Below are 72089 nucleotides of genomic sequence, written 5' to 3'. Positions count from 1 at the left end.
GAACCAATATTTTGGAAAAGCAGTTTTAATTTTAGCATATTGAAATAAGATACGAAGAGAATTCATCGGCAGTAAGTCTGTAATACTTTCAAATTTTTTCCATGAACCATTTTTAATTAAATGGTGTACTTTAACAATACCCTTATCGTACCATTTTCTGAAATACAGTAACTTGTTTTCATGTTTTATATTTGAATTATTCCATATGATTTCATTTGCAAACTGAGTTACTTCGAATATATTAAGATAGTGAAGTTCAGCCCATGAAGTAAGTCTGTATAAAATGAAGGTAATGAATATTTTTTGCATAATTTGATCATGTCTATAAGAGAACAGTTACATTGAATGGATAAAGGTGTACCGCCAAATTTATGTAACCAAAACTCACAAATATATATCCATGGTGGTTCATCACCTCTTACATTTTTTGGTAACCAAGAAAGTGTGAGTGATTTCAATCTAGAATCTATATCAATCATACCCAAACCACCATATTGGGGTGAGTTAATAATGTACAGTCTTTTCACTTTTTCTCTTTTAGAATTCCATAAAAATGAATAAATTATTTTATTAAGTTCTTTGATATAATTTTTGGGCTTGATATAGCATGTGCTTAAGTATATTAACTGTGACACAAGTAACACTTTTATAATAACTATTCTCTCATAGTATGTCAGATTTCTCATCTTCCAAAGATTTATAATACGTTTAAATTTATCTATCTTTACAGAACAATTAAGGACATTGAGGACATTGAAGTCATTTGTGTTCTTGCATAATACAACACCAAGATATTTAATTGGTGCATCAGACCATTTCAAGTTGCATATACCATTTGTTTCATTGTAATTTATATTAAGTGGCATAACTTTGGTTTTGTCTTAGAAATTAAGTTTTAAGCCAGAATATTCCCCGAACTTAATAACATCTTTCCCCGAACTTAATAACATCTTGAATTGCGACATTTCCTGATTGGACGGAATTAACAAAAAGAGCGGTGTCGTCTGCTAACTGTGAGATCTTTAATTCTTTTGAAAATGGTTCTTTGTGGAATGGAATCTTAAAACCACTGATTTTCTTGTTTGACCTTATCTGTGACGCCATTACTTCAACAACTAAAACAAATAACAAAGCCGATAGAGGACACCCTTGCCTGACACCCTTTTCTATCTTAAACTATTTCGAAATCCAACCATTATTTTTATACTTTTCCTCCAGCGTTTTTTATATAATACTTTAACCCATTTGATAAATGAATCTTTAAAGTTCAATCTTGACAGGGTTTCGAAAAGAGAGCTATGTCTCACACAATCAAATGCTTGTTTGAAGTCTAAAAAAAGTACCAATCCTTGTTGTTCCAGAATTTTGCAATAATCAATAACATCTTGTACCAACCTTAAGTTGTCTGAGGCTGAACGCCCCTTAATATAACCTGTTTGATCAAACGAAACAATTTTATGGATTACTCGTTGAAGGCGTTGTGACAAAACTCTCGCTAAAATCTTATAATCTATATTTAAATGAAATTGGCCTTCAATTATCTGATAATCTACTATCCCCCTTTTTCAAATAAAAATGTGAGTATACCTTGTCTTTGACTTTCTGACAAACCCCTTGAGCGTATCCTTCATTTAGACTGTCGATAAGCAAATCTTTTATGTCTGGCCAAAAACATTTATAAAACTCCGAGCTCAATCCATCGCAACCAGGTGCCTTATTATTTTGCATTGATAGCAAAGCTTTATAACACTCTTTTTCTGTCACCAGTCCTTCACAACTTAGTGCATCCTTCTCATCTAATACTTTCAATTCAATATTTTTTAAGTATGATTTAATGTTAATATCATTATCGTTATAGCTATTTTGTACAATTTACTTAATTATTAATAATCTCCAAAAATTTGTTTTCTTTGTAAACGTTTTACCGTTTTGTAAAATACAATTAATCTCTTTTTTCTTGCCATTTATGGTTTCTTTTTTCAAAAAATACTTGGACGACTTTTCGCCAGACTCCATCCATTTCTCCCTAGCTCTAATATACGCACCTTTGCACTTATATGTGTAAAGTTTATCTAATTCATTTCTGATTGTTTCTAACTTATCAATTTCTTTCTTGTTTGGATTTTTATCAGCCTTTCACTTTGTTTATTGAGATTATGTAATAACTTTGCAAATAACATTTTCTTTCTTTTGTTTTTGTTTAGAATATTTCACAGTGACCTCTTTTATTCTAATTTTACACATTTCCCATATAAGCTGTGGACTTTCATTCATGAATTCCATTTTTACTTTATCAATCACATGTTTAATACAGATTTTAAAATCTTGTTCTAGTAAGTGTGAATTGTTTACTTTCCAATAACCTTTTCCTTTCCCAATACCACTCAATTTCAACTTTAGCGAAATGGCATTATGATCACATTTAAGTGCTGGGCGTATATCAGTGCTGTACATTGAAGGATATAGTGTTGTTGAAATTAGCCAGTTATCTAATCTAGAATAGATACCCAAAAACATCTGTCTCATAGTAAATTGTTTCTTCGTGGGATATAATTTCCTCCAAACATCAACCAAATCATTTTTTGAATGAATTTCTTGAAATGATTGGGTGGTTTATAGACTCGAGATGTGCCACGAGAATCTAAATAAGTTTGTGTAGTATTCCAATCACCTCCACAAATTAATATATCTCCAGGTTTCTTAATTTTGTTAAACCAATGGAGTAGGTTTTTAAAAAATATGACTTTATCAGAATATTTTGTTGGCGCATAAGCATTCAACAATAAACAGCAACAATTGTTATACATTAATCTAAGAGCAACGGTCCTTCCATCATTTCTGGCATAGACGTTTACAATTTCTAGGGGTAATCTCTTTCTTAATAATATTGAAACCCCTTTGGAGTGGTTAGACCCATTACTAAAAAAAAACATGGACCATTCCATTGTGATGAAATCTCATGTTCAAGTTCTTTCGTCCAGTAAGTTTCTTGTAAACAAACAATATCTGTCTTTTGTGCACGAAGCCACGATATAATTTTGCTTCTTTTCGTTTTATCCCGCATTCCTCTCACATTCAGGGATATAAGATGAAGAGAAATCGAGTCATCATTTATTGATTTTGTTGATTTTGAATTGATTTCTTCCATTTCATGATCGACTTATACTTTTCCATTTCGTTCATTGTTCGCTTACTACTAGTGTTTTCCTTTGCACTCTGCTTTTTTGCTTGTTTTCTTTCCTTTCAGTTTCCTTTTCGTAGATGTTTTTCCATGTTTTTGCCTGTCTGGAGTTGGAGTTTCCGGCGATAGTGGTGATTTCTCGTCGTCGCTTGATGTCGAGTAACAACTTGTGAATTCATCTTCTCCATCATCACGTGTTGTACTACTGCGGTGAGAAGCGTGTTCGACATCGCTCGATCTTTGACGCGAGACATGTTCCACAGGAGCGGAACCGGTAGCAGAATCGGTGGCAACGCCAGTTGCAGTGGTATCTTTTGGTCTCAGGAAATCCGAAATGCCGACTTGACGTGTCTTTCTCCCAACTGTGCTGACGTCATCATGGGGAACCCTTGCCGAATGACGTAACATCGTACTTGATTCACGCCGGGGGAACTCAGTAGAGTGAGTTGACTCATCCGTTGGCTGCTCGGTCGAGGGTGGAGCGCTATTGTCCTCGTTGCCATGGCTCGAAGACGCCTTCGCGGGGCAGCTGTGGCTCAGGTGCCCCGTTTGTTTACATGAACGACATTTCACTGGGTTTTTACAAGAAGACGCATGATGACCGCTTTCCAAGCACTTTGAGCAGATCGCTGCTCCTGATTCTCGTTCTGGCTGGCCGACATGAAATGCTCTGGCACGAAACACATTAGCAATGACTAGAAATCTGGGGAGGGGCTTGCTTGGGGGGTCTATGTAAACGACACGGTCCCCATTTAGACAGCACGTAAGTTGTCCACCGACGCGGAGCTGCTGTCGGATGATCTCTCCTCTTATGTTACACTTTATCCCTTCCAAAGTTGCTCTTATAAGGTCATCTCCCACTGAGAGGGGTACATCTTTGACCAAAACCCTTGTCATAAGTTCATCTCTGGCTTTTGTGAAGGGGTTCGTATCATGTACAGACACAGTCACACCGCGCAGAAACAACCCGTTCACAATCACTTTCACTCGTTCATCGTGCTCAGTTAGGTATATGCGCCACAATGAACCAATTCGCTGGATACCGGCTTGAAGAGGGGATATCAACAAGTATTTGGCGGGCCGTATCTGGGTTTTAAAACGAAAACCACATTCTTAAAAAGTTCAATATCTTCTATTTAATTTGATACTTCAATTACCAAAAATGGTCAAGAAATAACAAGCTTCTGGTTATTTGAAATAAGGATGGATTTTCAATAATTTCATAAAATGAACAGGTTTTAGAGACTAGCGTTCAAACTCACTCGACTCTGTTTTGTTGACGATCAGCCATGCATGAAGTCTTGTGTTAACCGTGCGATAGCTTCTGTGGGAAACCGGTGAAACCACATTCATTTAATTTAATAAAAAGAAGAAATACAAGCATTGTTTCGAGGGAACATAACTTTTTTTTAATTTCTCGACCATGAATGAGGAATAATTTAAAGGTCAAGTCCACCTCAGAAAATTGTTGATTTGAATCAATAGAGAAAAATCAGACAGGCACAATGCTGAAAATTTCATCAAAATCGGAAGTAAAATAAGAAAGTTATGACATTTCAAAATTTCGCTTCTTTTTAACAAAATAGTTATGTGAACGAGCCAGTTGCATCCAAATGAGAGATTCGATGATGTCACTCACTTACTATTTCTTTTTTTTTTTATCGTCTGAATTTTACAATATTCTAATTTTTACGAATTTGACGATTAGGGCGTCCTTGCCTGAAGCACAAAATTTAAAATATGGAATTCCACGTGTTCAGGGAGGAATTAAACTTCATTTCACATGACAATGACGAGAAAATAAAAATATTTCATATTTAAAAAAAAAAAAATAGTAAGTGTTGTTATCAGTTCGTCATTTGCATACCGACCGAGATGTGCATATAACTGTTTTTTGTTACGATACTGCAACAAATAACAATCAGAAATTCAGATATAAAGTTTAAACTTGATTTCCTTTTTTTTATTACAGGAAATAAATAAGTACTTAAACAAACTAATAAAGCATAAATAATAAATAGTCTTACGTCTCTTGAAATCAGTTCTGGTGTTATTCCAATTTTATGGTCCAAATGATAAGATCCCAGTTGGCTGGCGAAAATTCACAGTGATGGCGATGATGAAACTGATGTTGAAGTACGATGAATAATAAGAGTCACTGTAACAAGTTGAAATGTCCGTGAAGACGATGTTGATGATGATTAACAGTCAATTTCAGCAATCCATGGGTTGAAGAGTGTTCATTGAACAGGTTGATGATGTTGATGATCTCGATGAGAACTGATAATTTCTCTCTCAAAATAACTGCAAACAGTTCATTGATGGTGGGCAAATAATTCCACACAATATAGATATTCCAGGTGGAAATAAACTGATATGATCTGGTGAAGTGATCTCATATGATGTGATGTGATCTCCTGCTCTCATATGATGTGATCATGTCCTTAAAGAAACTGCAGCTTTATATACCCATTACAGCTATCCTTCTAGAATTCACTATAATGGAAAGTTCTAGCATTGCCTTCCAAAAGAATATTCTCCTTTCAGGAGCAGTCAAAATCCAGAAGACTCTTGAATGACCTCATTGAAATCAGCAGTGTCAATAACATAGCTAAGCCTATTGTTCCTAATCTCTATTCAGAAATAACAATAAAACTCCTTGGCCTTTTAAATAGGCAAGGCCTGCATAATAAAAAGACATTCTGGAACGTTCTTACAAACATGCTGTGGAATGTACTTGATCATTCTAGGCTATTCTTAAAGAGGAAATAACTAATAGATTAATGTAACTGCTTTCACAATATTCTTCTACAATTATTCATATATATAACATTTGTGAAATGAAGCTAAACTTTAAAATGCCATAACTTTCTTATTTTACATCCGATTTTAATGAAATGTTCAGTGTTATGTTTGTTGAATTTTTCTTTTTCTATTCAATTCCAGTTTTTGTTGGGGTGGATATGTCCTTTAAGTAATATCAGATGCAAAAGGAGATTCTAAGCTTTACATTAATATGTCATTTGTCTATTGTATTTATTTATAAGTTACGATAAATCATCGCTAAATTTCGTTTCGCTTTTTTCTGGGACCCACTGTAATCCTCTGAGTTCAAATATAAATTCAATTATTTTAATCTAGGCCTATAGAAAATAGACGATATCAACTAGTCTAGATCTAAGGCCTAGTCCTGTCCTTGGCCCTAGCCCTAGGCCCCTAAAACTAAAGTTTATTTTATTCGGAATGATTTCGGTGGATATTGCAATGGTCAAGAAACGATTTGAGACAGATTTTAACGAAAAGTAACTGACATGCTTTTCACACTGCATTTCCTTAACCCCATATTATCCTTAACCCCGAACTATCCTTAACCACATACTATCTTTTTTTCAACCCCACTATTTGCTTAGCCGAGGTTAAGGCTTTAACCCCGGACTATCCAATAGCTCGTTAATAATGATGATTTTACCATACAGAACGCAATTAATGTGCAAATTCGACTTCTATGATTGGCTAATGCTTATCCCCACTTTTCCACAGCCCTGTTTCGTTTCACACTGCATTTCTTAGCACCACAATAAGCCGGCTACCCCTCCTTTTTTTGCAGGGCCAGATAGTACCGTACATTTAACCGTGCTAGCCCAATTTGCTAAAACGTAGTGTGAAAACGAAGTGGGCTAAGCTTAACCCCGGGAAATTGGTGGGGCTAAGACCCCCCCCCCCTTGTTGCACCCACAAATGTAATAACGCCCACAAATGTAATAACACTTTACCCACAAATGTAATAACGCCCACAAATGTAATAAAACTTTACCCACAAAAGTAATAATGCACTTTACCCACAAATGTAATAATTTTTGATCGCCCACAAATGTAATAATAACTTTACCCACATATGTAATAAATTTGAAGGGATTTTTGGCGAATCCGTTCTAAACTAAAATCATATAGTAATGTGTTCATATAGCCATGGACCTATTGTAATAGGTCCATGATATAGCACAAGAGTGCAAAGTCTTTTTTCCAGACCCGGTTGTTTAAAAATTATAATATAAGTCCAAAGTCTCTTTTCCAGACCCGGTCATTTCAAAAATTATAATACAAGTCCAAAGTCTTTTTTCCAGACCCGGTTGTTTCAAAAATTATAAAGTCCAAAGTCTTTTTGCCAGGCCCGGTTGTTTAAACAATTATAATATAAGTCCAAAGTCTTTTTTCCAGACCCGTTTGTTAAAAAAAGATAAGTCCAAAGTCTTTTTTTCCAGACCCGGTTATTTCAAGCTGAGAATTATAATATAAGTCCAGTCTTTTTTTCCAGACCCGGTTATTTCAAAAATTATAATATAAGTTCAAAACTAAGATACGATAATGATATTCGAGTGGAATAAAAATAAGAATCAAGCTTAGTCTTTTCTCCAGACCCAGTTAATTAAAACTTGTGGAATTAATGTCTTGTAGTTGTTTCAAATTACACGGCACGTATTATGAATATATGCGCTGAGAGTAAATTGAAAATCAAGTGTAGTCTTTTCTCCAGACCCGGTTACTTAAAACTAAAAACTAAAACCCTATAGTAAGGCGTTCATATAGCACAAAAGTCCAAAGTCTTTTTTCCAGACCCGGTTATTTCAAAACTTAATTCAAAACTTAATTCAAGAACTTAATTTAAAATAAGTCTAAAGTCTTTTTTCCAGACACAATTAATTCAAAAATTATAATATAAGTCTACAGTTTTTTTTCCAGACCCGGTTATTTGAAAAATTATAACATAAGTCCAAACTATGATACGATAATGATATTCCAGAGGAATAAACATGAAAATCGAGCTTAGCCTTTCCTCCATCTTAGTTAATTGAAGCTGGTGGAATAAATGTCTTTGTTGTTGTTTCAACTTATACGGCGCGTATTGTGAATGTATACGCTAAGAGTAAATTCAGAACCAAGTGTAGTCTTTTCTCCAGACCAGGTTACTTAAAAGTTAAAACTAAAACCCTAAAGTAATGCGTTTATATAGCACAAAAGTCCAAAGTCTTTTTTTCCAGACCCGGTTAATTAAAAAATTATAATATAAGTCAAAGTTTTTTTTTCCATACCCAGTTGATTAAAAAAAGTTATAATATAAGTCCAAAGCCTTTTTTCCAGACCCGGTTGTTTAAAAAATCATAATATAAGCCCAAAGTCTTTTTCCAGACCCGGTTGTTTAAAAAATTATAACATAAGTCCAAAGTCTTTTTTCCTGACCCGGATATTACAGGAATTATAATATAAATCCAAACTAAGATACCATAATGATTTTCCAGTGGAATAAAAATGAAAATCGAGCTTAGTCTTTTCTCCAAACCCTGTTTTTCCAAAATTATAAATAACGATACAAGAACAAAAAACAGTATAAATACCCTATAATCTTATTAATGCTGGATAACGTGTGTGTGTGTGCATTTGAGTTTTGTCAGACGTGTATACATCAGATATGATTATTTACGTCTGGGACCGACCTTTAACGTCACCATCCGAAAGACGTAACCAGGACTCGAACCTCGAGCCTCTGCATCAATTTGTAACTTCCTCCACAGCTTGGATTACAGGCGCACGCCACAACGCCCAGTTGTGGACATGGACATATGGCGTAGTCTTTCAGCCAGACCCAGTAATTTTTTTCAAAATAACGCAAATAGTAACAATAAAAAACTACAAATCTAAGACCAAACAATCCTTCAACCTAAGAACCTGTTTTAAAAAGAGGTTAAGAGCGTTGTCTTTATTCCAAGACCTAATTATTAAAAAACTTACAAAAAATCTTCTAACGTAGGACCCTATCATATTCCTATTCTTGTGGAATAACATGACTTTTAAAACGTACTCTTTCCTCAAGGCCCGATTATTTAAAAATGAATTTAACAAAACTTCAAATCTAAGACCAATCTTCAAAAATTACACCCATAAAAAAAAGGCTTATGTCGAAAGGATGGGTGCTGTCGCGTTAGGATGCGTCAACGCGAACGCGAAGTTTCGTCCAAAGCCCCCCCCCCCCCCCGTTTAGCCGAAAGGGTGCGTCGGGAGCGCCACGTCGCGTCGCGTTCACTGGAACGCGCCCTTTCGTCCAAAGCCCCCTCCCCCCCCCCCGGTTTGGACGAAAGGGTGTGTTTAATAATAATGAATAAATAAATAAAAAAACAAATATTTATAAGAAAGCCAATTTGCACGTAAAATAGTGGATTTTCAATCATTTAAAGCATTGACAATTTGAGGAAAAGAAAGCAAAGTTCAACTAATAATAATAATGATAATAATAATGATAATAATAATGATAATAATAATAATTATGATAATAAAATCAGATACACACCCTTGCAATAAGCCACTTGGCGCCAATTTTTCACTCCAAATTCATTTCCATAAATTCACTCTTTGGGGTGAAAATTATTATTATTATCATTATTATTATTAGTTGAACTTTTCTTTCTTTTCCTCAAATTGTCAATGCTTTAAATGATTGAAAATCCACTATTTTACGTGCAAATTGGCAAAATACCTTATGTTCAGCTTTCTTATAAATATTTGTATTTTTATTTATTTATTCATTATTATTAAACACACCCTTTCGTCCAAACGGGGGGGGGGGGCTTTGGACGAAAGGGCGCGTTCCAGTGAACGCGACGCGACGTGGCGCTCCCGACGCACCCTTTCGGCTAAACCGGGGGGGGGGGGCGGCTTTGGACAAATCTTCGCGTTCGCGTTGACGCACCCTAACGCGACAGCACCCACCCTTTCGAAATAAAAAAAAATATGTCTTTACCCCACACCCATTTTTTTTAAATAATACTAAGACCCATGCAAAACATTGTAATAATGCATGGTTAAAGCAAACATCTTTTCTCCAGACTTGGTTATTATTTGTAGAGGTGTTGTGGCTCAGTGGATAAGTCTCCGGACTGTGAACCACAAGGACCGGGGTTCAAATCCCACCGCAGCACTAGCGTCCTTTGGCAAGGCGTTTATCCACATTTGCCACTCTCGACCCAGGTGTAGTAAATTGGTACTTGGTAGGAAGAAATTCCTTGAATGCTCGATGCGTCCGATCAGGGTAGCCGTGCTAAAGCCGGGGTAATAGTATGCAGCTCTTAGAAACATTTATATTAAGCGCTATATAATTGTTGCATATTATTATATTATTATTATTATTTGAAAAAAAGAGAATAGTTTTTAGGAATATTCCAAAACAAATACCCAATAATCTAATTACTGTGGAATAACATGAAGATCGATTGTAGACTTTCCTCCAGACAGTTATTTCAAGAATAAAAAAGCAATAAAAACCCAACCCCCAACAACGAATCTAAGAACCAACAATCCTCCAAATTCAGACCATGTAGAAAAGAACATGTTTAGACCGTTATCTTTATTCCAAACCCAGTCATTCAAAAAATAATTCAAACACTCTTAAACACATAAAACTTTGTCATATTCTTATTCCTGTGGAATAACACAAGTATTATGCTTAGTCTTTCGTCTAGACCCGGTTATTTAAAAGATAAACAAATATAAAAAAATCAAGGCTAAGATCAATCTTCAAAATTAAACCCAGTTAAAATGCTAATTGGGTTAAGAGTGTTGTCTTTACCCCACACCCAGTTCTCTTAAAAATACAAATTAAGCGAAACATTAATCTTAAGACTTAGACCTCAGCATCTTTCGAACTATAAAAACCATGTGATAACGCATACCACAAAGACAACAAATTAATCAAAGGCGTAAATATTCATATGATACGCGCGCCTTAAAATCCAAGATAACAACAAGAACAACAACGTTATTCTACACCAATGATATTGTGGGGTCTTTGCTGATACTGTTTGTTTTTATTGTTTCTCATAATTTCCTATTTTGAAATAACTGGGTCTGGAGCAAAGACTGCACCATATTTCCATGCTAAAAAAATTAAAAGAGAGAGAAGGAAAAAAGGAATGGAAAAAATATATATAATAAGCTACTGAAAATGAACAAAAGCTGTGGCAAAAATAGTCAATCCTGACTGGTTGCCAACCAAGGAAAAAGAAGAAGAAAAAGCTATTCAATGTTGATAGGATTGCAGGGTCTTTGTTTTGTTGTTGTTGTTGTGTTTTTTAATGATTTTTATAACTGGGTCTGGAGAAGAGACCACGCTATATTTCCATGTTATTCAACATGAATAGGATCCTGGTTTTTTTTTATTATTATCATTAATTTATTATAATTATTCATCATTTGTTATTTGAAAGATCTGGGCCTGGATAAAACACTACGATATATTTATATGACTTGGCGCAAATATTCACTACTAAATCTAAATGACACGTGCCGTATAAGCTAAAACAACAACAGTTATTCATCATCAATGAGATGATATGCTATTTTGAAATAACCGGGGCTTGAACAAAGACCACACCATATTTCGATGCTAACTGGGTGTTGTGGCGTGCGCCTGTAATCCAAGCTATGTGGGGAAGTTACAAATTGATGCAGAGGTTCGAGGTTCGAGCCCTGGTCACGTCTTTTGGATGGTGACGTTCAAGGTAGGTCCCAGACATAAATAATCATATCTGATTGGTACACGTCTGACAAAGCTCAAATACACACACACACACACACGCGCTATTTAATGTTGAAAAGATTGCGGGGTCTGTTTTTGGTTGTTGTTGTTTTGTTTTGTTTTTTAATGATTTTTTTATAACAGGGTCTGGAGGAAAGACTATGTTATATTTACATTTTGTTCAACATTAATTAGATCGTGGGGTCTTTGTCTTTTTTATTATTATTTATTATTTGCTATTTGAAATATTTGGGTCTGGAGGAAAGACTACGCTAAACTTTTATGTTATTAAACATTAAGAAGAATTAATTTTGGGATCTTTATATGGAAGATTTTTCAAAATGTTTTATAGATCCAGGTCTGGAGAAAAAAGACTGTGACTTTGCGCTTTATGAGTGCACTACTATAGGGTTTCAGTTTAGAACAGATTCGCCAAAAATCTCTTCAAATTTATAACATTTGTGCGTAAATTCATTATTACATTTTTGGGCGATCAAAAATTACTAAATATGCGGGTAAAGTGCATTATTACATTTGTGGGTGAAATTTTTGCATTTGTGGGTAAAGGGTTCTAGTTTTTAGTTTTAAGTAACTGGGTCTCGAGAAAAGACTACGCTTGATTCTCAATCTACTCTTAGCGCATATTTTCACAATAACAACAAATATATATTCACAATAACAACAAAGACATTTATTCCACCAGTTTTAATTAACTTGGTCTGGAGAAAAGGCTCAGCTCGATTCTTATTTTTATTGGCGCAAATATTCACCACTGAATGATACGCGCCGTATAAGCTAAAACAACAACATTTTATTCCACTGGAATATCATTATCGTATCTTTGTTTGGACTTATATTGTAATTCTTAAAACAACCGGGTCTGGAAAAAAGCTTTTGGACTTATATTATAAATTTTGAAACAACCGGGTCTGAAAAAAAGACTTTGACTTAAATTATCATTTTTAAATTAACCGGGTCTGGAAAAAAAATTACACTTTGTGCTATATGAACGCATTACTATATGGTTTTAGTTTTTAGTTACCAGGTCTGGAGAAAAGACTATGCTTGATTCTCAATTTACTCTTAGCAAATATATTCACAATATGTGCCGTATAAGTTAACACAATAAACACATTAATTCCATATGTTTTAATTAACTGGGTCTGGAGAAAAGACTAAGCTCGATTCTTATTTCCATTCAACTGGAATATCATTATCGTATCTTAGTTTGGACTTATATAATTTTTTTTAAATAACCGGGTCTGGAAAAAAACTTTGGATTTTATATTGTAATTTTTGAAACAACCGAGTCTGGAAAAAGAATTTGGATTAACATTATAATTGTTTAAACAACCGGGTCTGGAAAAAAGACTTTGGACTTATATCATAATTTTGGAAATAACCGAGTCTGGAAAAAAGACTGGACTTATATCATGATTTTTTTAAATAACCGGGTCGGGAAGAAAAGACTTTGGACTAATATTATTATTGTTTAAACAACCAGGTCTGGAAAAAAGACTTTGGACTTATATTATAATTGTTTAAACAACCGGGTCTGGCAAAAAGACTTTGGACTTATATTATAATTTTTGAAACAACCGGGTCTGGAAAAAAGACTGACTTGTATTATAATTTTTGAAATAACCGGGTCTGGAAAAGAGACTTTGGACTCATATTATAATTTTTAAACAACCGAGTCTGGAAAAAAGACTTTAGGCTTATATTATAATTTTGGAATTAACCGGGTCTGGAAAAAAGACTTTGCACTCTTGTGCTATATCATGGACCTATTACAATAGGTCCATGGCTATATGAACGCATTACTATAGGATTTTAGTTTAGAACGGATTCGCCAAAAATCCTTTCAAATTTATTACATTTGTGGGTAAAGTCATTATTACATTTGTGGGCGATCAAAAATTATTACATTTGTGGGTAAAGTGTTATTACATTTGTGGGCGTTATTACATTTGTGGGCGATTATTACATTTGTGGGTGTAACACCCCCCCCCCCCCCTTAGCCCCGCCAATCTTCTAGGGTTAAGGGAATAACGGGCAGTGCGAAAATGCATACAAGTATTAAGGGATATATTTCAAAAAATTAAATTCTAGATCTGTCTGCTTCGGCTTATTTCTACCGAGATAACTTTACTAGTCTAGTCCCTGCCTGGACCGTTGGCCTTAAATCATAATTAGCCTAACATAACGGAGTTAAATAATTCTTATTTTCTTTTGGCCAATATTTCTTTGACAGGTTTCAAACTGCTGAATTATTTTTATTTTTTTATGAAAATGGTTGAGAAAATTTATAGGGCCTCATTTTAATCTTATTAGAATAAGCAGAGAGAGAGGGGCTGATACAATTAATTTATTTACCTAATTCATGGTTAAAGGTAAAGGGTCGTTTAGACTTGTGAGCAAGCTAACCTTTTTTTAACAAAATCAGACTTGAGGAAATAAATTTGATGTAGATATTCACATGTCTATTAATTAACCTACATCTGGCAAAGCTGGCTTGGTGAAAATGCATTATCTTGAAGTTTGACAAAAGGCATTGCTGTAGTAGGCTACGTATGCTTGAACCATTTACTGACTCTTGTTAACAATGAAGATGGTCAGTGGGGTGGAAATAAAGCTAGTTATGCCTATTTCAGGAGAACATGGTACATGGAGAACTAATTTCTCTAGTTGGAAATATTCATAGGCTCAGGATATGAGTAGCTGGAAATTTCGAAATATTTTATTCAAAAGGATTTTTTTGTGTTACTTCTAAAATTCTAGACTGTAAAGTATTCTGTGTACTTTGAATTGCAGATCCAATGGGATCAAGTTCTTAGCAGTCCCAGCCCAGTATAAAGACAACTACCCTTTGCTTAGCATCTGATGAGGAACATGATATCTGAACTAAAACTTTTTTGTCAAAAAACACGCCTATTTCTTTTTTTTTTTTGGGGGGGGGAGGCATAGCCTGAGTTGTGAATTGTGTTATCCCATACAGTAAAGCTCCATTGAAAGTTAATATTTATTTGGATTCAGATTCAACAGTATTTCCTTTCTCATCAATGCATACTAACTGCCTATATCTTTTGTCTTTATATCACTTTAAAAGTCAGTTACTCTGTCGACAAAAAGGACAAAATATTGATAGTAATCTTAGATACAGTGTATGTACTTGAATGAGTTTGCAAACTTAATCATAAAAAATTATATTAAGAATGATCTATTAAGAGTGATCTGTGATTTTTATCTTGCTATAGGACAAAAGAAAATCTATTATATGCATTATCTAAAGAATATTGCATTAAAGAATAATAAAGGTTTATTAAAAACTCTAAGTAAACTGGACTAGATGAGTAAGAATGATTTGTATCACCTGCTCATTTTCTTCTTTTCTCCCTTTGTTTACCATAAAGGTTTGGCAGATTAAGAAGAAATATTGAGGCCAAGTTCATAACAAGAGTTACTTCATTACAATTACACATTTTGACAATTGAATTAATTTGCTTAATGTGTCAACTTCATACATATTGGTTGTTGCTTGAACTATACATCTGTAGAAAAATTTAAATGGCATTTGAGTATTGTTATATATAAGAAGAATTGCAAAAGCAATTACAGTCATTTATTTCCTCTTAAAGGATATTAATCGCATAGAATGATCAAGAATGTTCTAGTACCCCTTTGTTGGACGTTTCAACTCATTACAATGACTCTTGCTATTCATCGTGCTTCAACATCAGTTTCATCATCGCCATCATTGTGAACTTAAGGAATTTAGCCAGCCAACTTGGACTTTTATCTGGATACTATCATTTGGATTAATTGCCAGAACTGATTTCAAGAGACGTAAGATCACTATCATTTTCTTTTGTTTGTATATGCCTAATTATTTCCTGTAACAAAAACAGGAAATTAAATTTCAAATCATTTTATTGTTATTTGCTGCAGTATCGTAACAGTATGAGTATTTACGTCCTCAGGTTTCACACAAGATTAGAATATTTTCCCAAAGGGCACACCCACCCACCCTTTATTAATGTTCTAATCATCTATAATGTAGTACGGCATTCATCGTAGTGAAATAACTTTTAACGATATTAGTAGTTTGAAAAAGATGGGTTGTATTTTGGTAATGTAATCAATTTTGAAAAATGGGTCTTCACTTAGGTATGGGCTATTTAACATACATGCCTACAGACATATATACGACAATAAGATATAATGGATTTTCATGGAAAATTTTGCATAATAAAAAAGGTGACAGGATAAACGATGAAGAAATCACTGTCACTTCTGGACCCCTTTTCATTAAGACCTGCTACTATAACTTTGCCATTCTGGAAATAACCATGGAAACATTAAAGCAACAGATCAACACTAATGTTCCCATGCTAGTTGCTATTTACAATTGGAGTAAGTTTAGCATAACTGAAGTCTTTATGAAACAAGGTGCTTGACGTTAGGATAAATTTCGATATTGTGATCTGAAACTGGATAATGATTTAAATAGAGAACAAGTTGAAATCTGAATAATCATTCTACAAAGCGCAAGCTTAAACTATTTGATATTCCGATCTGAAAAAAAAGTAAATTTCAGCTATTTTTTTCAATCACTTTGTAGGAAAGTTGTGAGGTGGAAATGGATCACACTTAATAAAGAGCTGATATTTTTCATTACTATTTGAGTTTTGACATAGGACCGGGACATCCTTAGGACATGTCATATGAAAATGATGACTATATTCCTATTCCTCTTGCTAAGCGCGAGATGAAACAAATTGGCAATTCAATCATTACATTAATACATTATTTAACAATGCCTAATGAGGGCGTGAAATCTGAATATATTATGGCCTGAAAACTGTACATTTCAAGCACCTTTGTAATTATGCATATAATGCATCAGTTAAAATATTCAACCATTAATGCGAGCGCAAATCGCGAGCCAAAGTCTTTGATAAACTGTCATGGATATCAATATTGGGACATACATAACCCGCCAATCAAAATGCGAGCGAGCAGCGCTATCTGATACGTTTTGACAATCAGACTTGAAAAAGGATATTTGTCAAACTTAATGGAATACACGAAAATGATATAGGTACTTGATAAATCGAAATTTCGAGCGCTCAGAAAAGGTCAATATTCAGACCATAAAGCTGTCAGTTTTACAGAGCACTTTTTAAAAATCAGTTTGTAAATCACACGAAATAATGAGAGTTCCATTTCCAAGGTGAATTATGTAATATGTATTGACTTCCAATCTTGATATTTAAAGAGAAAAGCCAGTAGTCGCAGTAAACACTGATTTCACGAGAAAGTCTGTAAAACCAGGCTTAATTGTCAGAATATCATCGAGTATCTAGATCTGGTACTATTACATAAACTGAACTTTGTGAAATCTTGAAATCTACGCTGAAAAACGTTAACAGTGAAGATCACTAACACAGATAGACACAGGTGGGACAGTGTATTATTATTCATGGAATAAAGACCCGACGGAAGTGACCAAATCAGCGCTCATTTTGCTTATTTCTCAGCAATTACACAATTTCTCCCAGAATCATTTGGCACATATTTTGTATTCATACAAACAGACACTTGGGTGGTCATTATATAAAAAGTCATTTTGAGATCGTTACCAAAACTGGAATTTATCTTTAAGCTCCATATTGAATAATCACAGAAACAGGCAACGCAAAAAAAATTATGTAGTGACATGAAAGATTCTATTTATTTTCCAAGTGTTTCCCTCATCTTATTTTATTCACTATGGAAAATTTGACAAGCAAAAAAGAAAGGAAAAAAAAAAGATTTTCACCCTAAATATAAGGTCATTTAGTTCAAAATACATACATTATTTCGAATGTGAATAATGTATGCTTCTCTAACATTAAATACCAAAAATAGGAGGGGGACATTTGATATTGTGTCCCCCTACTATTTTTTGTAGGGGTGACATGTATGTCCCCCCCCTTTCCCCTGGGATTTCCGCCCATGGACATGGACACTGCTCACTCAAGTGTAACATTCGGTCAAAACTTTTACTTTCATTGGATAGGTGAGACCCAAACCCGAGATTATATGTGAAAAAATTACCCACATAATGTATATTTTTTAATTCCCAAGGCTTTGTATAAATTGTTTGTATAAGAAAGTTATATTTAGAAAATTTTGTCCATGACTGAGTAGGCTACTTATCATCTTCAAAGCTTTTTTTACTTCTTTGTATCACTGTCTTTCCTTTCCTATTTTCTCTACGATCTCGAGCTATGTGGTTGCTGTGTATGGATTGATGTGTGGATGTACATGTATTAGGGTGGGTATGTACGTGAGTATATAGATGGGTGTGTGTATGTGGTATGACAGGCCTAATTCATTCCCCGTAGACTCGTGTGTTAAATTGGCACTTAAAAAAAAAATCATAAAAATAAGGATGAAATTCGGGGATCGAATGTTTACTACCAGTGGGTAGGATATATATCTGGCTATCCATATCTGACCAGAAAAGGGTCCCTCGACCGGCCTATTTTAAAATGAATTGGCGTGTTTGAAGACATCGTCGGGGGGGGGGGAGCAGATTCATCACCTCAAACAGCAAATAGCCCTAATCCTTCCTCCAGTCAAAATATAGTCCAAAATTGGTGATATTTCTTCCCAATTTGGGAAAAGGAAGTTCAGTAATTACCAAAAATAGAATCAGTGTTAGATGGACAATCATATGCATACACTTTGTCAATCAGCCATATCAAAATAAAAAAAATAGCTAATGGGTTGGCTTGAATGAATATCTATGGCCTGCCATTAGTGATTAGGCCTGTGCAGCCATGTGTACAGTCTACGTGCATACTGCCCCCATAATACTCTAATATTTTACATGTATTTTTATGTAGGGCCCAGTTTATAAGCAGTTTTGCTTCTTTTGGGCCCTGGCCATTTTCAAATTGTTATCTTGTTTGTTAATGATTGATGTGCATGATACTTATTTTATGATGTTCATGTACTTCGTTGATTTTAAATGGTCAAATAAATGAAATGAAAAAAAAAATGAAAGGAACTTATGGCCATCTTAATATTTCGTTAGATTGAAACCGAGGACGCTGTGTCTAAATGTAAACTTCACTGATGCATAGAAAGCATATGAATTATGAGTGGGTGATATCATGAGCAATCCCTAAAGAATATAAGAAAAAAATTAATGATAACAACGAAGTTATTGTCATTTTAATATTTGTTGACTTTCAAATAGAGGGAGCCCTTTCTAAACTCAATGGTTGCTGATGCGTAAATTTTTTTTTAATCGTTAGGCATAATATCATTAGTAAACCATAAAAATATGAGATGAAAATGAATAAAAACAACTAAGTTTTGGCCATTTTACAATTTTCCTACTTTGCATTCTTAATAAATATGAAGTTTTTGAACGTAGACTATACTCGATTTGAAATTGGGGCAAGAAGACGGCATATTACATCAAATCACAGTTTTAACATGAAGGGGAAACTCCTAAGCAATCTACAGCCATTTGTTAGAAGTCCGTAGCATGCAGGATAAGGGAGTTAGGATTGGATTTGTAATGGTATGCAAATGGACTTGAGATTTACAATATGGCACTTGGATGGTCATGCGTGAGTAATTTTGGGAAATGATATAAAAGGTGCACAGCATGTCTACCAAATTTGGAGGGATTTGGAGGAGGGACGTGGCTTGGGCAGGGTAAACAAACTCTATGTGTCAAATGAATGGGATTTTTAGCGGAAGAAGAACAAGATTACGGAATAGGAATTTTGCCCCCCCCCCCATGGAAAAACGCAGTATCTACATTTTGCACAAGTTGAGATATTAAGCATTTTATGTTTTTTCAAAGCCGCTCGAAACTATTTGATTTCATCTCATCCCTTTTTTTATGAAATTGTGGAGCATGAATATGCCTATTTTAGGCCCCCAAACAAATTTGTTGTTGTTGTTATTTTTTTAGTTATTGACAAAAATGTACATACTTTGGGGAAACTCGAAGCATATGCCCGGTTTCCCCATAGAAAAACGCAGTATCTACATATGATAAAGAAGATTAATTCCATTTTTTTATCATCACTTACTCAGTCGACATTGGTTCAATTCCAATAAACAATATATCAATGTGTAATTCAGAAAATAATTAATAACTTAGAAACATGAAGGGCGCACTTTACAATCAAGGGCGCCCTGTGTGTGAAAGTCCCAAACTTCATGAAAATGGTCAAAATAACACGAAACGTATATTCTCGTAAAGTTGTAATTAACACAATGTATTACAGCTGTGTTCAACTGTTTTGTGTTTGTACTTTGATTTAATTCAATAATAGCCTAGAAACATGGAGGGCACCCTCTACAAACAAGGGCACCCTCTGTGGTAGAGTCCCAAACTTCATGAAAATGGCCGAAAATTACACAAAACTTTATTATGATGTTGTAATAAACAATGCCTCCTGCATTGCTTTGTTTAATATCTGTTTTGTCTTTGTGCTTACATGCAAGATTTTTTTATATATGTATTATGTTCTTTAATCCTCAAAGAAATAATTGGTTAAAGAAATGAAGATTGTAATCTTGACCGGTTTACCAATGAGAGAAAAGAAAATAACTTCCACACACTTAGGCTATATGTTCTAGGTCTACATCTAACGTTCCAATGTTATAGACTAGAACAAAAATCTAACACTGATTTAGAGTCTACAGTCTAACTAAAGAATGTACACATAAAGTCAGACCCAAGGCCTACATCTAGATCTAACTAGACCTTAGATCTCTCGATGTAGAATCTAGAGGTCTAGGCCTAGATTTAGGTCTACGAAGTTAGACCTTTCTAACTTAGGCCTAGATCTAGAGTCTAGATATAGACTCTAGATCTAGTTTCTAACTTTTTAGGCCTAGATCTAGGCCTAGTAATATATGTAGGTTTCTCGGATCTAGATCTAGATTCTTTCTTGTGTGATCTAACAGTTAGAGTCTAGACCTTTCATGTATGGTTAAGTCCCCCAAGTCTATGCGGTCCCTCTGCCTCTGGCTTGTCTGCGCACACGGTTGCGTTTCTGCGCGATTCTAGTAAAAATTACGTAACGATCACTGTAGATTTTACATGTAGGCCTAGATCTACTTTAACGATGTAGAATTCTAGATCTACATGTAGGCCTAGATCTAGATTTACATGCATAACGATCAATTTAGATCTAGATTCTACATGTAGGCCTAGGTCTAGATATAATCTAGGCCTAGTCGTCTAACGTCTAGTCTAGATCTAGGTCTCGATTGTGAAGTCTAACTCATAGCCTTAGAAGTTAAATCTAGATGTAGGCTTACATGTCTAACGTTAGATTCTAGGCGTAGATCTAGATCTCGACTCTAGATCTAGACTCTCTTTAGATCTAAGTTAGATTATCACCCAGAAAGCACCACCGCCACTGACAATGGCGGCTTAGCAAAGCCAAAGGCAAAGGCCAAAGCAAATCTCTACCTAGAAGACCTAGATCTAGATCTAACGATAGACCTAATCTAACGTTAGATAGAATCTAGGGCCTAGATCTAGATCTAGCCTAGGCCTATGTTACCGGTGCCATTCTGTCACTCGCACATCGAGTCAAGCAACCCATTCTCGACATGATGCTCATCTTGTCTAAATTAATTAATGTTAGGCCTAACGTTAGGGCCTAGGCTGTTGGTATTTTACTTCATCTTGATAACTTTTTCATCTTTACAACAAATCTAAGGAGAAAATATTTTAACTTACCGATTTAATGAATCTCCGGGTGTTTTATTTAAGGCCAGAGAGACCATCAATTCGCCCCTCGAAAACATATCTGCAGCAGACAGCTGCTAGCTCCTACACTGACACTGACTAAATTTATAGTTGTGAGTTGCAGCGCAGTGCTGCATTCATTTGCACTGCAAGCAATGCATGCAAAATTATGCTAGTCAGGTCTGATGGGTTAGCCTTAACCCATACTTGCTTCAAATTTTCATTTTTAATCTTATCACCATTTACTTCAAATTTCTGACTCTCTTAGACAATTCGAGTTTTATAATTCATATTTTACTTATAAAGAGGGTTTTTTTAAAGACAACATGCTTTACTGAGAAATAAAAGCAAAATAAAATCCAAACATACAAATTAAAGTCTAGTAAAAGACTAGCTTTGTAGATACTGCGTTTTTCCATGGGGAAAAGCCTCATAATGTAGATACTGCGTTTTTCGGTGGGGAAACCGTAAGTTCAGTGTATATACTGCGTTTTGCAGTTACTGAAAAGTGGGTGTCCCCAAAAGAAATTCAGAAAATGGATGTGTCACATGAAAAAGGGATGATTACTGACTGTTTTTATGAAAAAAGTGAAAATTCAAAAAATTGTCAGATACTGCGTTTTTCCATGGGGGGGGGATAGAATTTGGAACAAGAACAAAGCATTGTCGCCTTTAGGCGTCAATGCAAATACAATGGCCCGTATTCTGAAGTCGGGTTTAACTTAAACTCAGGTTTAAAGTTGTGGTTTAAGTATGGGAAGCCACAAGTATCAATTTTTATTAAGTTGTATGTTTCTTACATTTACTGTGCCCTTGCCTGATTCATCGATGGTGAAGACAGTCATCTATTTACACTTCCTACACAATTATGAAAGATTTGAGAGCCGATTGAGCTGAAGTATGATATCTCTACTGTTAAGGATTATGTAACAATTGGCTGTCCATACTTAAACCACAACTTTAAATCTGGGTTTTAGTTAAACCCGATTTCAGAATGCGACTTCAGAATAAGTAACCATCACCATTCCAGCATCCTCAAGTTTGCTCTTCGTTACAACATGATTATGCAATTTGAAGGGCATGATTTTAATCAGAGAAGAGCTACTACTACACGTTACATATCAAATTGCGTTAATCCAATCTTTCATTGCTATATTATATTTCGATTTATCCTGACATGTAATACTTTACCATCAATAATGATACCAGTGTGTCAATAATGTGACATTGCAATAAAACAGTGTAGAAGCAGAGCAGTGACTTACATGGTCAACATATACGCAGAGATCGTTGGATGATTGAGTTTCATGGCGCTCGAGGAAAGAAACCACCTTACCATTCAAATTCGTCCCACATAAAAAGAGCCTATGTTCAGGAAAGAAAGTCATGGATGTAAAAAATCAAAATAAGAAGGGGAGTGCGTATCAAAGTGTTTGCGTGTCATGTACGTATATTTTTATTGTTGAAGAGGTGGATATGCTAGTGATATTCGAATGGTTCTTAACCCTAAAAAGACTGGGCTATTTTGGAGGCTAGAAAAACTGGGGGGGGGGCCTTTTGGCCCCCCCCCCCTAAGATCTCGGTCTTAATTGGTCGTCCGATCGCAACCAAATTTGGCACACACATCCTTTGTCATGTCCTCTAAAACAAAACATAGTCAAAATACTGATATTCATTGTATTTTTTGATGTATGCATAATTAATTATGCGAATATGCAATTTTTTATCAAAAAAATTGATTTTTTCATACTTTGGTACCTATTGCTGTCCATAAATTCCCGTTTCAAGGTTTTCAGCTGTAAGAAGAGGTTGTTTATCATGGAATTGTGTTATTTCGTGCTTGAATTATTAGATATGCTTATGCAAATTAGTAATTACTAAATATGCAAATAAGTACTCTGCACGCGTTATGTAGAGAAATACAACATTTGGCATGTTTTATTGCACTACACACTCTTGCAATGAGCCAAAGCAATCTTGGAAGATAAACAAGTGATGTGTTACAGGTCCATGGTTACATGTACACTAGCTGGTGAAAATAAAGCATAAGAGATATCACATAATTTATGCAAATTATATTCATGATTATGTGAATATGCAAATTTTTATCAAAAATTGAATTTTTCATATTTTGGTACTTATTGCGGTCCATAAATTCCTGTTTCAAGGTTTTCAGCTGTAAGAAGAGGTTGTTTATCATGGAATTGTGTTGTTTCATGCTTGAATTATTAGATATGCTTATGCAAATTAGTAATTACTAAATATGCAAATAAGTACTCCGCATGCGTTATGTAGAGAAATACAATAATTGGCATGTTTTATTGCATTACTTTTCTTATGTTTTTCTTTGATTTTAATTTCTTATGTATTTCTTTATTTTGCATTTCTTATGTATTTCTTTATTTTTTATGCAATGTTTTTCATTATTTTCATATCCTAGAACTGCTACTTGAATTCACAAGTGACATAATATAGAAAGAAACAAATAAAAATGTAGTTAGAAAACAATGTGTATAACATTCATTCAAATACCATACACTTTACACACAAACGAATACAAATTTCAATTTCTTATGTGACATGTGATACGAAAATGTTACGTAACTCCGCAACCGCGGCATGGGGGTATACAAATTTGGTATCAAAAGTTGCGCAAAACTCAAGAAAAAAAAGTCATGAAATGGCGGCGCGAACGCTTCATGCGCAAAAAAGTTATCGCGATTTATGTACAGGGGGGGATGGCCTAAAAGGCCCCCCCAGTCTTTTTAGGGTTAAGATGAAAAAATATTTGGTTACTCTTTCGTTCGGAAATCAAAATGTATACTTTATGATGCAAAAGTGTTTGAAAAAATCATTCCCTTTGGAGTAACCGCACTGTACATTATAGGATTCAATGAGAGTTTGCAATAACGGATATCAAGATGATGGTTCTCCAAATATAATTTCAAATTGAAACGGAAGTGTCTTGTCCTGAGCTTGTGCTTTAACTTTGATATGTTGAACATGCGTTTCGGCGACCCCTCCCCACAAAATGTTATTGTTTGTCCTCCAGTTAGCGTGAAATGATTATGACGAAGTAAATTATCTCAATCAAGTTTAAATAAATACATATTAGAATCTGATTGGTCGACTTGGTGACAAATATAATAAATGAAAACGCTCTATACGATTGACCTTTATATTGCCATTTTAAAGCATGTGATGTGCTGATGAATTATGGTTTTGTCGTTTAATTGGCAAAATGATGGGGGTGGCATTTAAATCCAGTTTCAAAGAAGTTCAACAGAATTACCGAGAGGGGAAGCTCGATATCCCCGGAGGTGACATTCTGATTGTCACATCACTGTCATAAGATTAACAAATTAATGATATAAAAATGTCAATGTTATACACACTAATATTTTGTGAAAATTATGCAAATAAAATATTGAGAGAAAATCTGTGAAAATACATCAACTTATCGAGTATTCAATATTATTTGGAAATAATAAATTGTATCAATCTGTCATTTCAATTGTGGTTTTTAATGTTTACAAAAATTATGTAAATGGTTTTACAGTTTGAGAAGCAGTAACTTATGTTCTAACTTATCAGGCAAAACTACGTATGTCACATTCAAGGTACGCGGCCGCGTGGCAAATGTTTATCAGGCCTACGTATGTCCTCCGCATGGCAAAGTTAGAGATACGTAGTTTTGCCTGATAAAACTTTGCCATGCGGAGGACATACGTAGGCCTTGTTACAACCGATAATGTCGCACCAACGCATAATGTCGCAGCAACGCATAATGTCGCAGTTTGCGACATTATGCCAAGAGCGTCCGACGCATAATGTCGCAGTCAACGCATAATGTCGTAGTTTTCTAACGCATAATGTCACATGTCGCAACGCATAATGTCGCAGCAAATTGTCAACGCATAATGTCACATGTCGCAACGCATAATGTCACAGCGGTATTTTCTTTAGGACTCGAGCTACAGATAAGATATAAAATATGCTTTCACTTAGTATTTTGAGACACGAGAAAGAGAAAGGAATTATTTGGAAATCAGGATTACTCTTTGTATGGATATTTATCGGTTTATTGCCATTTCGTCTACTGCCTTTTCCCCCACTATCGCATGGTCTGATATCATTTCGACTACTATTTTTTTTAGTTAGTCAACTATCAACATAGTCCAATAACCATTTCGTCTAATTACCATCTCGTCTAATAGCCAGTTGGTCTAATAGCCGTTTTGTTTATTATCATTTAGTCTGATTGTAGTTTTTCAATTGGTCCGATATCCACTTTGTCTATTATCATTACGTCTATACATTTTGGTCTCATAGCCAATTGGTCTAATAACCACTTGGTGTACTCTCATTTTCGTCCATGTTTCATTTGGTCTAACTTCAGTTGGTTCGCTATCACTTCGTCTAAATCCATTTCTTCTCACAATCATTTGGCATCGTTGCGATGGGTCCAATCACCAATAGGTCCGATCACCTGTTCTAGGACAATTACCCCCCCCCCAGACAATCACCTTCCGGACAACTACCCCCTGACAATTAGCCCCCGAGGACAATTACCCCCCCCCGGACAATTACCCCCTGGAAAACCATTCCCCATCAGACAATTATCCCCGAACAATTACCCCCCCCCCCGCAATTGCTCCCGAGGACAATGATTCCCCAGACAGTTGCCCCCGGACAATTACCCCCCCCCCAAAAAAAAAAAAAGAATCGCTTAATGTGGGGACAATTTCCCCGGAAAATCCCCCCACCTTCTCTCCGGCATCGATGTTAGAATCAAGCGTGACCACCCGGGGGGGGGGCACTCGACAAAAAAAGTGGTAGGGGTGTGCCGCGGGCGAGACAAAAAACGGGGTCCTTGGAACGGATCGCCAGCGTGTGAGTGCGTATGCATCCCTATGGAACGGGCATGCGTGCATGATGCAGCTAGCCCGGCGGCACGGCCACCGGGTGCGCTCGCGCAGAATCGATGGTCGGACAGCGCTCTGCGGCCGCATTTCACCAAAATTGCAGCTCATTGTAGCAGATCAATGCGACCGGAACGGCGTAACGAAAAATATGCCAAGTTTTGGAGCGGATTTCTTCTTTTTTCTCGATAAGAAGAAAATGCTTTGCTATGGAGCGGCTTTCTTGGTTCTTTTTCTCAACCAGATAAAGATGCTATGCCTTTGAACTGAAATTTGAGTGTAAAAATGGGGGTACCCTCCGCGGCACATACCCAGCCGCTATGCATTATATACTGAGTGCCCCCCCCCCCCGGGCGTGAACCATTCGTGAGTCTTAGTCGGTGGCACAGGTTTCAATATATTTAGAATAGTTGTCCAGGAGGTAATTAATTATTGTCCGGCTGGTAGTTGTCCGGGGGGTAATTGTTCTAGGGGGTAGTTGTCGGGGCTAATTGTCATCAGGGGATAGTTGTTCTCGGGGGTAGTTATCTGGGGGAAAATTGTTCTCGATGATAATTTTTCGGGGGTAATTGTCCTCAGGGGGTAATTGTCCAAGGGGTAATTGTCCTCAGGGGGTAAAATTGTCAGGGGGTAGTTGTCCGGAAGGGTGATCGTCCGGGGGGTAATTGTCCTAGAACGGGTAATTGGACCTATTGGTGATTGGACCCATGGCAATGATACCAAATGCTTGTTAGCCGAAATGGGTTAAGACAAAGTGATAGCGAACTAACTGAAGTTAGACCAAATGGAACATAGACGAAAATGAGAGTACACCAAGTGGTTATTAGACCAATTGGCTATTAGACCAAAAGGTAATAGTCGTAATGATATTGGACAAGGTGGATATTGGACCAACTGAAAAACTACAATCAGACTAAATGATATATAATAAACAAAACGGCTATTAGACCAACTGGCTATTAGACGAGATGGTAATTAGACGAAATGGTTATTGGACTATGTTGATAGTTGACTAACTAATAGTAGTCGAAATGATATCAGACCATGCGATAGTGGGGGAAAAGGCAGTAGACGAAATGGCAATAAACCGATAAATATCCATACAAAGAGTAATCCTGATTTCCAAATAATTCCTTTCTCTTTCTCGTGTCTCAAAATACTAAGTGAAAGCATATTTTATATCTTATCTGTAGCTCGAGTCCTAAAGAAAATACCGCTGTGACATTATGCGTTGCGACATGTGACATTATGCGTTGACAATTTGCTGCGACATTATGCGTTGCGACATGTGACATTATGCGTTAGAAAACTACGACATTATGCGTTGACTGCGACATTATGCGTCGGACGCTCTTGGCATAATTGGGACCTTTCGCAATCATCACGGACGCTAGTATTAGGGTCCCCTAACACAAAAGTTAACGCTTAATCATACACTTGATTTTTAAGATTGATTGTGCATTACAGTCAATAGAATCAAACGTAGAAAACTGCTCTACGATCAATGCTAAGCTTTGTGTAACAGGGGGATTACAGGCCCTACAAATCTGCTTTTCGTGTGCAAAATCCCTTTCCGCGACACCCGTACCGCATACATGAATGTATATTACGACTGATGGCTGGGGATATTCAAAATGCAGGACCTAAAATAGATTTATGACATGGAGAAGAAAGTGGTTTTTCAAACAAATCGAGAACATATTGAGTGAGGAAAAACTTACTGAATGAAGGCTTAAATATAGATCATTACAGTCCATCGAATCGATATTACATTTAATGTGGATTATTGGTGGATCACTGGCAATTGATTTCATGGATAAGATCAACCTCTCCAGCCGAACATTTCGCATGCGTTGATATGTACACATCATATGCGATACCTTTGAACTCGTTTCCTTTTGTTCTTTTGTTTCTTTGTTTCTTTTGTTTACTCCTTATACACAAACGATATGCCTCTCGCACACGATGTGAGGGGCATTATGTTTTACATTCCCAGAAATGGGGATTAGATTCAAATTCCGGGGGGACCACTTCCATTGATGAGTGGGTACCAGGCACGACCGTGGGGTTTCGAAAAGTACCCTAAACATGCTAAACAAGGGAAGCAATTCTTTTCCAGATTATGAAAAGGCATCTCTTAACAAGTATTTGGCTTGTGAAACCCTACAAGTATTGAATATATATCCCTTATTTCAGCATTTTAAACATCGTTTTGACACTCTTATAACGTTACATAGGCCTATATACGTAACGTACCTGCCCACTCTGTCCCCCTTTACGGGTGGTCGCTACTGGTATCCATAAATCAATGGAAGTGGGCCCCCCGGGCGGCCTCTCGAGCTCTAGGAGTCAAATGTGGCTTTGGAAAGTCGTCCTCAATCGGATAAATCGCTGTTACCATAGTAGCAACCAGAATTTTGCACACGAAACGCATATTGAATGTTTCCGTCGCAGATGCGAAACGAAAAAAAAATCTCATGTCACACAATTTGCATTGCAGGACTGAGTTTTACGACCATGATGACGGGCCCAAAAAGTCCCTTCCAAAGTCAACTACCGTTGTAAATAAGCGTTCGCGTCCTCAAACGAAAGGTCGGGAATGTCGCAAACTGCGACATTTGGGACCTTTCGCAATCTTCACCGACGCTAATTTTGGGGTCCCCTTACACAAAAGTTATCGCTTAATCATACACATGATTTTAAAATTGATTGTACATTATAGTCAATAGAATCAAACGTAGAAAACTGCTGTACGATCAATGCTAAACTTTGTGTTACAGGGGGGTTACAGGCCCTACAGATCTGCTTTTCGTGTGCAAAATCCTTTCCCGCGACACCCGCACTATACATACATGTATATTATGACTGATGGCTGGAGATATTCGAATTGTAGGACCTAAAATAGATTATGACATGGATAAGAAAGTGGTTTTTCAAACAGATCGAGTACATATTGAATGAGGAAAAACTTACTGAATGAACGCTTAGATATAGATCATTACACTCCATCGAATCGATATTGAATTTAATGTGGATTATTGGTGGATCACTGGCAATTGATTTCATGGGTCAGATCAACCTCTCTAGCCAAAACCATTTCTGTACACAGCATATACATGTACAATACGTTTAAGCACGGACCCTATAGGGTCCATGGTTTGAGCTAACGGGTTTCTTTGTTCTATTGTGTACGCCTTCTACACAAACGATATGCCTCGAGCACACGATGTGAGGGGCATTATGTTTTACATTCCCCAGAAATGGGGATTAGATTCAAATTCGGGGGGACCACTTCCATTGATGAGTGGATACCATGCGCGACAATGGAGTTTCGAAAAGCACCCTAAACAATGGAAGTAAGTCTTTTTCATATTATGAAAATGCATCTCTTAATTAGTATTTGGATTGTGACACCCTACAAGTATTGGATATGTCAGTATCCCTTTTTCAGCATTTTAAACATCGTTTTGACACCCTTATAACGCTACATAGGTCTATACGTAATGTACTTGCCCACTCTGTCCCCTTTTACGCGTGGTTGCTCTTGGTATCCACTAATCAATGGAAGTGGGCCCCCCGGGCGGCCTCTCGAGCTCTAGGAGGAATCAAATGTGGCTTTGGAAAGTCGTCCTCAATCGGATATATCGCTGTTACCATAGTAGCAACCAGAATTTTGCACACGAAACGCATATTGAACGTTTCCGTCGCAGATGCGAAACGAAAAAAAAAATCTCATGTCACACAATTTGCATTGCCGGCTAGAGTTTTACGACGGGCCCAAAAAGTCTCTTCCAAAATCAACTACCGTTGTAAATTAGCGTCCGCGTCCTCAAACGAAAGGTCGGGACTATGCGTTGCTGCGACATTATGCGTCGGTGCGACATTCCCGACCTTTCGTTTGAGGACGCGGACGCTTATTTACAACGGTCGTTGACTTTGGAAGGGACTTTTTGGGCCCGTCATCATGGTCGTAAAACTCAGTCCTGCAATGCAAATTGTGTGACATGAGATTTTTTTTTCGTTTCGCATCTGCGACGGAAACATTCAATATGCGTTTCGTGTGCAAAATTCTGGTTGCTACTATGGTAACAGCGATTTATCCGATTGAGGACGACTTTCCAAAGCCACATTTGACTCCTCCTAGAGCTCGAGAGGCCGCCCGGGGGGCCCACTTCCATTGATTAGTGGATACCAGTAGCGACCACCCGTAAAAGGGGACAGAGTGGGCAGGTACGTTACGTATATAGGCCTATGTAACGTTATAAGGGTGTCAAAACGATGTTTGAAATGCTGAAATAAGGGATATATATTCAATACTTGTAGGGTTTCACAAGCCAAATACTTGTTAAGAGATGCATTTTCATAATCTGGAAAAGAATTGCTTCCCTTGTTTAGCATGTTTAGGGTACTTTTCGAAACCCCATGGTCGTGCCTGGTATCCACTCATCAATGGAAGTGGTCCCCCCGGAATTTGAATCTAATCCCCATTTCTGGGGAATGTAAAACATAATGCCCCTCACATCGTGTGCGAGAGGCATATCGTTTGTGTATAAGGAGTAAACAAAAGAAACAAAGAAACAAAAGAAACAAAAGGAAACGAGTTCAAAGGTATCGCATATGATGTGTACATATCAACGCATGCGAAATGTTCGGCTGGAGAGGTTGATCTTATCCATGAAATCTATTGCCAGTGATCCACCAATAATCCACATTAAATGTAATATCGATTCGATGGACTGTAATGATCTATATTTAAGCCTTCATTCAGTAAGTTTTTCCTCACTCAATATGTTCTCGATTTGTTTGAAAAACCACTTTCTTCTCCATGTCATAAATCTATTTAGGTCCTGCATTTTGAATATCTCCAGCCATCAGTCGTAATATACATGCACGGGTGTCGCGGAGAGGGATTTTGCACACGAAAAGCAGATTTGTAGGGCCTGTAACCCCCCTGTTACACAAAGCTTAGCATTGATCGTAGAGCAGTTTTCTACGTTTGATTCTATTGACTGTAATGCACAATCAATCTTAAAAATCAAGTGTATGATTAAGCGTTAACTTTTGTGTTAGGGGACCCTAATACTAGCGTCCGTGATGATTGCGAAAGGTCCCAATTATCGGTTGTAACAGGCCTGAATTTGCCACGCGGCCGCGTACCTTGTGACATACGTAGTTTTGTCTGATAAACATTTGCCACGCGGCCGCGTACCTTGTGACATACGTAGTTTTGCCTGATAAGTTAGAACATACGTAGTTTTGCCTGATAAAAAGCTCGGAGTGTGTCATCGATTTTATCAGGCAAAAGTGCGTATGATTTAAAAAAACGACCGGTAAAATGCAGAATTTGGGAGATACGTAGTTTTGCCTGATAAATCACCTTCTTCTTTTGCGGCTATTGTTCTGGCAAAACTATGTAGTAGACTTACATAGTTTTGCCTTTTAATTCTCGTCAAAGCTTGAAAAACTACTTTTGTAAGTTGACTTTAATACGTAGTTCTGCCTTTTAAATTTAGTGATTTTTTGGAGAATTTTACAAAAACTGGGTTTCGAATCTCCCAAAATAATTGGAGTTAGAATTTGAAATTCTGACAGATGAAAGAGCGTATTCAATATTATAAGAAACATTAAAAAAATGAAAAACGCCAAAAAATTACTTACGTAGTTTTACCAGATCACGGCCGTGGGGCATACGACCCCCCCCCCCCCCCAATTTTCGTTGATGTTTTTTCGTTGAACGTTTTTTTTTTGCTTGTCAAAAAATTTTGTCGGTCCTCTCCTATTTTGGGGGTTCCGTCGCCAATTGTATTAAGGACCTGTCGTATCATTTTCATTGATAATTCTAACAGAGAATGCATAGGATTGAGACAATCATAATCTGACTATATCAATGCTATTTTTTTTCTCTCAAATCATTCAAAATTATAAAATGCCACCTGAATAGAACAGCTGCTTTGGATTGACACCTTATTACAATAGCATAACAAATATAGTGTACTGTATTATGAGTAGTGTTTCTGAATCAAACTTCTGTTTTTGATCGATGTACTTTAATTATAACAGATTATGTTTGAAGCAAGAACCTACTCTACACGCTCCATCGTCTTCACATATCTGCAGCATTCAATGAGATAAACCAAGTCATCCTCGTATGCGCACTTCACCCAGCCCAGATAGAACTCCATTAGGTTCTTGGTATGTTCCTTGATGAGCAGACTCAGTCCTCTCAAGGTCTCGCTAGATACGCGACACCGCTTTATTGGAAGTGAGTACAGAGTGCGAAGGGTAATGTTTGTGAGTTTTTGTCGTCGATTCTGACGAAGACCAGCCGTGATAAAGGCTATGTCTCTCTCTGGATCATCGATAGTGATATCAATATGCACTATGTCTACAAAACCAGGGAGCGATGAGATCAGAATTCTGTAGTTCTGTAACGTAACTCCCTCAACTGATAGACTTCTGATGGATTGTAGCTCAGGAGGAAATTTAAAGAAACTGAGTGATGGGAATGAGATGTGGAGATGGTTCAGTGAGGTAAAGGAACTCAGACAGGACCACATTCTCTTAGCCATTTCTAGAGTTAGTTGGCATTTAGATATCTGAATAAAAAAAAATGAAAACAAATTTGCGTGTACTGCATATTGAAAATGTAAAAAAAGTTAAATGAATAATAAAAATATTTTCAAGCGTGATAATTAATGGGTTGTTGTTATTTTGAATAGGCAAACTAGTCAGTTTTGACTGTTGTCCTGTAAACACGCATTCCTTTTTTCAGAAAAGAATAATTTCAATAATTGTTGAATCTATATCAGTTAGAAAAATAAACGAAAGAGAGGAAAGAAAGGTTTCTAGGCAATCGTGCAAGACCACTTCTCCTGCCCTGTACAGCACGTTATCCTGACATGCCCGCTCGAGGTGCATTTCGAGGGCGTCTCAGGAGTACAAAAAATTGTATTCCCTATGTCTCTCAAACGTGAGCAGGGGGCGCTCTATCCGATACCTCGTATGTCGTAGAACTTTTGCTGGAATTCCGCAAGGGAAATTTATGTTGAATCAGAATCAATACAAATATTTAAAAAAATATATTTATAGTAGAGTAAATACAGACATTCACGGGCCATATGATAAAGTGAAAGTGACAAGACAGGTGCACACATACACTAATAAGGTGAAAACATCATCGATTACATCATAAACAATTACCCCCAAAATATGAATAATTGTATACCTTGATCAGAAAAGTGTTATGGTCACTATAGTATAACCATTTGCTACAATTTAGTTCTCTTTATTAGCTTTGATTACACCCTGTTGTAATGGTTACCATCCTGGCAACGAAATTTGAAATCCATGAGTCCTTTTGAAATATCTGATAATTGCACTTTGTGTCTTTACTGCAAGATTCTCCACTTTACGTTCCACATCAGAGATATTGTTAAATTACAGAAAATGGTCAAGAAATAACAAAGTTCTGGTCATTTGAAATAAGGCTTGAATTTCAATAATTTCATAAAATGAAGAGGTTCTTCAGGCTGGCTTTCAAACTCACTCGACACTCCGTTTTGTTGACGATCAGCCATGCATTAAATCTTTTGTTCACCATGCGAAAGCTTCTGTGGGGAACCGGTGAAAACACGTTTATCTCATGAAATTATGGAAATACAAGCCTTATTTCAAATGACCAGAACTTTTTTATTTCTTGACCATTTTCTGTAATTGAGGTACCAAATTAAAGAGCAGATATTGAACTTTTCAGAAATGTGGTTTTCTTTTTGAAACCCAGATACCCCCCGCCAAATGAGTTTTTGGTATCCTTTCTTCAAATTGTTTTTGCTCACTCATGCGTGAATAAGAAATAATCTAAGTAATATCAGATGAAAGAGGAGATTCTAAGCTTTAAAATGGTATGTCATTTGTCTATTCTATTTATGATAAAGTTATGATAAACGATCGTTAAATCTCGATTTCGTTTATTCTGGGACGCACTGTATATCGCTAGCTTGTAAAACCAAAAAAGAATGATAGCTTTATAGATTTAATCTTTAGACATCATGAAACGTTCTATTTCGGTGAAAAAAAATGTAATGTCCTTACTTCTAGATATGTTCTGCCTGTTCAGTCACACGATAGAGATTACTTTATTGATTTTATATTTTTGCATTTGAAATATCAATAAACGTTGCACTAATCTCTTCTTATACCTCATGTTTGTTTTATTATGAGCGGCTACTTAACGTTTGGCACTGATCCCTAGTTCAAACCAGCATGCCAAAATGATTTTAAACTATTGAAAATTTTATTTCAGTTTTATTTTACCAGGGAAGTCCCTTCAGTTACGAGAATACTTTGGTGAACACCCCCCCCCCACAAATAATAATAATAATAACAATGAGACTAAAGATAAATAGATGAAGAATATTTTAATTTTATGCAGATTCCCTGGCACAATTTACATTTTTCAAAGGTAGCAAAAAGTTATCAATCCTGACTACTTCCTGGGGTATAGTCAAACTGCATTAAAATTTTTAAAAGGGAACTTAACCTTGACAAAAGTTTATTGCAAAAATAGCCAAAAGAATCAAGGAAAAGTATTGTCACATGTTTGTTTAATAGAAAAATCCGTCAAAGAATAACAAACTTATAATTTTAATCATTTGATTTGTGACGTTATATGCGACAACTCTCCTGCAAAAAGCAAGGAAATGTCCTTTTTTGTCAGATAATTTAAAACGGGTTTTATTGTATCGTCATTATATCAATAGACAAATTATTTTACACCCGTTAAAAATCAAAACAAATCTGTGGCACCTGCACGTTTATGACGTCACATTTGCAAAGTTATAAAGCTTAATACCTTTCTTTATCTTTTTTTTATTTGGTCAACCTTCACCAATATTTTTTAATTATTTTTCTTCTATTTTTATAACATTTTTTCTTCAGGGTAGACTTCCTTATTCGTTGTAAGTACGTATTTTTAGAAATACCGTACTTAGAATAAGAACTTGCATGCGAAAAGGGGGCTAATAATTGAGTTTAAAACACATTTTCCTAATGGTAAGGCGTAGCTCGTTAAACATAATACTTGAAACAATACTTACCTTAACACCAAACGCTGTTCCAAAGTTGAAAGACCAACCATCGAGAAATCTATATAATAGAGGAAAATGCCAATTTATGACATATCATTTTGATGGAAAAAATCGTGTCGTCGGAAACATATCGATAGCCTTATGATCTCTAAATCTGTGTTAATGTTAGTAACGAAAAATGTCTATTAGAAATTTCCCAAGTCGATGGATTACCCTTTTAATAGACCCATACAATAACATACTATTAAGGGGAAGTGGCCAGTTGGGCCTCCAATTTATAGACTTCGGTAGAATTATAAAACCATGTGCTGAAATGATTAAATCGTCATGATACTGCAGTAAATAGGGAATTCGTTTTACCTTATAAGGTCTTGTTTGTTTGTTTTATTTCCATGTAAAAATAACAAATACAAAGTAGATACAAATACATATAACATGAGATGATGAGGTCAGAATTTAAATACAATATTAAAAGGTAAGGAGTAAAGTAAATTATACGGATGTTATTCCATATTCAACTGCAATAATGCATTGCTGCTGATCTTCCATGGAGTCAGTTTACTTCCAAAAAGGCTATCATTTCCATAATGTAAAGGAAACTGACAATCAGACATAAAAGTGGCAGGTCCACTGTTTCTTTCTTGCAATGCGTTATGTAAGATTGTAATATAGAAAATTACAATTTCACAAACCTAATCAATGTGTAATAAAAAATGAAGAAAAAAAAATAAGTGATGACATTAATTTAGTAGGCGTACCAAAAATGATCAATATTATTGTTATTGTTTTCCTTCTTCTCTTTAAGACAATCGTTCATTAGGAAATTGTGAACGCAGATGCAAATTCAAATGGATATGACTGTTGACCTAAAGTCAGGGACCTGAGAAGCGGGGGTGCTGAAGCACCTTCTGAAATTTTTTGGGGGGTGCTGTGTGTGTTATTTTTCATAGGCAGCATCCCCACGAAATCAGGTTCTCTTTCAGTTCTTATTTTTTTATAAATGTTATAATGTACATGATTATCACATCCTTCAATCGTAAATCATTTACATAGTCTTTCACATATTCCAATAACATCCCTCCTATAACACGACTCATCAAGCAACGGCACTCCGATAGAGACGTGGTCGTGCGCTCTACGTGATAATCATGATATACACACTACTCGATAGCTGGGAGGAACATGGGATATAGGTGTGGCTGGACTTGAAACTTCCAGGTTTTATGTCGAATCAAGTGTGCGCGTGCCCGACCGCCCGTGTTTAGTACCACAATTACAAGTCAGACAATATAAATCAAATTTCACAGTATTTTTGCCCTTCCCCGTGGCCCTGGGAAGCGGGGGCACTTGGGGTGCTTCATGTGAAATTTTCCATAGGCAGCACCTCCTGGAAATCTAGTGGTAAGTTGATAAATGACAGAAATGTAATGAAAATGAACGACGTTTTGTAGAACCCCCCCCCCCTCCAATTCAGATTTTTCAGACACAGTACTAATACAATTTTTTTAGATTCACACTTTCATATCGGAATATCAAATATTTTCTGCTCGCGCTTCGCGCTCGCATTATTGATTTTTATGATAAAAATTGTATTTACAATGCCCAGGTACTACGTATAACTTGAAACACGCTCACGCATGTTTATTCAGATACGAAGCTTGTTTTGGGGCTACTCCGGGCTGAAAATATTTATATCAAATACAATTTTATAAAAATCTGATAACAAATAGTTAAGTTATTTAATTCTAAAGTTTAGCAATATTTAATGAAAATGTTGATATGCATGTCCTCATGAATATTTAGTAGGTGGGTTGACATGGGCGGAAATCTATCCCCAAAGGGTGGGGACAAGGGCCTGGAAAATTTGAAAAGCAAAAAAAAAAGAAAGAAAGGTTATCACCCTAAATGTAAAGTCATTCTAACCCTAACATAATTTGGCAAGCCACCCCCCCCCCCTAAAAAAGGGGAAAAAAGAAAGGCTTTCACTAAAAATGTAAGGTCATTTAGTCCAAAATATATTATTTCGATTGTGAAGTGATATATTTTTCTCCGTGAAAGACTAAAGATAGAAGGGGGACATTTGATATTCTGTCCCCCTACTATTTTTTGGTAGGGGGAATACGTTCCCCTGTCCCCTCTGGGATTTCCGCCCATGTGGGGTGAAGATGTCACATCCCCACTCTCCTTGTTCTTGCCTTATTACATGGAATCAAAATTGTTTCATATTCTCCTACCAGTGTGAATGACATGTCTCCCTTTTAATGAAATAAATTGCAGCAAAGAATATCTATTAGACTAAATCAGTTGTCAATTCAATTGTTTTCGCTCTTGAAGGGAAAATATTGAATAAACTTAATTTCATGAAATAAAATACAAAAGAATAAGTGGGGATATGACGTCATCAGTTTGCTCACTGAATATTAATGAAAACATGCTTAAACTGTTTCACCGGAAAAATGCTAATCTGAAAATGCAATAACTTTAATATTCCTTGTCGGATTTTGATCAAATCGTTATTCCCATGTTCGTTTGATTTTTCTTTATCTGTTCAGTGTGGAGTTTCAGACCAGAATATAAAACTTTTCTGCTCGCAATTCGCGCCCACATTATCATTGTAAGAATATATCCAATTGCCCATCATTTTCTTGATTTACAAAACATGAATAGAATGTCCCGATTAAAGGTCTGAAATTTCAAGTTTGTTTCTGCTCGCGCTTTTCTCTCGCATCAATTGTATAGTTTTTTACCTATCCTGTTCATGATTAGAACAGTGCTTTAGATGTCCTGTTTTTAGGTCAGAAATCTCATTTTGTTTCTGTTCGCGCTTCACGCTCGCATCAATTGTATAGTTATATACCAATCCTTTTCATTATTAGAAAAGTGATTACACTGTAAAAAAAGTTTGTCGATTTGACTAAAAAAATTAGTCATATGGAATGTGTAATAGGATCAATTTTAATTAGTCAGCCACTTATCATGACTAACATATATTAGTAATCTCGACTAATAAATATTAGTAATTCAAGCGATGTCTTATAGGACTAATCTGTAGTCAAGGGACTTTCATTGCTAGTCAAGCGACTTTCCCTTTTAGTCAGTCAGAGATGACTAAACAAACTTAGTCAATCAGACTAATATTTCTTGGTCTGAATGACTAAACAAACTTAGTCATTTTGAATGATAAATATTGGTAATTCAAGTGATGTCTTATAGGACTAATCTGTAGTCAAGTGACTTTCATTGCTAGTCAGAGAAAGTCAAAGAAATTACTAAACAAACTTAGTCAATCAGACTAACATTCCTTGGTCTGACTGACTAAACAAAGCTCCCAGGGTTAGGTTGCATGTAGCCTATACTATAGATCTTGGTCTAACTTGTTAGTCTAAACACAAGTGTGTAAAATTATACTAGCATGAAAATAGTAGCTGTGATATAGACCTTCGCCCCTCGATATTTCATAACCGAGTCAAAACCCGTCGGAATAGACCTAGATCTATTCTACATGGCCCGATACTGGACCAGAAAATTTAGAGAATCAAGCTCTAGATCTAGATCACTGATTCAGAGAACAAAGTTATGATACAACCTTGTTCTCTGTTGCTACTCCCTGCGTGGCAAATTAAGGTTAGCAATGTTTGGCTATTTGTTCTTGGGGACAAATGCTTGATTCTTTTTACAGTCAGTTTCCATTACATTTATTTATCATGTTACTTGGCTCTTAAATAAATTGAGTTTTTCGAAATTAATTTATTAATTTTATTTATTTATTTATTTATTAATTTATTTATTAATTTAATTTCGAAATTAAAAATAGAGATTGATAAATAACAATGTTCTTGAAATTTGATTTTCCAACAATAGATTCTGGAGGGCCTAATAATAATAATAATAGGCATTTATATAGCGCCATCTATCTAGAAATATTCTATTCCGAGGCGCGTTGTTATTATTATTATTATCCCGGCTTTAGCTCGAGCTGCCTCTCAGCGCTCATGCATTCAAGGAATTAATCCTACCGGGTACCCATTCACCTCACCTGGGTCGAGTGCAGCACAATGTGGATAAATTTCTTGCTGAACGAAATTACGTCATGGCTGGGATTCGAACCCACGACCCTCTCTTTCAAAGTCAGAAGACTTATCCACTGGGCCACAACGCTCCACGCCTACACAAAAATGCTCAAAATTACAGTTTTCGAGTGCTCTTGTGAATGAAAGAAATAGTCCCCAAGTTAGATCTACTAGGCCTAGGCCTAATGAAAAATAAATCACAACTAGGTCTAATGTTAGGCCTATATATGGAAATATTTTTGGTTACTAAACTGACATTTTAAAGAGTTTTTCAGTGTATGTTTTCTAACATTACAACATTGCCATTGGCATAGGCTACATCTAGACCTAGAAGATCTACCTAGATTCCTCAGCCCAGGCCCAGGCTGATGGGTGGTAGCAGTGAACACGTGACCTAGATCTAAATTTAGGTTCAAGGCAGATCCACAAAATTGATAAAGCTCTAAATTTCTCATAACAAACACATAAATATCAAGTCCTAGTATAACATAATTAATAAAAAAAAATATAGGGTCTAGGCCTAGATCTACGGTACCGTACTTAAAACTTAGAAATTCCCTATAATTTCTGAAAAAGTAGCAAAATAGATCGTGTTTATGTGCCAAAAAATACAGAGAAGAAATGGTCCCTCACAGTACAATCATTACATAGGCTAGTGGCCAAAATATAGATTTATAGTTTTATAGATCTACTGCCCTGAACTCTGTTGTGCTTCCCAGCGATGCCATGGAAACATGTCACATTGTCAGACCATCGTTCAACTCAGCTGCCAGAAAGTGTCAAGATCCCGCTAAACAAAACTAAACGAACCACTAAATAATTAGCTACCAAGTCTCACGCATTGTGCGTGAGACTCACGCATTCAGGGTCCGTCTCACGATCTCACGCATGGCACCCATTTTTCTCACGCATCGGGACCCGACAGAAAAAAAAAGAAAAAAGGTAGCATTATTCGCCAGATTATACGACTGCTCGACCGCCTTCGCTTCTAGCCCGGCACGCGAGACGAATCGAGAGTGCAGTTAGCGCACAGCTAGTACGTGATACGATGAATGGCATGTGTGCATCGCATGGTTTTGAAGCCCACTTGTCATGAGCGTGCGTTGCGCGCGCGCCTTTTCGCAACGTACGAGTGTAAGTACTGGCCGCACGCGCACAGAGACGTCGAGTCATGAAAATCTCACGCATGACATTTTTTTTTAACTTAGCATCTCTGATTAAAAACTGCCTCAGTGCTACATCAATGACAGACCAAGTCCATATCGCCATATCGAGCTGGGGCTAGGTTATTAAATGATAACTAGACGAGTCGCGTCGAGATCGATTGCCAGTACAGTGCGCTCACCGGAATGAATGACTTGCTGAATAGGTCAACGGAAATGTTTAATTAGTAACCGTCGGAATGAATTACCAGCAGAATTAAGTCAACGGAAGTCAAACCATCGGAATGATCGAATGACAGACTATGGGCCTATTGCTGAATTGTTCAACGGAAACTTTAAATTAGTACAGGGACAAACTATCAGAATGAATCCGTTGACCTATCCAGCAATTGGTCATTCATTCCGATAAACTTTAAATTCTGTTGGACAAACCATCGGAATGAATGACTTGCTGAATAGGTCAACGGAAATTTTAAATTAGTAACCGTCGGAATGAATTCCAGCTGAATAAGTCAACGGAAACTTTCAATTAGTACAGAGACAAAACATCGGAATGAATGACTTGCTGAATAAGTCAACCGAGTTTGTGGTTTATCGGAACGAATGACTAATAATTGCTGGATAGGTCAACGGAAATTTTAAATTAGTAATTGTCGGAATGAATTACCAGCTTAATAAGTCAACGGAAACTTTAAATTAGTTCAGGGACAAACCATCGGAATGAATGAATTGTTGAATAAGTCAACAGAAATTTTAAATTACCGGTAGGAACCGTCGGAATGAATTACCAGCTGAATAAGTCAACAGAAACTTTAAATTAGTACAGGGACAAACCGTCGGAATGCGAATGACTTGCTGACGAATAAGTCAACGGAATTTGAAGTCGATGACTTGCTGAGTAGGTCAACGGAAATTTTAAATTAGTAACCGTCTTAATGAATTACCAACTGAATAAGTCAACGGAAACGTTAAATTAGTACAGGGTCAAAACAAAGTAAGTCAGAATAGATTACCAAGCCAAATTGGTCAATTGATTAATGTTATCTAAGTGGATGACTAACTGAATAAGTCATTTGAAAACTTAAATTAGTAACGGTACAAATATAGTTAGTCAAAACACATTACTAAGCCAAATTAGTCAATCTGACCAATTTATCGGACTGATTGGCGAACTTATTTTTACAGAGTAGAATGCCCAGTATTTAGGTCGGAATGTCAAAATTTTCAGCTCGCGCTTCGCGCTAGCATTATTTCATTGTTGATATATGTATGGTCTTAATGGGTAACTGCAGACAGTCCTTATAACACTTCCCTGTCGATCAGACCAGAGCGTATGATATAAACAATATCTGATCGCGTCTCGCAGTTATTATTTGTTACATACGGATCTTGTTCAGGACCACAAACATTGCCCAAAATGTTCAATTTTAAGGATAAAATAAATGAAATCCACCCCCCCCCCCGAAAAAAAAATAGCTCGCATTCGAGTTATCTAATATATATTTATGTTCTTTACTAAGAAAAAATCTAAGAAGTGATTGTCATATATATGTATATACATGTATATATGTATGTGTGTGTAATCATGGAAAACTCATTTGGGCCCCCCCCCCCCTTTGAGGAGAGATTTCAGCACCCCCACTGAAAAAAAATCGTTCCAAGTCCCTGCGAAGAGTAAATGGAAAGGCCATTTTGAAAAGGCCATACAACTTTCTATAAAGTGTACATGTATTGATAATATCATGGTGGATTTTGATTTGCCTAATTTTTGTAGCTGATTCAATTTAATCTAATCCAACGTTTTTTTAAGAACGCAACCGCGTACAATATGTTTTATTGTCTAAAAATAACAACTCACTCTAATTCCAGTTGAGCCAATGATGCCAAAAATGCAAACGACTCGAGGACTTCAACAGCACCTTTGTTTTCCGAATGTATAGCGTTGTGCAATGTAAGCATGTTCGTGGCATGTTTGTCGAATAGCAGTCTCGGTCCTCCCTCTGTCTCAGTCCCGAAAGAACTCTTCCGTGACGGGAATGATGACGGAGTGTCGCGAATAATTATTCGGTCTAGCTTCTTTCCCCCAGTCCGACGAAGACTAGCCGAGATATAGTCAATGTCTTCCTCTGCATCATCGATAGTGATATCCATATCTACTATGTCGGTCAAACAAGGGAGCATCGAGATCAGACCTTTATAGCATTGTGACGTCACTCCCTTAACTGATAGGCTTGTGATGGATGGTAGCTCAGGAGGAGATGGGGTGAAACTGAGAGATGAGTCTGAGATGGTGAGATCGTTCAGTGAGGTAAAGGATCTGAGACAGGACCATATTCTCGTGGTCATCTCAGGAGACAGTTGACATTTGGTTATCTAAAGAAAAAATGAAAACAAATGTGTTTATATATGAAACTTAATGTTATGTTAAATGAATAGTAAAATGTTTATCAAGAGTGATTATTATTCACTACTTAATGGGTGGATAGATGCTACAAATTAAGTAGTATATAGTGAAGTAGTTAGTGAAGAAAAAAGAATAATGGCTTTTTAAATTTAGTCTTTAAACGTTTTATTTCGGTGAGAAAAATGAAATGTCTTAATAGTTAGATATATATTCTGCCCGTTCAGTCACACAATAGGGATTACTTTATTGATTTTACATTTTTGCATTTGAAATTTTATTAAACGTTGCACAACTGTGTAGTGCTCTCTACATATACTTCTTGCGTTAACATCCAGAAAAAACACACAACACGATTTTTTTTAGTTCAGATCTCTCTGTTTTGTGTGATTGGGAATTTTCAATTTTGGTAGTATACGGATGGTTTATGTCTTTCAGTATGTTAGCAGCTACTTAACGTTTGGCACTGACATGACTGGGCTCTGGTTTAAACCAGCATGAAGAAATGATTTTTATCTATCGCGAATTTATTTCAGTTTTGATTTACCAGGGTAGCCCATACAGTTACGAGAATGTTTTTTGTGAACCCTCTTCCCAAAAAAATAATGACAATAATAATGATAAAATAAGTAAATAAATAAATAGAATGCATGATAAAATATCGTAAAAGATATATGATGATTCCGTGTCACAATTCACATTTCGCGAAGGGGGAAAATAGAACATAATTATTAAAGTGACTGATCCTGTCTACCCCTCAGGTAGTCAAGCTACACTAACAGGCAGAAAAGGGAAGTTCACCTTGACCAGTTTATTGTAAAAATAGCCCCAAAATGAAAGAAAAAATATTGTCATATAGATTGTAGAAAAATCCATCAAAGAATACAAAAAGTTATCAGGATTTTCATTACTTGATTTGTGACGTTATTTGCGAACAACTTTTCCTGCATATCGTATGGTCAAAAAGCAAGGAAATGTCATTTCCTCAGAAAATTTAAAATGGGTTTTATTGTACCTTCATCATATCGATAGACAAATCATTTCGCACCCGTTCCAAAAAGAACAAAAATGTGGCACTTGGTCGTGTATGACGTCACATTTGCGAAATTTAAAAGCTTAATACCTTTGATCTTTTATAGAATTTGCTCAACCTTCACCATTTTTTAAATATTATTATTCTGCTCTTTTTAATTTTTTTTTCTTCAGGGTAAATTCCCCATTTAGATATATGTACAGGTATTTAGAAATATAGTACTTAGAATAAGAACCTGCGTTCAAACAGGGGGCAAAAACACTTTACATAATGGTGGGATCGTACAATTATAGACTAATTTAGATGTCCGTTAAATGGTAAGGCGAAGCTGGTTAAACATATTAAACTTTGAAAAAAATCAATGCTTACCTTAACACCAAACGTCGTTCCAAAGTTGAAAGACCAACCATCAAGAAATCTATATATTACAGGAAAATGCAATTTTGACATATTATTTTGATGGAAAAAAAATGTGTCGTCGTAACCAGTGGCGTGACCACGGGAAGCATGGGGGGCACGTGCCCCCCCCCCCCCCCCTCATCGGCTGATAAAAAAACGGGGAGAAGGAGAAGAAGAGGGAGAAAGGAAGAGAAACGTAGTAAAGAAGTAATTATTGTTAATTATCATGTTATATTTTATTATAATTATGTTATGTTATGTTATATTTTACATTTAAAAAATCATAACTTTATAAAACATTATTTTCGCAGGGCCTATGTCTTCATTGTTCCTGGTGCTCGTATTGTCTGTTTAATAAGATATACATGCATGATCCTGTTGTACTAAAATTTTATTGTTTTTAAGTCAATATAAACCAAATGTATTTCCTCACACTTCGAATTTATTATTGCTTTATGTAAAGACATATGCTTCTTGTTCATGACTGCTTAAAGTGATTACCCCATTTTAAGGTCTTAATATAAACCATTTCATGTTCGTTCTTACGTTCGCATTTGTGGATTGGTGAGATATGTCTGTTCTGCATGAATTCCTAAAATCAGTCATTAAAATGTCCCTTTTTCTGATCTGAATATCAAAGATTTTCAGCATGCGCTTCGCGCCCGCATCATCTGGTTAGTAAAATACGATTAGTCTTCGTCAGTTCCTACAAGCAGGCCTAAGAATGCCCCTCTTTAAGTCTGAATTTCCAAATTTTTAGCTCGCGCTTTGCGCTCGCAATATTATTGAGATGCGTATGATAATCATGATAACAATGACTACAAGTGCTTCATGTGTTTAGATGTATATTATTCTAACAAAATCAGCAAGCACTTGGAACTCGCATTAGATCACTGTGGTGAGATATGTATACTCTTAATGGATTCCTAAAATATAGTCCTTAAAGGTCAAGTCCACCTCAGAAAAATGTTGATTTGAATCAATAGAGAAAAATCGGACAAGCACAATGCTGAAGATTTCATCAAAATCGGATGTAAAATAAGAAATTGAAATGAAATTTTAGTCTTATGCTTGTTGAATTTTTCTCTTTTTATTCAAATCAAGTTTCTGTTGGGGTGGACTTGTCCTTTAAAATGTCCGTTAGGGGTCAAGTTATACAAAAATTTCAGCTCGTGCTTCGCGCTCGCATTGTTTGTTTAGCGAGACAGGTATGTATTATGATTACAAAAATTGCTTATAACGTCCTTTTATAGGTCTGAATTTCAGAAAATGTAATTTTAATATAATCCCATGTTTACCTAAGGACGCAACCATGTACAATATGATTTATTGTCTTAAAAAACAACTCACTCTAGTTTCAGTTGAGCCAATGATGCCAAAAATGCAAACGACTCGAGGACTTCAACAGGACCTTTGTTTTCCGAATGTTTATCGCTGTGCAATATAAGCATGTTCGCGGCACGTTTGTCGAATAGCAGCCTCAGTCCTCCCTCTGTCTCACTCCAGAAAGGACTCTTCTGTGACGGGAATGATGACGGAGTGTCACGAAGACTTATTCGTTCGAGCTTCTGTCCTCCAGTCCGACGAAAACTAGCCGAGATATAGGCAATGTCTCCCTCTGCATCATCGATAGTGATATCCATATCTGCTATGTCTGTCAAACAAGGGAGCATCGAGATCAGACCTTCAAAGCATTGTGACGTCACTCCCTTAACTGATAGGCTTGTGATGGATGGTAGCTCAGGAGGAGATTGAGGGAAATCGATAGATGAGTCTGAGATGTTGAGATGGTTCAGTGAGGTGAAGGAACTGAGACAGGACCATATTCTCGTAGTCATCTCAGGAGACAGTTGACATTTGGTTATCTAAAAAAAAATTAAGACAAATATGTGTATATATTGAAAATAACGTTATATTCAATGAATAATAACATGTATTTCAAGCGGAATTATTATTCACAACTGAATGGGTGGATAGATGCTAAAGGTATTTACGAATTGAGTAGTATACAGCGCGTCCCAAAAAAATATCCCTTTGACATAGGACTGAATTAATTCTAAAATGTGGTAGGATTCTCAAATAAATGTTCATGAGTAGAAAGCTCATTTCATGTTCTAACTTCTATGAAAATTTCATTGGTCGCACTTCAGCGGTTTTGAATACACACTCTGTTATGTAACAGTGGTGCATTTTAGCTCATTCCAAGTTTGCAGCATTGATGCATTTCTTCATTGTCTATGGCATGTTAACCCCGATTCTTACATCCAGGATCTGAGCAGGGATAATTCCCTAATCATATCTAGGCTCATCAAATCATAAACCTGAGCATGTTCAGAAGGACAAGAAACATAAAAAAAATATAAGTTTGTTTGATGATTGATAAAGGGAATCAGTGCACCAACTTAAAAGAAAATGTGAATGATGGATGAGTAAAATAACCTGGAAAAGGTGAATCCACAAGTTAATCACCCTTTGCGAAAAGAAACTATACCAAATTATTTTTTGACTTTTTTCTTTTAAAAAGTTACACTGAATTATTGAACTTGACCTCAGTAGTTAATTAACTAAAAAAAAGTAATGAAAACAAAAATGCAGTATTTTGGAATTATGCATGAAACAGACATGACCCGTTGTCTCAATCATTGTGCATCTCCCGTTCATCAAACATGATATGAACTGTCAAATACTATTTTTGCCCTTCTGAACATGCTCAAGGTTGTGATTTGATGAGCCTGGTTAGATCAGGGAGATTTCCCTGGTCAGAACTACGAGATAGAGGTGATATCTCCTTGGTCAGAATGGTCAAAGGGGGTTGATATGCAAGAAAGTGCAGAACACAAAGCAGTGTTGCATGCATACAAACTTGGAATGGGCTGAAAAGCACCACTGTTACATAGTAGGCTGTGTATTCAAAACCACTGAAGCGAGACCAATGAAATTTTTATAGAAGTTAGAACATGATATGGGCTTCCTATATCCATACATTTCATTGAGAATAATTTTAATTTTTGGAAATTATTAAGCCGCATATCAGAGGGACATTTTTGGGGGACGCGCTGTATATCGCTAGTTAGAAAAAAAAGAATGATGACTTTTTAGATTTAATCTTTAGGCATCTCGAAACGCTTTATTTCCGTGAAAAAAAATGCAGTGTCCTCATTTCGAGATATGTTCTGCCCGTTCATTCACATTACTAAATTTACATTTTTTGCATTTGAAATTTCATAAAATATTGCACTATTGTATTTATGCTTTAACTTTCAGAAAAAAAACCCACACAACACGATTGTTTAAGTATTGATAGTGAAGTTCAGATTCCAATGTTGTGTGTGATTGGTAATTTTGAATTTTCTTAGCAACGGATGGTTTATGTCTGTTTTATTTTAGCGGCTACTTAACGTTTGGCACCGAGCCCCAGTTTTAACCAGCAAGACGAAATGATTTTGAACTATTGCGAATTTATTTCAGTTTTAATTAACCAGGGAAGCCCCTTAAGTTACGAGAAATCATTGGTAACCCCCATCCCCAAAAATAAATGAATAAAAAAATAGATATGCAAATAGATAAAACGATAAATATATAAATAAATAGATTTCCTTTTAAAAGGAATGTCGCAAAAGGTGTATGTTGATTCCCTGGCACAGTTCACATCTTTCTAAGGGGGGGGGGGATGGAACAAAGTGACTGATCCTGTCTACCCTCGGGGTCAGTGGCGTAACTACGGGGGGCATGGGTGCACGTGCCCCCCCCCCAATCGTCTGGCAAAAAAAACCGGTTAAATGGATAAAAAGAGGGAAAAGGGAGGTGAAACGTAGTGGGGAAAGAAGAGATTATTGTTCATTATAATGTTATATTATATTTATGTTGTATGTTATATTACATAAGAAGCATTTTTTCATAACTTTGTGAAACATTATGTGCTTCATTGTTCCTGGTGCTCGCATAGACTGTTTAACGAGATATATAATCATGTTGTACTAAAACCTCCCGTTTGCAAATCAATATATACAAATATATTTCCTCGCAATTGGAGTTATTATTGCTTAATGTAGTGACATATTCTTCTTTTTCATGATTACTTAAAGTGATAGTCCTATTTTAAGGTCTTAATATAAAAAAAATTCCTGTCCTTGCTAACGTTCGCATTAGTGAATTAGTGAGATTTCTGCTCTTCATGAACTCCTTAAATCAGTTCTTAAAATGTCAATTTTTTTTTCTGATCTGAATATCAAAAAAATTCAGCTTGCGTTTCGCGCTCGCATCGTTTGGCTAGTGAAATAAGTAGGGTCTTGGTGAATTCCTACAAACAAGCCTTAGAATGCCCCTCTTCAGGTCGGAATATCCTAAATTTTCAGCTCGAGCTTCGCACTCGTAGTATTTGATTAGTGAGATGCTTATGATACTCATGATTACAATGATGACTTCAAAAAGTACTTCATGTGTTTAGATGTAATTGTAACAAAATCAGCAAGCGCTTGGCACTGGCATTAAATGACTATGGTTAGATACATGTAGGTATACTCTTAATGGATTCACAAAAAGCATAGTCCTTAAAATATCCATGTTTGGGGTCAATAAATAAAAAAATGTCAGCTCGCGCTTCGCCCTCGCATCATTTGGTTAGTGAAATACATACGGTCTTAGGGAATACATACAAAGAAGCCTTAGAATTCCCCTCTTCAGGTCTAAATTTCCTAAAATTTCATCCCGCGCTCTGTGTTTGCAGTATTTGATTATTAAAATGCGTATGATAATCATGATTACAATGACTACAAAAGGTGCTTCATGACTGTGTTTAGATGTAATTCTAACAAAATCAGCAAAGGATGGCACTAGCAATAGATGACTGTGGTGAGATATTTATACTCTTAATGGATTTTGAAATATAGTCCTTAAAATTTCTCTATTTAGGTTCAATTTATAAAAAAAAATTTAGCTCGCGCTTCGCGCTCGCATTGTTTGTTTAGCGACACAGTTACATATCATGATTACAAAAAATATGCTTATAATGTCCCTTTTTAGCTCTGAATATCAAAAATTTTCAGCTCGCGCTTCGCGCTCGCATTATTCAATCAGTGAGATACATATCCTGCATGTCCTTAAAATATCTCTATTAGGTCAGAATACCTGACAACTGAGCGTGACTCGAAATTTTTGCTGGTGCCCCCCCCCCATGCCGTGACCCACGGTACGCCACTGCTCGGGGTATTCAATCTGCACTTACAGGTTGAAAGGGGAAGTTCACCTTGACCAAAGTTTATTGTAAAATTAGCTCAAGAATGAAAGAAAACCATATTGTCAGAGGTTGTAGAAAAATCCTTTAAAGAATACAAAAATATTAGAATTTTCATTATTTGATGTGTGACGTCATTTGCGAGCAACATTCCTCCATATCGTATTGTCAAAAAGCAAGGAAATTTCATATTTTCATAACATCTAAAATGGGTTTTATTATACCTTCATTATATCAAAAGACAAATCATTTTGCAACCGTTCCAAAAAAAGAACAACAAATGTGGCACTTATTCCTTTATGACGTCATATTTGTGAAATTTAGAGCGTAATATCTTTCTTTATCTTTTATTGAATTTGGTCAACCTTCACCAATATTTTCAATTACATTTCTGCTATTTTTATAACATTTTTTTCTGTTGGGTAAGCTCCCCCTTTTCTTATACGTACGTATTTAGAAATACCGTACTTAGAATAAAAACCTGCATGCAAACAGGGGCTAATAATTTCGTTTAATAAATTTGTTTTTACTAGGTGGGGTCATACAATTATGGATTGATTTAAATGATCGGTTAATGGTAAGGCGAGGCTCGTTAAACATATCATTAGACTTCGAAACAATCAATGCTCACCTTAACACCAAACGTTGTTTTGAAGTTGAAAGACCAATCATCAAGAAATCTACAAAATCGAGGAAAATGTAAATTTATATGACATATAATTTTGATGGGGAAAAATTCGTTTCGACAGAAACTTATCATTAGCCTTATAATTTCTAAATCTGTTAAATTTTAGTAACGGAAAATGTTTAATAGAAATATCCCATGTCGATGGATTGACATTTTAATAGACCCATAACATATTTACTATCAAGGGGAAAATGGCCAGTGGGGCCGCCAATTCATAGAGTTCGGTAAAATAATAAAACCTTGTGATCAAATAATTCAAATGTCATGATAATGCAGTATAATACAGAATTAATTTTACCTGTAGGGTCCACGTTTTTTTTTTTTTGGGGGGGGATACGTTATGTAAGCTAGTACTAAAGAAAATTACTATTTTCAAAACTTGATTAATGTGCAATAAGAAATTAAAATAAAGGAAGTAATGACATTGATTTAGTAGGCGTAGTAAAAGTGATCAATATTATGTTCATTGCTTTCATTTTTCTCTTCACTTTTTAAGACAATCGTTCATTGGGAAATTGTGGACGCAGATTCAAATTCAAATGTAAATGATTATTGATGTAGAGTAAGGGAAAGGCCATTTTGAAAAGGTCACACAACTTTATAAAAACTGTACATGTCGTATTGATAGAAATGTAGTGGATTTTAATTTACCTTATCTTTGTAGCTGATTCAATGTTAATCTAATCCCACGTTTATCTAAGAACGCAACCACGTGCAATATGTTTTATTGTCTAAAAATAACAACTCACTCTAGTTCCAGTTCCGCCAATGATGCCAAAAATGCAAACGACTCGAGGAGTTCAACAGGACCTTTGTTTTCCGAATGTTTAGTGCTGTGCAATATAAGCATGTTCGTAGCGTCTTTGTCATATAGCAGCCTCAGTCCTCCCTCTGTCTCAGTCCCGAAAGAACTTTTCCGTGACGGGAATGATGACGGAGCGTCACGAAGAATTATCCGTTCTAGCTTTTGTCCTCCAGTCCGACGAAAACTAGCCGAGATATAGGCAATGTCTCCCTCTGCATCATCGATAGTGATATCCATATCTGCTATGTCTGTCAAACAAGGGAGCATCGAGATCAGACCTTTATAACATTGTGACGTCACTCCCTTAACTGATAGGCTTGTGATGGATGGTAGCTCAGGAGGAGATGGAGGAAAATCGATAGACGAGTCTGAGATGGTGAGAGAAGTTAGCATCGGGAATGATTTAAGACAGGCCCATAGTCCATCTGTCACAGCGGTTCCCATGGTAGACTGCTCAAATTCTACACTCACAACCTATTAAGTAGATGAAAGAACAATTGAAATAAGCAGCATAGGAAGGAGAACCACTGAAACATTTTTATTTTGGATGGTAAATGAAACATTCAACGCGCATTATTCCTAAAGATTGAGTATCGTACCATTTATTTAGTATTTTTCATAGGACTATATTCTTCAATAGCAGAAAATTTAGTAAAAAAAGACCCACAATACCCGGGTTTATTGTTTAAACTCTGATGTTCTTACTGTTTTATCATATTGTATGGTTCATCCATTCATGCGTTCTTTTTTATCTATTATGCTACTCCTGATTCGTTAGGTTTTAATTTTGAATGATTAGATCGGCCAATACTGCGCTACTTAGTATAACATAAGTAGGCCTATACCATGTATACTGTATGATAACTGAAGTATAGGCTTTATTGACGGTATGGACTTATTTCTCTAGAAATAATTACCTGACCTAAGATTTTTTTCCAATTTCTTTTTCACCCACAGTAGGGTGTTTTATTCAATAAACAATCAGTTTACATGTACATCTGCTTTCACAATTAATATGGCTTCAGTTTACATTTGTTTTCAGTCAATGTACAAAAATAATCAGATAGTGAGTGTTTAACAGTATTACAACAAAAGCTGATAATACAGTCTTATTATAAAATGAATCATTTACGGTACCAAAAGCAAAAAACATAGCTTTAATTTATGTAGAGAACGAGAGATAAAGATGCAAAATTGTATCTCGCAAACCGTTGAAAATCTTTTCGACATTAGTCGAAAAGATTAATAAAATTTGACCAACACTTTTCAAAAGATGCTTGCTGCATATTTTCACATGAAATAGCTTTTTCGTACAAAAAATCATTCTTTAACTCGTTGAGGATTTTCTGTGGCATTAGACGAATTCCAGCTAATTTGATTTTATATATCATCCATTATATCCAAATAATCAGTGTATTTAAGGCTCTATTATATTTAATGGGAGTAATTCCAAAAAGAACATTGTCCATAGTTAGTTTTAATACTAATTTGCATCTTTCAAACAGTCTCCTTTCAAAGTATGCCCATACTTTTTTAACTAAGTGGCATTCAAAGAACAGATGTTCAATAGTTTCAACTTGGGAGGTACAGAAAGTACAAGTACTACTTGATTTAGCTTGGATTTTGCACAAATACAAATTTTGTTGGAATAATACAGTTAATTAAGCAATATTGAAGCCACCTGATTGAAACATCTGTCATTACTTGAAACGGTATAGAATTAAAACAACGCCATTTCTCCAGTGAGACTTGTTTTCCGATTCTTTCTTCCCATTTTTCTTTTCTTTGAAAGTTATTAGATACCTTTTCTTTCACCAATGGAACATAAATATTTTTACAACCTTTATTTTGCTTCATCAATACAGCAATGACATTTGGTCTCAATGGAGTGGTTAACTTCACAAAATCGTTATCAGGTTGCGAAAAACTCTCTAACTTTTCACTGATCTCTTGTTTTATAATGAAATATGTAAGGTAATCAATGGAAACATTGTACACTTCAATAATTCTTTGTCTACTTAAAACCTGACCATCTGTTCCTATTAAGTCGTTGACAAATCTTAAACCCCTTTGACTCCAGTGCCTAAAGTTAACTAGATTTCTGTTAATAACTATGTCTTCATTATGACATAGGAGTTCAGAAAAGAATTCTCTTCTACTGGAACATCTATTTGCTTTCCGAAAAATACACCATGAGGAGAGTACATCTTTCCAAAAAGGGTTCGTTATTATATCAACAAACTTTTCTAAATAGCCATGACTATAAAGTAAAAAATTGGGGTCTGAAAAAGGGATGGCATGCAAAAAAGAATTGAAGCATATATTATCCATGAATCCATTATGCATTCTTCGTATCCAGGTTAATTTCAACGACATAAAGAAACATTCAATATTTACCATTTTCACACCACCTTCCATATAGGAATTACAAATCTGAATTCTTTTGATACGATCAGGTTTTTTATTCCACAAAAAACTGAACAGAACCCTTTCCAGCTCTTTTATAAACACAGGCGATGGATTTGGCAAAGACAAAATTAAATAATCAAATTGTGAAAGAAAACGAGTTTTAACAAGAGTTACGTTACCTAGTGGGATTATGTTTCTATTTGACCAGACTTGAATTAGGCGCTTCACCCTGTTTAGGGCAGGTATGTAATTTAGAGATACAATGTTATCTAAATTTAAAGAAAAGTTTATACCTAAACAAGTGAAACAGCCATCATCAACCCACGAGGGTTTCATTTTTGTTTTAATTCTGTATTGGCTATATTTTTTCGATCCAATCCAAACAATTTTAGTTTTATCTTCATTAATTTTCAATCCTGAAAGTGAATAAAAAATCGCAATAACAGAAAGGGCACTGTTCAGAGATTCATTCGAACCATCTAAAAAGAGGGTTGTATCATCTGCATACTGAGTAATTTTCCGAATATTTCCTTTAATATCAATTCCTTTAATACAATCATTTTGACGAAGCATAACTGCTAAAATTTCAGCACATAACAGAAATAAATATGAGGAAAGGGGATCACCCTGCCTACAGCCTCTATTTATAAAGAAACGTTCTGACAAATGACCATTTATTTATACTGAAGACATACTTTCATTATAAAACGTTTGAATCCACTGATGAATGGAAGGCCCCAAATTAAATTTTTCTAAGACTTTGTATAAAAAATTATGTGAAACTGAATCAAAAGCTTTCTCGAAGTCAAGTAGTAACAACATCCCAGGAGTATTTATTTCTTCACTTTCATGGAGAGTATCATAAATAATACGAATATTTTCTCCAATATATCTATTCTTCATGAACTCTTTTTGATCTTCATGGATAATTTCGTGCAATATATTTTTAATTCTATTAGCTATAGCAGAAGATGCAATATTATATGACGTGTTTAAGATTACCTTCTCTTTCAGCTCACGTGGAATATTTAGCATCCCAACAATAGTATACACTGTTGGTGACTTTAATATCATACGTCGTGACGTCACACACCTTCGTACCAGCGATGACACATTCCCATCGTTGACCCCAGACTCTGATGAACAGTCTAGGAGAATACGATATCGCTCACTCTCAGATAAATAACTATTTGTAAGGACGTTCTCCATTATTCTAATGCAGAGATTGCTCTTCGTACCAGAAGAAAATCGAATAAGATTTTCATATTCTCCAATGCTTGTGTTTATATCTCTCAGTACTCGGTCTAACTTACTGGACTTCAACAACAAAAGAAAGCGGTTTGTTTTTTTAGCAAGATACTTTCCTGCTGCATGTTCTTGAGCAAGTTTGTGATAAAACTCAATATTAGTTGTGGTAGTGGGAAATGCTTCGTCAAGTTGTGGAAGGCGTCTGGTTGAAACAACATTCTTTGAGACTATTCCTAGGGCGCATGCCATATCAAAAATAGAGGGAACTCTCTGAAAATCACAAGACGAGAAAACTAACTTCTTAGCATCATTGATCAGACCAGTGAGAGCAATTTCTCCCAGTTTCAGTATTATTTTGTTTAGTTGTTTGGCATTTTTTATCAAGCCAGGTGTCCGGGCATTTGCGTGGAGCATTAAAAATACGTTAACTTGGTCGAGTAATTCTGTTTGAGTTGTAGTGTCACGCTGAAGTAAATCTTCAGACCACAAGTGACAGACCATGAGGCAAAATAGCGGAGTTTTTACGAGTTCCTCAATTAGGGGTTGTTCATCGAGGTAAACTTTCAGAGCATTCGCTTTCATATCTTTCTGAACAGAAGCAAAGAACCTGTCAATGTAATCGTGTGAGCTGTCTCGCGAGAATCCTTCGATCTCCATCTTTGTGTACACCCATGGTAGATCTCCTTGACTAAAAATATATTCTAGGTGAGGTCGTGTTGTTACAAGTACTCGACACCGTGGAAACATTTCCCTGCGGAGAATTCTCATGATATTGCTTGAGGAAGAGACACCAGCATACTCATCAAGACCATCTAGTACAATATGACAGACTCCCTGATGCTGTCTGATGAAACTTTCTAGCCCCTCTGGCGTCAGATCGTCAACATCACCCAGGAGTTGTGATATGATGGCTTCTCCGATCGATGTACTGTGACTTGTGTTTCGAAACTTGACTACGAACAGAAGTGGCAAGTCTTCTAATCCTGACCCTTCCTCTCTGTGAACCCAGTCGTGTGCCATCTTAGCAACAGCTGTCGTCTTTCCTCGTCCAGCCAGAGCCGAAATAAGGATTCGAGATGGAAACTTTCCATTTACTTTGGCCGAAAAGATTTTCCCAACAGAGCCTTGAAGTATTTCCTTCTTTTTAATATCTCTTCCACGAGCGTCCTTCTTTACCATGGTAACAACGGTGTGCATACCTTCAAACTCTGCATAATCATCTTTATCCCAAGGTTTCATTTGGATTTTACATAGATGATTCGAATATTTGTCCTCCAAGATCGTGCGACATTTTCGAACAGACAGAGACTGCGAAATCTTCTCACTGTAGATATCTGGAATAATAAACAAGGGACCAAAATCAGTTCAAACACTTGCTATCTGGCACTATTATTGAATATCATTTGTAACTGTTGTTAGGGACTGCCAAGCAGTCAAGCTAAGCTAATAGTTGCAACGTTGTTAAATCGTTACGTCATACATACAACATGGTTATCTCTTTTGAATCACAAATATTTTGTTATGTACTGTTTTCATTTTTTTATACAAAGAAATATGCAGAAATGAATTAAATGAAACGAAAAGAATTGCTACCAAAATTGATATTTTATTCAATATTCTATGTTCCTTTTTTTGCAGGAGTTTCTGCATTTTATTCATAAATCGACAAATGAAAATAGAATGGTATAATAACAATGACATGAATGAGTACATTTTTGTGTGACAATCGAAAATATGAATAATGAATTAGGCTAAAATATATAAATGAAGCACGTAAAATAGTAGTGGGTAAAAATGCAGGGGCCAGCTATAATATGCAGGTAACTGCTTTGAACAATAGCAGCCATGAGGGAGGGCTACATGGGAACCGTGTGGAGCCGTGATATGTGCAAACGCCGGGATATGTGCAAACAACGGTATATGTGCAAAATTTCGCCGGGATTTGTGCAAACAACGGAATTTGTGCAAACGCCACGCCGGGAAATGTGCAAATCTGTCAAAATTTATCAACGGCATCTGTGCAAACGTGACGACGGGATATGTGCAAATGAACAATTTTCACGGGAAAAGTGCAAACCTCCGGGATATGTGCAAATCACTGCATTTATCCATATAAAGGCTATTTCTAATGAAATGTTTCATAAAATTACTGTTAAAAATGAGAAACATGCCTGCATAAGGGAGAAGCTATACAGTGACATCGGCAATGAAAAGCTATTCAGAGAGGCAGGGGGGGGGGGGAACTGTTGAAGGGCTTTTTGGCAAATCCGTTCTTAACTAAAATCCTATAGTAATGCGTTCATATAGCACACAAGTGCAAAGTCTCTTTTCCTGACCCGGTTATTTAACAAATTATAATATAAATCCAAAGTCTTTATTCCAGACCCGGTTGTTTCAAAAATAATAATATATGTCCAAAGTCTTTTTTCCAGACCCGGTTGTTTCAAAAATTCTAATATAAGTCCAAAGTCTTTTTTCCAGACCCGATTGTTTAAAAAATAATAATATAAGCCCAAAGTCTTTATTTGAGACCCAATTGTTGAAAAAATAATAATATAAGTCCAAAGTCTTTTCTCCAGACCCGGTTGTTTAGAAGATTATAATATAAATCCAAAGTCTTTATTCCAGACCCGGTTGTTTCAAAAATAATATAAGTCCAAAGTCTTTTTTCCAGACCCGGATGTTTCAAAAATTATAATATATGTCCAAAGTTTTTTTTCCAGACCCGGTTGTTTCAAAAATTATAATATATGTCCAAAGTCTTTTTTCCAGACCCGATTGTTTAAAAAATAATAATATAAGTCCAAAGTCTTTTCTCCAGACCCGGTTGTTTAAAAAATAATAATATAAGTCCAAAGTCTTTTCTCCAGACTCGGTTGTTTCAAATATTATAATATAGTCCAAAGTCTTTTCTCCAGACCCGGTTGTTTAGAAGATTATAATATAAATCCAAAGTCTTTATTCCAGACCCGGTTGTTTCAAAAATAATATAAGTCCAAAGTCTTTTTTCCAGACCCGGATGTTTCAAAAATTATAATATATGTCCAAAGTCTTTTTTCCAGACCCGGTTGTTTCAAAAATTATAATATATGTCCAAAGTCTTTTTTCCAGACCCGGTTGTTTCAAAAATTCTAATATAAGTCCAAAGTCTTTTTTCCAGACCCGATTGTTTAAAAAATAATAATATAAGTCCAAAGTCTTTTCTCCAGACCCGGTTGTTTAGAAGATTATAATATAAATCCAAAGTCTTTATTCCAGACTCGGTTGTTTCAAATATTATAATATAGTCCAAAGTCTTTCCTCCAGACCCGGTTGTTTAAAAAATTATAAGGTAAATCCAAAGTCTTTATTCCTAACCCGATTGCTTAAAAATTATAATATAAGTCCAAAGTCTTTTTTTTCCAGACCCCGTTATTTCAAATATTATGATATAAGTCCAAACTAAGATACGATAATGATGTTCCAGTGGAATAAACATAAGAATCAAGCTTAGTCTTCTCTCCAGACCCAGTTAATTAAAACTGGTGGAATCAATGTCTTTGTTGTTGTTTTGAATTATACGAAATGTATTGTGAATATATTCGCCATGAGTAAATTGAGAATCAAGCATAGTCTTTTCTCCAGACCCGGTTATTTAAAACTAGAAACTGAAACCCTCTAGTAATGCCTTCATATAGCACAAAAGTCCAAAGTCTCGTTTCCAGACCCAGTAGTTTCAAGAAATTATAATATAAGTCCAAAGTTTTTTTTCAAGACCCGGTTATTTCAAAAATTATAATATACATGTAAGTCAAAACTTAGATACCATAATGATATTCCAGTGGGGGTGAAAACAAAATCGAGCTTAGCCTTTTCTCCAAACCCTGTTAATCAAAAATTGTAAATAACAAAACAACAACAACAAAAACTGTATAAAGACTCCATAATCTTATTAATGCTGGATAACATGGACATATAGCGTAGTCTTTCAGCCAGACTCAGTCATTTGTTTTTCAAAATAACGCTAATAGTAAAATTAGAAATAATCTAGAATCTAAGACCAAGCAATCCTTGAACCTAAGAACCTGTTTTTAAAAAGAAGTTTAGAACGTTGTCTTTATTCCAGACCTAATCATTATATACAAAAATTACGAAAAAGAATCTTCTAACATAAGACCCTATCACATTCTTTTGGAATAACACAAGTTTTAAAACGTTCTCTTTCCTCCAGACCAGGTCATATAAAAATGAATTTAAAAAGAAAATCAAATCTAAAACCAATTTTCAAAAGTTACACCCACTAAAAAAATATGTCTTTACCCCACACCCAGTTTTTTTTATATAATAATACTAAGACCCCTACAAAACATTGTAATTATGCATGGATATAGCAAACGTCCTTTCTCCAGACTTTGTTATTATTATTTTTTTTAATAGTTTTTACCCATATTCTAAAACGAATACCCAATAATCTAACTACTGTGGAATAACATGGAGATCGATTGTAGACTTTTCTCCAGACACAATTATTTCATGAATAAAAAACCCCAATAAAACCCAACCCCCAACAGCGAATCTAAGAACAAACAATCTTCCAAATTAAGACCAAGTAGAAAAGCACATGTTTAGAGCGTTGTCTCTTTTACAGACCCAGTCATTAAGAAATTAATTTAAACATTCTTAAAAACATTAGACTTTGTCATATTCTTATTCCTGTTGAATAACATGGATATTATGCTTAGACTTCGTCTAGACCCAGTTATTTATAAGATAAAAAATAGTGAAAAAAAAACAAAGCTAAGACCAATTTTTAAAATTAAACCCAGTTAAAATGCTTGGGTTTAGAGAGTTGTCTCTACCCCACACCCAGTTCTCTTAAAAATACAAATTAAGCAAAAGAGTAATCAGGAAAATTTAGACACCAGCCTCTCCCAAACTATAAAAAACCTGTGATAACGCATACCACAAAAACGACAAATTAACAAAAGGCGTAAATATTCAGATCTGAATGGTACGCGCCTTAAAAACCCAAAATAACAACGTTATTCTACATTAATGATATTGTGGCGTCTTTGTTAATATTGTTTGTCTGTTTTTATCCTTTCTAATAATTTCCTATTTTGAAATAACATGGTCTAGAGCAAAGACTACACCATATTTAAAGACGTTTGTCCCCTTAAAGATCAAACCTCAAGATGTTGATGGACCTGAATCCATCGACGGGACAGCCTAACCCCGTAACTCTGGTACGGGTGTGGGAGGGGGCTCCTCTTTCTTTGCCTGTCTCTCTTTCAGTCATTTAAAATCATTTTCTCCCTATCTTATCACTTCTTGATCACATAAATCCTCTCTCTCTGTCTCTCTCTTTACTTTACGGGTCAATATAACCCCAGAAAATATATCTTAGGCCTCTGAGATTATTGGAATTGTAACTAATAAAAAAATGCTGAATATATTACAAATGGTGCTTGCCCACTGAAAATTTAAAGTACCGAAGAACTTGTTAAAACGTTATCCCCTATTGTTAGAATCATTTTCTTTTATATAATATCTCATAGATCGTCGATCAACAACCTTATCGTTTTTGGGAAGTAATCCTCATATTGTGTGCTGATATCTTATTCCTCAGCTTTTTGTTTTATATTTTAAGGTTTTGTTTTATTTTTTTCATAGAATAAGAAGGAATGAATATATAAGAAATAATAATGATAAAAAAGAAGTAATAAAAATAACACTAATTAAAATTGTTACCCTACTTCTCATACAGTGGGTGGCAAAAATAGTCAATCATGACTTCTTGCCAAATGAAAACATGGAATGGAATGGTTATCCCCTCTTAATCAAATGTTTTTCTTTTATATACTATATCATAGATCGTTGATCAACAACCTTATCGTTTTCGGGAAGTAATCCCCCTATTGGTTACTGATATCTTATTTCTCAGTTTTTTTCATATGTATTAAAAGTTCTGTTATTTGTGTTTTTTTCATAGAAAAAAGGAATATACAAGAAATTATTTTTTATGGTTTGCAGGGTCGTTCTTTTGTTGTTATTGTTGTGTTTTTAATGATTTCTATAACTGGGTCTGACAAAAAGACTACGCTATATTTTCATATCTGAATGACATTCATATCTGAATGACACGCGCCTCAAAACCCAAGCAAACAACAACGTTATTTAGCATAAATAGGATCATGGGTCTTTGTTTTTTTAGAATTATTATAATTTTTGAAATAACCGGGTCTGGAAAAAAGACTTTGGACTTATATTATGATATTTGAATTAAGCGGGTATGGAAAAAAGATTTCGCATTTTTGTGCAATATAGATGCATTACTATAGGGTTTCAGCTTTTAGTTACCGGGTCTGGAGCAAAGACTATGCTTGATTCTCAATTTACTATTAGCGGCTGGAGAAAAAACTAAGCTCGATTCTCGTTTTATTCCACTGGAATATCATTATTGTATCTTAGTTTTGACTTAAAGAGAAATTCCAGTAGTTGCATTTAACACTTATTTCATGAGAAAGTCTGTAAAACAAGGCTTAATTGCCAGTATATCATCGAGGATCTAGATCTGGTTCAGTTACATTAACTGGACTTTGTGAAATCTTGAAATCTACGCTGAAAAATGTTCACACCGAAAATCCCCAACACAGATAAGCGCACGTGGGACAATGTATAATTATTGCTTAGGGCGTCGGGCCCGACGCCCTACCCGAATCCCGTGCTTATTTGCTGATTTCTCAGCAATTACACAATTTCTTCCAGAATCCTTTGGCACATGCGTTTTATTTATACAAACAGACACTTTAGTGGTCATTTCATTGGATTCTGTACGAACTCATTTTGTTATCGTTACCAAAACTAGCATTTACCTTTAAATTATAATTTTTTAAATAACCGGGTCTGGAAAAAAGACTTTGGAATTATATCATAATTCTTTAAACAACAAGGTATGGAAAAAAGACTTTGGATTTATATCATTATTTTTTAAACAACCGGGTCTGGAAAAAGAGACTTTGGGTTTATATTATTATTTTTGAAACAACCGGGTCTGGAATAAAGACTTTGGATTTGTATTATAATTTGTTAAATAACCGGGTCAGGAAAAGAGACTTTGCACTTGTGTGCTATATGAACGCATTACTATAGGATTTTAGTTAAGAACGGGTTTGCCAAAAAGCCCTTCAAATTTATAACATTTGTGGGTATTATTACATTTGTGGGCGATCAAAAATTATTACATTTGTGGGTAAAGTGTTATTACATTTGTGGGCGTTATTACATTTGTGGGTGCAACAGTCCCCCCTGCCTCTCTTATATCATAATATTTGAAACAACCGAGTCTGGAATAAAGACTTTGGATTTATATTATAATCTTCTAAACAACCGGGTCTGGAGAAAAGACTTTGGACTTATATTATTATTTTTTAAACAATCGGGTCTGGAAAAAAGACTTTGGACTTATATTAGAATTTTTGAAACAACCGGGTCTGGAAAAAGACTTTGGACATATATTATAATTTTTGAAACAACCGGGTCTGGAAAAAAGACTTTGGACATATATTATTATTTTTGAAACAACCGGGTCTGGAATAAAGACTTTGGATTTATATTATAATCTTCTAAACAACCGGGTCTGGAGAAAAGACTTTGGACTTATATTATTATTTTTTCAACAATCGGGTCTGGAAAAAAGACTTTGGACATATATTATTATTTTTGAAACAACCGGGTCTGGAAAAAAGACTTTGGACTTATATTATAATTTTTGAAACAACCGGGTCTGGAAAAAAGACTTTGGACATATATTATTATTTTTGAAACAACCGGGTCTGGAATAAAGACTTTGGATTTATATTATAATTTGTTAAATAACCGGGTCAGGAAAAGAGACTTTGCACTTGTGTGCTATATGAACGCATTACTATAGGATTTTAGTTAAGAACGGATTTGCCAAAAAGCCCTTCAACAGTTCCCCCCCCCCCCTGCCTCTCTGAATAGCTTTTCATTGCCGATGTCACTGTATAGCTTCTCCCTTATGCAGGCATGTTTCTCATTTTTAACAGTAATTTTATGAAACATTTCATTAGAAATAGCCTTTATATGGATTTGCACATATCCCGGAGGTTTGCACTTTTCCCGTGAAAATTGTTCATTTGCACATATCCCGTCGTCACGTTTGCACAGATGCCGTTGATAAATTTTGACAGATTTGCACATTTCCCGGCGTGGCGTTTGCACAAATTCCGTTGTTTGCACAAATCCCGGCGAAATTTTGCACATATACCGTTGTTTGCACATATCCCGGCGTTTGCACATATCACGGCTCCACAAACCGTAATAGGTAATAAATAGAATTCAATAAAATGATGTCACGAAAGAGAATGTATAAAAGTTTAGATATTTAATGGGGAGAGACAAGATAAATCTTTTTTTTTTAGTGCGAGTGAGTGCTAGTGGGTGAGCGCAGGTGATACATTTAAGAATACTTAGACATAATAAACTTTTTCAATGAAGCTTTAAAAGAAATAAGAGATGCGGACTGTTTGATGTTATGTGGCAAGCATTCCAAATATCTGGACCATGGTGGCGAATTGTCTTATGAGTGAGTAAGATTCTGGGGTTGGGTAAGTGGATATCTGTTAAATGACGCGTTGGATAAATATGTATGTCTTTGTTATAGATAAAAAGAAATTGAAAAATGAAATTGGAATGGTATTTGTGGAAAATCTAAACATAAATATGACTATTTGGTATGCGTTAATATCCTCAAGTTTAGAGGATGCATTCGATAAGACTCTCGTTAAAGAGGTTTATGGCACTTTAGTTGAATCGATATCCGTTACAAGTATTTACATGTACGTGTCATACTCAGTAATAATTTGATGGTAAATGAACGTGTTTAGCAAAGCAAGGAGCAGATATAACATTATAACCATTATGATACTTTGAACAACAATCTAAAGATAATTTTAAATGAATGTAAATATACTTGTAAAGTAAACCATGCGATAATTCACAGATGGTCTCATAAAACATGTAAAAATGAATATCATGTAGGTAGAGATGAAATTTAGTACGGGTATATCATTTTGTCTATATTGGGGATATATTTCATGATGATGAAAAAATATTCTATTCATTTTGTCATTTCATTTTTTTCTAAATTAAATGAAACGTCCCTGAACATCTACAAATGAAGGTCTGGAAATGAAACAAATTTCAGTCTTCATACCTGATTCGCGTGGTATTTGTACTTCCGCTCGGTATTCACCTATAGAAATTAAGAAAAGCAACGTTATGTTAAATGGAAATGTTATACTAACTAGTAATAAAAAATACTGGCCTTCTGAAGTATTTACATGTTGAAATTGTCTAATGTTTGAAGAAATATATCACCGATGTATATCCGTAGATATCTCACGGTGTAGAAGGTAAGTATGTTAAGGATGAGTTCTTCCTGTTTCCATTTTCATGCTCTACGTTGATGTTTTTAACGTTATGAATTGCAAAAGTAGAAAGTAGTTATGGATATGTGCAAGGAGTTAAAGCTTTTGGAATAAAAAAAATACCTTGCAACATCCCCCCCCAAAAAAAAAATAAATAATAATAATAAATAAATAAATAAATTAAAAAAATAGAATAAATAAAATAATAAAACAAAAATAAGAAATAACGAAAAATCCTTCTTCAGATGAACATAATCATTTCGTCATAGCAAATTCAGGGGAATGGGATTTGTTAAGAGGGGTTCTGGTTTAATACAAAGTACTCGTCCCATCCCCCCCCCCCCCCCCAAAAAAAAAGTAAACACAATGAAATAATTAGGCAATTATATTTTAAACATAAATCGCTCCAAATTGCAAATTGGAAGCTATTTCAATAATGCAATATTTGAAAAATAAGTCAAAGCATTTTGCTCCCAAAGGACGGAAATTTTGATCAAATCCCGACGTGTAATGTCCAGGGAGTGCTCCACCCCCCCCCCCCCACCGGTTCATATAATCGAATTCGAATGGAACCTTCGAGAGAATTGGATCAGTTCATTTTTTTTTGGCGATTTCTCAAGGCAAACACCGGTCCTTCAGATTATCCCAAAACAGTAGTTTTCCAGAATTTGGGACGGTGTTCAATTATATATGTATCGGGAACTGATCTTATCTGATATCCGATCTCTCGTTTTCCACCCTGTAATTTAGAAGGGTCCAACGTCAAAATTGAAAATGTTTCCCGCATTTACATTATCATTTTACCATATTACAACAAAACCAATCAACAAAAACGAACTTACCTATCACCCAAGAACCATGAAAACAGTAAAATGATACTAAGTAAACAATAACAAATCCCGATGGCCAAATAAACAATATCTTATATTAAACATGGTTAAGTAATGTTTGTGATTACCTTTCATTATTTTTCCTGCTAATCCACCCAGATCTACCTCTTCAAGCTCCCCTGCCAGGGTTGATCGTGACTGACTTGGATCGGTTTGTTTCATTTTCCAGTCGTTTAGAACATGCATTAAAGCGTCTTTGTAACTTGATTGATGACTAGCAAGAATTGTCTGACCCTCGGTATAGGATGAACCCAAGGCTACACAGAACTCTGAGTAACTGGTGTGGGGTATGTCTTTGACAAGACGGGTTATCTCGACCTGCTGTAAAGGTGGTAATGGTTCCATTTTCATTTAGGATAGATCTAAAATAAATCATAAGAAAGAAAACACATTAGCATTTGACTATTATGATTGATGTGTCCCATGTTGTAAGGTAATTATTGTTTATTGAGAAGAATTAATGTTCAATGACATGGCTTGAAATGCAGGAGTAGAAAGGTGAGGTGGTTGACAATTATGGCTTCCTTGATCCTGTTCCGCTGTAGTCTTCTGGTGTGGTGTGTCTCCCCGTAGAGACGAATGATGTAACTTCTGAAGGTTTCCATGGTGAAGAATAGTGTAGTAGGTTTCACGGTACACCATGTATCTTTCTTGGGCAAATGTTGGTCCTGAAAAGGACCACCCAATCTCGACGTTTCGACAAGTGTGTTCTTGTCGTCCTCAGGAGAATGAGCAAAGTTTGTAAAAGCAGGCCTATACTATGTCGAAATGCCGTCTGCACGGTACATGTATCTCGCAGGGTACATGTGTCTGATTGGCTAGATAAGTCACATGACATCCACATATGCGGACGTGGGTGACAACAAACAAATTAGGCGTGCAAAACCAGCGACAACCGGAAATGCCGTCAGTTATCATTCCCGCTAGGATTAGCATGAATGACAAAAGCCACCACTTCCGCCCGTGCGCTGCAGTGCTCACACGTGTGTGTGGAAGGTCCCGGTAGGCTAATTAGGCAAATTAGCCCCTTTGTCTAGAACGGTAAGCCAGATATTGCTAAATTGAAGGCCGCTGTCTTGAGGAACAGTGTTATGTTCCTCAATGTCTAACGCTTCTCTGACTCTCCGCTGATGCCAGTAAGGGTCACGGGTGACTAGTCTACTTTCATCCTAAAGTTGTATCCTCTAGAGATCCGTGACCTGCTTGAGATGTGCCTCAATTCCACCTCTTTCAGGTGGAGAGACACATTCTTCAAGCAAACGGAGGGGGCTGCCATGGGGTCTCCCCTGTCCCCAGTGGTAGCAAACATGTTCATGGAACATTTTGAGGAAACGGCTCTCCAGTCAGCAACCCACAAACCCAAAGTGTGGCTTACATATGTGGACGACACTTTTGTGGTTTAATTGGCAACACGGAGCTGAGGAAACTAGCAATTTCTTACAGCACCTCAACACGAGTGTATCAAGTTCACCATGGAAATGGAGAATGAACCCAGGCTGACACTTGCACGACTTTTGGCCACGATTTTGTCGTGGCAAGTCGTGCCATTTTGGGGCACGAACTGGGAGGCTCCCGCCCTGTTTACGATTTGTTCACGCATAGTTCACGACAAGTTCACGACGAGTTCACGAATGCGTGCCCGTCAGTGTCCACATTGACACGAACTGGCACGACGAGTTCACGCATAGTTTACGCACTTCCCGCATTGGCACGACGAGTTTGCGCAATTCGGACGGTGTCGTGCTGAACTATTCGTGAACACGACGTGAGCTGTTCGTGAACCATTCGTGACAGTCGTGGCATGGCGAACACTGCCACACACTGGCACGCATCCTCCCGCATCGTCCCGACGAGTTCACGACGAGTTAACGAACAGTTTGCGCATAGTTCACGACCCGGTCGCTAAATTTTGTCGTGACCAAAATTTTGAACATTTCAAAATTCTCGTCCCGACATGGCACGCAGTTACGACATGTCACGACGTGTCAACGAACACTTCACGCCTTTTCACGACTAGTTTGCGCACTGGCACGACTTGAGTCGTGCCAATGCGTGACATAAAATCGTGCAAGTGTCAGGCTGGCATAAGGGGTCTATCCAGTGCGCAAACTAGTCGTGAACTGACGTGAAGTGTGCGTAAACACGTCGTGACATGTCGTGACTGCGTGCCATGTCGGGACGAGAATTTTGAAATGTTCAAAATTTTGGTCACGAAAAAATTAGCGAAAAGGGAGTTAATTATGTGAACTCGTCGTGAACTCGTCGGGAGGATGCGTGCCAGTGCGTGGCAGTGCGCGCCATGCCACGACTGTCACGAATGGTTCACGAACAGCTCACGTCGTGTTCACGAATAGTTCAGCACGACACCGTCCGAATTGCGCAAACTCGTCGTGCCAATGCGGGAAGTGCGTAAACTATGCGTGAACTCGTCGTGCCAGTTCGTGTCAATGTGGGCACTGACGGGCACGCATTCGTGAACTATTCGTGAACTCGTCGTGAACTTGTCGTGAACTATGAGTCAACAAATCGTAACACAGTGCGGGAGCCTCCCAAGTCGTGCCCCAAAATGGCACGACTTGCCACGACAAAATCGTGGCCAAAAGTCGTGCAAGTGTCAGCTTGGCTTAACCCTATCTATGCCGGGGTATTTTGGGAGTTCCTATGGCCGGGGGGCCTCCCAGGCCCCCCACCCCCTAAGATCTCGGCCGTCGACCGCGCTATCGCGCCGAAAATTAGCACGCGGGTTGTCTGGGACATAATCTACAAGATTATATCGTAATTTATTTCATGCGAATCGCTATTAAATGATTATGCTAATTTATGCGTAATTAGTATGCAAAATCATACTTTTTCCTCTAACTCCCTAAATAAAGCTCTAAATGTACTAATTTTTGGTATAGAAACTCTTTGGCCCGAATTCACAAAGGTGGTTTCGTTTGAAACCATGGTTTTTAGAAACCGTGGGTTTTAGAAACCATGGTTTTTGAAAAACCATGGTTTCTAAAATTTGGTATTCACAAACGATGGTTTCTAAAACCCACGGTTTCAACAGTGGTCTCAAATGAAACCATGGTTTCAACAGTGGACTCAAATGAAACCATGGTTTAAACCATGGGTTTTACCTAAAAACCAGGGATTTCCCCTTTTTAGCGCGTACTGAGCATGCTCAGTTTCATTGAAAACTTACATTCTACAGCTAGCACTGGCATAAGTGGCAATACGGTCTGATTCTTCAATTACTACAATTTTTTTTCGTTGAAATATAAAAAAAATGAAAAAGGTGTAATTTTATGCGCTTCTAGCTACTAGTATCTTGCGATTCCCAGGTACAGATGTATTGGCTGCTGTACTGTATTTGGTGATCGACTCGGCCCCGGGACCCCGCTCAACAACTGACAATTTTGTGATCATAATTTATTTTCTTCACTTTTGTCGCAGAAGATAGACTCTCTTGTATTCCCTTCACTCAATTTCTTCATAGAAAGAGTAAAACTTAGTGTAGATGCCTGATTTGTTGAGATTTGTCAACTCTCTGATCATGAGTAGTAAAAAACGGATTAAAGATTCGGTGCTTTTCATCGCAATATTAGTAGCTCGGCCCCCGTAGCTGCCGGGGCGCTTCAGACCCGAAGATATCCCCAATGAAAGTGTGCATGTACAGTCAAAGGGCCGAGCTTGGCTGAGTTTAGTTTACTCCAACGATGTTGTAGGACTAAGCCTGTTAATTCATCAATCAAAGAAGAATGTCTATTGTTGCTCTCCTTCAGAAAAAATTAGATGAAGCTTTACATCGTAGGATCTGCCCTTCTACTTTTTTAAATAAATACATGTATATTCATTTTCCATGGTGTGTAGCTTGGTTCTAAGTGGTCATAGGCTTCAATTTCTTGACTTGTAGATGTTTGATTCATCATTCAGGCTAAAATTGCATGTATAGTACACATGCACAGGCGCTGCAGGGGGGGGGGGGGTCGGGCGTTTTTTGCCCCGGGCCCCAAAAATGTATTACGGGAAAATATACATGGGGGCCAGCTTGGGACGATATATAATCCCGGCCCCCAAAATGTTCAAAAGCATGGCTCTACGCAGCAGTTGCCCCCCCCCCCCACTGGAATTTTTGAAAATTTAATTTTACTGAAAACTTTTATATCCACTGAAAATGTGCATGAAACTTTCAGTTTCTCTTTCAAAAATGCAAATTTGGTTAAGTATACAGTGTTTACTATGTAATTATTATTTAACTTCATATGGCAAATAATAAAACCCACTTCACAGAGGGATATTATTTTTCAAAACAAGTATTTTTACTGTTGAATTCTATCTTGTGTATATGCATTTTCCTGAGATGGAGATATGAGAAAAATGGAGATGTTGAGAGGGATGGAAATGAGAGGAATAGAGTTGATGAGGGTGATGGAGATAATGGGAGGAATGAAGGTGATGAGGGTGATGGAGATGAGGGATGGAGGGGAACTGAGGATGGAGATGAAAGGATAGAATGATGGAGATGGTGAGACGAGGGATGGAGATGATAAGTGAGATGATTAGAGGAGAGATGTAGATGAGAGGGATACATATAAATAAGAGGAGTGATGAAGATGAAAGGGGATGATCATTACTATCGTCATCAACATTACCATCATCATCAACACTAACATCACCATTGCCATCATCTTTATTGTCATCAACCTCATTATCATCACCACCAACATCGTCACCACCATTACATGTATAACCACCATCAGCAGCACCAACACCATCATCATCCTCATCACCACCAAAGTAATCTTGATCATCTTCATGATTATTTCGTCCAAATCAGAAAAAAGGCAAAAGACTACTCTTCTTTTATCATTTCTGTATATCTTTAATTTGCATGAAACCATCTTGCACCTTGGAAAATCACACCAGGAAATTACATAAAAATATAACACACTGAAAATCTAATAATCAATTGGCATTTTAAAAACATTGCAAAATTACAAACATTTGTGAAATAATAAGGTCTAAATTTTGATATATTGCCACATCATTCTTGTATTACAATACAATAATGGCCCAAATGAATAATTATTATTAATTATTAGCTGGTATTTTTCTGGTTGCCTGAGTCAAGCTCTACTTGTTTGGCTACCTGGTTTCCCAAACTAGGCCATCAGGTTATCCTTTGGGGTCAATGGAAATTATATTTTTTCCAAGAAAATGCATTAATTGCCCTTTTAATTTGTTTCATTCATGCTCCCTAAATGTGCATGTGCCAGGCCAAGCTAGTGTTTTCCTGTTTGCCAGAGTTGAGCTCTACTCATAAGGCTACCTGGTTGCCCTAGCTAGGCTGTTGCCCTGGGGACACTTGAAAAGAATACATTTCAACAAAAAACAAGGTGAACCACCAGTCTCGCCTGATATCACAATCAAACTAAAGTGTATGCTATATGATCTTTTGACCTTATTATCCTCTTGGACATGCATATGGTATTTAATCCCCAATGGTTATCTGTACAAAGTGTAAACACAACTGATGCAAAAACAAAGAAAGAGGAATTAGAATCGATGACCCCCATGGACACATACGCATATTTTGGGGCATGCAGTAAACTTTCTGTGAGCTATCAAAGTTTTAATCTTAAGCATTTGAAATAGACAATTTAAATTATGTGAGAATATTTCACATGAAAAAGTAAATGAGGAATTTGCATTTGATGCGTCCTGATTAAATAGCGTTTTTTTTTAATGAAAAAATAATTGAAGATACATGTAGTCTGAAAGAAACTAAATCTGATAAAAGTTCATTTCAAATACTTGTATTCATGTGAAATTCTTAGTAATAATGTGCTCTTTTAACCCTACATGTAAAACCCCGGGGGGGGGCATAGAACTATGGTGGGGGTAGGGTGAATTAACCCCCTCCCTCAACATATTCCACAACTATTCCGCTGTGCGAAATTTTACGACCATTCTACTCGCCGACTTTTTACTTTGAAGTCATGCACATCTTTTGAGATCAAATTTACGATGCATGGGCATGCTGTTGGAAAATTACTCAACTTTACATAAGTGCATGTCAGACCCAAAATTGCTCCAAAACGTGATTTTGTGTACAAAGTCAATGTTGAATTTTCTCATCTTCTTCATATGGACATGATTATTTTTACTTTCACAGGTGAAATTACTTGATTTCAGCATAATTATGCTTCAAAAAAATGTCCTGCTATAATTTTGGCAAAAAACAAGTTTGAAAAACAAAGATATACATAAGAAATTCATAAAACAATAAAATACATAAGAAATTCATTTTCAATCTAGGATTTTTTTTTCATTTTGATTGTTAGCAATGGTATAAAAGTATGATTTATGCAGAAATTAGCATAATTAATGTAAAAGATCCAACGATTTCGAAAAAATTAACCAAACAGCATTGCGCATGACATCCCCCACTATTATCATACCAATTTTCAAGGCGTTAATGTGATCATTGGCAGAGATCTCAAGGGAGGTTGATTCAACCCCCCCCCCACCCCTGTAAAAAAAGTGTTAAAAAAGAAGACACAAATAAATAATAAAATTCTTACTTACATTACACAAAATACCTGTTCTAGAGCAAGTCCAATGTACAAAAAAAAGTTAATGTGAATGGAATAGAGATAAATAAAACATGCATGACACTGAAAATGTCAAAATAGGATGTAAAATAAGAAATTAATTAATCAAGTGATAAAACAGGTGATATGCAAACAAGTCTATGTCACACACTCACTCTTTCTTCTGTAGAAATATATTATAATGCTAGAT

At 36.1% G+C, this 72089-nt stretch overlaps 1 protein-coding gene across 1 annotated transcript; it reads right to left on the bottom strand.

Moving 5' to 3' along the window:
* Positions 1-32524: 32524 nt before the first annotated feature.
* On the bottom strand, positions 32525-56218 carry LOC121416863. Its single transcript, XM_041610384.1, has 8 exons — positions 54734-56218; positions 51267-51796; positions 50461-50509; positions 45947-46461; positions 44567-44615; positions 42622-43136; positions 35540-35588; positions 32525-33040 (listed from the first exon to the last, which is right to left on the bottom strand). Exons 1-8 carry the CDS (start codon positions 56216-56218, stop codon positions 32525-32527), a joined length of 3708 nt encoding a protein of 1235 aa, XP_041466318.1.
* Between the last annotated feature and the right edge of the window lie 15871 nt (positions 56219-72089).

Source organism: Lytechinus variegatus, chromosome 6, assembly GCF_018143015.1.
Source record: "Lytechinus variegatus isolate NC3 chromosome 6, Lvar_3.0, whole genome shotgun sequence".
In the NCBI taxonomy this organism is placed as follows: domain Eukaryota; kingdom Metazoa; phylum Echinodermata; class Echinoidea; order Temnopleuroida; family Toxopneustidae; genus Lytechinus; species Lytechinus variegatus.
The sequence above is the reverse complement of the archived record's forward strand: the minus strand, read 5'-3'. Positions and strand labels throughout refer to the sequence as shown.

What these genes read in the sequence shown, in the direction of transcription:
- LOC121416863 (XM_041610384.1), bottom strand. Translation starts at nt 56,218, where the DNA reads ATGAAACCTTGGGATAAAGATGATTATGCAGAGTTTGAAGGTATGCAC. An exon ending in CACGTGAGCTGAAAGAGAAG is followed by an intron (nt 51,797 to 54,733) that starts GTAATCTTAAAC and finishes TCTACTTAATAG; the next exon opens with GTTGTGAGTGTAGAATTTGA. An exon ending in GAACGACGTTTGGTGTTAAG is followed by an intron (nt 43,137 to 44,566) that starts GTAAGCATTGAT and finishes TTTTTTCTTTAG; the next exon opens with ATAACCAAATGTCAACTGTC.